This window comes from Rhinatrema bivittatum, chromosome 3 (assembly GCF_901001135.1).
Source record: "Rhinatrema bivittatum chromosome 3, aRhiBiv1.1, whole genome shotgun sequence".
In the NCBI taxonomy this organism is placed as follows: Eukaryota; Metazoa; Chordata; class Amphibia; order Gymnophiona; family Rhinatrematidae; genus Rhinatrema; species Rhinatrema bivittatum.
In genome coordinates this window covers 555,436,242-555,508,330 of record NC_042617.1, presented here as the reverse complement: position 1 = coordinate 555,508,330, position 72,089 = coordinate 555,436,242, and the positions used below count along the sequence as shown (strand labels likewise).

Genomic DNA, 72,089 nt, shown 5'->3' with positions numbered 1-72,089 from the left:
ACCCTGTCTCTGTTTGGCTTCAGGGTTTCCTTAGAAGGAGCGGGTGGTGAATCCACCCCTCAAGCAAAAGACAGTGCAAAGACACAGTTTTCTTCAAAACAGTTTATAAGGCAATTCAAATGTTCATTACCATTACTTCATCACCTTCACCTCACTGCCCAAACATCTGGTTCAGTCTCCCAGCACTCCTGCTCCCCACAGGTGGGTGCTTGACCAGTTTTAATATTAAGTCAAAGACCGTCTTTAAAGCATTTACCCCACATGCTCAATAGAGCCCTTCATCCCCACTTTCCTTTAAGGTATGAGTAGTAACTCTCCCCCTTCCTGGCTACTCAGTATCCATGGCTGAGCTGGAGGATTCCTCTCCCCCAGAACCTACCTCCATCCCTTCCTCCTCCTTTTCTGAGGAGCTAGGCTTTTCTGACCATTCCCACCATGCCGGCACGCCAGCTTCCTCCAATTCCATCGATTCAGCTGTGTCTGACTCGTTAGCATTTAACTCTGACAGCTGTTTCCCCTCTTGCTCTGCCCACAGGTCAGGTGGTGGTTCTAAGAACCTGGGAGTTGTAGTTTTTGCTGACTTCGGCGACGCCCTCTGCTGTCTGCCTCTGGTATTACCTAACTTCATCCTATGGTGCCGGGGCTTTTCCTGACCCCGGCAGTGCAGCACTGTATCACAGTCATGAATGTACAGACTAGGAATTCAAATAGTTTCCATCAGTCTCAAGGAAGATTCTCTGTATCTTTCGAGAAGAGGAGCTGTCAGGTAGGTCAGGAAAGTATGGTGGGGGGAGGGGACAGGGTTCATATGATAAGATACAAGTTCGTTTAGGTAATTTAATCACCACTGTTATCTCTGTGTAATGCTAGTTTTGCAATGTCACATTATTAAGTGGAATTGAAATTTGCTACTTGATAAATGTATTTGCACTTATAATGTTTGCTATTAATAAAAGTATATTAAACATTTTTTTTTAATCTTCATTGTGCAATACAGGGCTTCAGCAAAATTCCTTCCTTTATTGATTAAATGCCTTTTGCATGACTAATCTCACTTCAATTGATTTGGTGCCTCTTTAATAAATCAGATAAAAATGCAGTTTTATTAGTGAAATGAGGAATAAATTTCCTGTCATATTTAGCTAAACCAAGGAAGGTCCTAAATTGTTTCTTTGTTTTAGGCAATGGACATTTCTGATTTGCTTCCATTTTCCCAATTAAATAATGTTAATACATGGCCTAAATGTGATATTTACTACTGAGTTCATGTACATTTCTTTGAATCAGTAGATAATCCAGCTTCCCTCAGAGACTAAGTCTGCCATTGTAGGTCTCGAGAGTTTTTTCCAAGTTTTTGAGAAAATTACTGCATAATCTTGATGCAATCTTAAAATTGTATTGTTGACCCTATGAAATGTAGCAGGAACACCTTACAAGCTTAACTGTAATACAATAAACTAACAGAAGCTCTTTGGAGTAATGGGGTAATCTGCATGGAGCAGCAGTTTCTACCATAAGAATCTTGGAGGGCAGGCTAGATGGACCATTGTTGTAGGCATGGACCCTTGGAGCAAGATAGAGTTGTCAAAACCTGCAGAGTTAAGCTCTGTAGGTTCCCACAATTGGCTGGAAGAGCTGGCTGAGGCATAGGCCTAACTGGAGCTTCACCTATACTAGCCCTCATTCCCCTTAGGTTCAGCTTTCAGCTTCCAGGGCCAGCAGATCTTAGGTGGGGGCTTCTGATGAGCTGGAGATCTGTGGAGAAAGTTTGGTCACAGGCCAGGGTCTGGGGCAGTTGATATAGGCGTAGTTGGAGAGTAGGCAATGGTCAAGGCAGGCAGCGTTCAGACATGCTCAAGAATCAGGCAATGGTCAGTAGCAGACAGAGTTCAGATGTGGTCGAGTCAGGCAGTTATCAGTGCCAGGCAGAGTTCAAGAGAAGTCAGGCTGAAGTCACAATCAATGATGAAAGTTAATTTGTTGTATACCTTTCCAAGCTGATAAAAATGGGTGATATAAAATGAAAGGCATCCACAAACATAAATGGAGCAACACCGCTCTCCACAATAAGTTATTAAGTCACCAAGGAGATGCAGGGAAATGAAAACAGTCCCAAAACTTCCAAATTATTTTAAACAAACGGTATTTTTATTCATCAAGTCGGCTACTCCATTGCTCAATCAACACAAATTCTTTCAAACACGGGGTCCCCCGACACGGACCAGTGTTTCGCCACACGCGGCTGCGTCGGGGGGGACAGTATATTCTTTGCGGTATTCAGAATAAAATTAAAACAAAAGACAGTCAATTAATATTTAAAGCAGGGGCTGATAGTAAAACAGTGGATCCAGTTTTATCAAGAGAAATTTTTTAAGGTACACCATATGGGTATAAATTATAAATTCACGACCACAGAGAGGAACAGTACCTACAGAGTACATAAATACTACAGAAAATAAAACGTCTGAAATATTGAGCGCCAAAAAAGATTACATAACCAGATTGAAACCTAATAATCACTATTGATCGAAAACCTAATACAATCAAACATAATATTGTTCATAGGTTGTTTAAATCATAAGAATATCTTAAAATTTAGAATATATTGTACAAATGAGCCAACAAAATGTATTTAAATTATTGCTTCAAACAACATCTTTGAACTAATATAATAGATCAAAACGCATATGTGACAGTCATCCTAAACACTCATAGCACAGTGAGAATTAGAGTAGCAGAGTGCCTTTAAAGTTTAAACATCTCGGGCGGCACTTCTGTTATACAGGTAAGCCAGCAAAATGTATTCAAAATAATACTTCAAACTTAGCATCTTTACGCTAGTACAGTAAATCAAAACGCATACTTGACAGTCATCCTAAACACTCATATCACAGTAAAAAATTGAGTAACAACCGGGTACCTTTAAGGTTTAAACATCTCGGGCGGCAGTTCTGGCAAGGAGCGCCAAGAACGCCGGCATTACTCAATATTTAAAGTGTTCGTTTTGGCGCCAAATCACAACCAATCCAAAGCAGGTTACCATAGAAACGGACAGCCAATCAGAATCAGAGAAGCACAGCAGGTAATATGGAAAGAACTCCGGAGATCATTTAAAGAAAGTATTGCCACTCGATTTCGTTATTGAGTCCCTCCGGCGAGAGACTATGTAATTTAAAAATCCATTTTTGTTCTCTGCGTGCCAAGATGTCAGAAAAACAGCCACCCCGTGGTGGTGGCGTAACTACATCGATTATATAGAATTTGATATCGGATTCAGTGTGCCCCATAGACATCCAATGTGAAACCAAAGGAGCTGATTCTCTATTATTTTTAATATTTGAACGATGTTCAATGATGCGGGTTCGAATTGGGCGAGATGTTTTGCCCACATATAATTTTGCACACGGACATACTATTATATAAATCACTCCCTTAGTTTGACATGATGATGTGAAATTCAATTTGTATTGGACATGTAATCCAGGATGCTCAAAACTAGTTAGATTGGATGTCAGCGGGCAATACTTTCTTTAAATGATCTCCGGAGTTCTTTCCATATTAACTGCTGTGCTTCTCTGATTCTGATTGGCTGTCCGTTTCTATGGTAACCTGCTTTGGATTGGTTGTGATTTGGCGCCAAAACGAACACTTTAAATATTGAGTAATGCCGGCGTTCTTGGCGCTCCTTGCCAGAACTGCCGCCCGAGATGTTTAAACCTTAAAGGTACCCGGTTGTTACTCAATTTTTTACTGTGATATGAGTGTTTAGGATGACTGTCAAGTATGTGTTTTGATTTACTGTACTAGCGTAAAGATGCTAAGTTTGAAGTATTATTTTGAATACATTTTGCTGGCTTACCTGTATAACAGAAGTGCCGCCCGAGATGTTTAAACTTTAAAGGCACTCTGTTTGCTACTCTAATTCTCACTGTGCTATGAGTGTTTAGGATGACTGTCACGTATGCGTTTTGATCTATTATATTAGTTCAAAGATGCTAAGTTTGAAGCAATAATTTAAATACATTTTGTTGGCTCATTTGTACAATATATTCTAAATTTTAAGATATTCTTATGATTTAAACAACCTATGAACAATATTATGTTTGATTGTATTAGGTTTTCGATCAATAGTGATTATTAGGTTTCAATCTGGTTATGTAATCTTTTTTGGCGCTCAATATTTCAGCCGTTTTATTTTCTGTAGTATTTATGTACTCTGTAGGTACTGTTCCTCTCTGTGGTTGTGAATTTATAATTTATACCCATATGGTGTACCTTAAAAAATTTCTCTTGATAATACTGGATCCGCTGTTTTACTATCAGCCCCTGCTTTAAATATTAATTGACTGTCTTTTGTTTTAATTTTAGTCTGAATACCGCAAAGAATATACTGTCCCCCCCGACGCAGCCGCGTGTGGCGAAACACGGGTCCGTGTCGGGGGACCCCGTGTTTGAAAGAATTTGTGTTGATTGAGCAATGGAGTAGCCGACTTGATGAATAAAAATACCGTTTGTTTAAAATAATTTGGATGTTTTGGGACTGTTTTCTTTTCCCTGCATCTCCTTGGTGAGTTAATAAAATGAAAGGCAGACATAAAAACCAAAACAATAAAAACATATAAACTAAAATAAAAATAAAATACAGCAGAAACTCTATTATTAAAACCGGAGATAAAAAGGACAAATAAAAGTTTGCAGCTGCAAAATATTTCTTAAAAACCAAGCAAAGGCAAAAGTAAACAGTTAAGATTTATAAGACTTTTGAAAGTTCATTTAGTTTTCTAATGCATGTAGCTCACTGGTTAATGAATTCTAGATGAAAGGAACTAGACAAGAAAAGGATTTTTCTCTAGTATCAATCAATCAAGTGGTCTAACAGAAGGAAGGTCTAATAGAGATTCCTGAAAAAAGTATACATTTCTTTTAGGATAACCATGCTTCACAACAGCTCTCAAATACTGAAGGCACACATTGGGAAGATATTTAAAAATAAAATATACAGTCTTAAACTGAATTCTAAAAGAAATAAGCAGGCAATGTGAGGACTTCAAGAGTGATGAAAAGTGATCATGTAATTTAAGATTGAATAATATTCTAGCAGCTCTATTCGATTTACCTGTAATTTACAGGATGATGAAGATTTAAAGCCACCATTTATTAATGTATTTATTACAACAATTTCTATTCCACTTAAACAGGGTACCTTTATTAGGCATATTACAGACAAAATAAATCAAATAAAACACATTCAAAGCATAGAATGAATTACAGTGATCTAGGTAATTCATAATCAGTGAATTACTGTTGCCAGATTTACATGGGATGGGATAGAGGATGTGAAGCACATGAAGCAAAAACACATCACACTTGCAATATGACTGTGAAATGTGAGATCTGAATCTAAAATTATTCCCAAAATATGAATTTTGGATTGTATTAGCAATGTAATCCCATTCTAATACTGAGTAAAGGCAGACAACTGGATTGAAAGATATGTAAACCACTAGAGATGAGCATTCATATAAAAAGAAAGTGTAAAATGTGCTGAATAAGCCATGCATTATTTTGGCTAATAAGGTGCACTATTTCCCCCAAACACAAGAAAAACCAAACAAAAAACCCTGCAATGAAAAACAAAAAATCTCTAAAAAGCAAAAAAAATGAAATGAAGACAAAAAAAAATATGTGTACATCTCTATAACCTCGGTTTTCTAAAGATTTTGACTATATTATCTTGCCCTAGCTTGAAGGTACCCTCTTGTAGGACAAGATAACGTAGTAGAAATCTCATCTTTGTGAGACATTCCTCCCTCCAAGTGATATCAAATATTCACCGAAGTGTTCTGTGCAGTTTGTACATCTCACTCTGCATGTAAAACTGGCCTCTGAACTCTAAACCACCACCACCTCACCTCGAGCTAATAAATGGCTTTCTCTCTCTCTCTCTCTCTCTCTCAGCGTTGAAGCTTAGACCATCCACCACCGTCTCCGTGAAGAAATACTTCCTGACATTGGTTCTAAGTCTTCCTTCCTGGAGCTTCAAATCGTGACCCATGGTTCTGCTGATTTTTTTCCAACGGAAAAGGTTTGTCATTATCTATGGATCATTAAAACCTTTCAAGTATCTGAAAATCTGTATCATATCACCTCTGCTCCTCCTTTCCTCCAGGGTGTACATATTTAGATTATTCAATCTCTCCTCAAAAGTCATTCGATGAAGACCATCCACCTTTTTGGTCGCCCTTCTCTGGACTGCCTCCATCCTGTCTTGTCCCTTTGGAGATATAGCCTCCAGAACTGAGCACAGTACTCCAGGTGAGGCCTCACCAAGGACCTGGCAATTACCCAAACACTAAGAAGATCCATAGAAACATAGAAATGACGGCAGAAGAAGACCAAACGGCCCATCCAGTCTGCCCAGCAAGCTTCACACGTTTTTTTCTCTCATACTTATCTGTTTCTCTTAGCTCTTGGCTCTATTTCCCTTCCACCCCCACCATTGAAATATCTAGCTTGATTAGTTAGGGGTAGTAGGGGTAGTAACCGCCGCAATAAGCAAGCTACACCCATGCTTATTTGTTTTACCCAGACTATGTTATACAGTCCTTATTGCTTGTTTTTCTTCTCCCCTGCTGTTGAAGCAGGGAGCTATGCTGGAAATGCGTGATGTATCAGTCTTCTCCCATGCCGTTGAAGCAGAGAGCCATGCTGGATATGCATCGAAAGTGAAGTATCGGACACAATTGGTTTGGGGTAGTAACCGCCGTAACAAGCCAGCTACTTCCCGCTTTGTGAGTGCGAACCCTTTTTTCTTCTCCCCTGCCGTTGAAGCAGAGAACTATGCTGTATATGCATTGAAGGTGAAGCATCAGGCTTATTTGGTTTGGGGTAGTAACCGCCGTAACAAGCCAGCTACTCCCCTCTTTGTGAGTGTAAATCCATTTTTCCACATTTCCTCTTGCTGTTGAAGCTTAGAGCGATGTTGGAGTCACAGTAAGCATGTGTATGTTTATTGAATAAGGGTATTGTCTCCATGCAGTAGCCGTCATTCTGGCGAGTCACCCACTCTTCATTGGCGGCCTCTTGACTTTATGGATCCACAGTGTTTATCCCATGCCCCTTTGAAGTCCTTCACAGTTCTGGTCTTCACCACATCCTCCGGAAGGGCATTCCAGGCGTCCACCACCCTCTCCGTGAAGAAATACTTCCTGACATTGGTTCTGAATCTTCCTCCCTGGAGCTTCAAATCGTGACCCCTGGTTCTGCTGATTTTTTTCCTACGGAACAGGTTTGTCATTGTCTTTGGATCATTAAAACCTTTCAAGTATCTGAAAGTCTGTATCATATCACCTCTGCTCCTCCTTTCCTCCAGGGTGTACATATTTAGATTCTTCAATTTATCTTTCTTCAATCTCTCCCATGCAATTAATGCAGTGGCTATTCCCTAAGTAAACTTGATTAATAGCCATTAATGGACTTCTCCTCCAAGAACTTATCCAAACCTTTTTTGAACCCAGCTACACTAACTGCACTAACCACATCCTCTGGCAACAAATTCCAGAGCTTTATTGTGCATTGAGTGAAAAAGAATTTTCTCTGATTGGTCTTAAATGTGCTACTTGTTAACTTCATGGAATGCCCCCTAGTTCTTCTATTATTCGAAAGTGTAAATAACCGAGTCACATCTACTCGTTCAAGACCTCTCATGATCTTAAAGACCTCTATCATATCCCCCCGTCAGCCGTCTCTTCTCCAAGCTGAACAGCTCAACCCTCTTCAGCCTTTCCTCATAGGAGAGCTATTCCATCCCCTTTATCATTTTGGTTGCCCTTCTCTGTACCTTCTCCATTGCAACTATATCTTTTTTGAGATGCGGCAACCAGAATTGTACACAGTATTCAAGGTGCGGTCTCACCATGGAGCGATATAGAGGCATTATGACATTTTACGTTTTATTAACCATTCCCTTCCTAATAATTCCTAACATTCTATTTGGTTTTTTGACTGCTGCAGCACACTGAGTCGACAATTTTAAAGTATTATCCACTATGATGCCTAGATCTTTTTCCTGGTGGTAGTTCCTAATATGGAACCTAACACTAACTACAGCAAGGGTTATTTTTCCCTATATGCAACACCTTGCACTTGTCCACATTAAATTTCATCTGCCATTTGGATGCCCAATCTTCCAGTCTTGCAAGGTCCTCCTGTAATGTATCACAGTCTGTTTGTGATTTAACTACTCTGAATAATTTTGTATCATCCGCAAATTTGATAACCTCACTCGTCGTATTCCTTTCTAGATCATTTATATATATATATTGAAAAGCATTGGTCCAAGTACAGATCCCTGAGGCACTCCACTGTTTACCCTTTTCCACTGAGAAAATTGACCATTTAATCCTACTCTCTATTTCCTGTATTTTAACCAGTTTGTAATCCATGAAAGGGCATCGCCTCCTATCCCATGACTTTTTAGTTTTCGTAGAAGCCTCTCATGACAAACTTTGTCAAATGCCTTCTGAAAATCCAAATACACTACATCTACCAGTTCACCTTTATCCACATGTTTATTAACTCCTTCAAAAAAATGAAGCAGATTTGTTAGGTAAATCCATGTTGACTGTGTTCCATTAAATCATGTCTTTCTATATGCTCTACGATTTTGATCTTGAGAATAGTTTCCACTATTTTTCCTGGCACTGAAGTCAGCCTCACTGCTCTATAGTTACCCAGATTGTACCTGGAGCCTTTTTTAAATATTGGGGTTACATTGGCCACCCTCCAGTCTTCAGGTACAATGGATGATTTTAATGATAGGTTACAAATTTTAACTAATAGATCAGAAATTTCATTTTTTAGTTCCTTCAGAACCCGAGGATGCATACCATCCGGTCCAGGTGATTTGCTACTCTTTAGTTTGTCAATCTGGCCTACTACATCTTCCAGGTTCACAGTGATTTTGTTCAGTTCGTCTGACTCATCACCCCTGAAAACCATCTCCGGAACTGGTATCTCCCCAACATCCTCATTATGATCACTTCTTCTTTACTTTGGCTGTGGATTTTCTTATATTCAAAGTCTCATCCACTCTTTTACTATCTCACACTTTAACAATGATGGAATTTTCTCTCTCCGATCCCACTTTTTATGTCTCAAACAAACAGACTTTTCTCCTTTTACCTAATTCCAAGGGCAGATATTCAGCTTTAAGCTCTTGCCTCTTCAAAGAGCCAGTCTCCTGTTATGGTTAATGGTGTTTGGGTGGATCCTTGGACACTGTGGTAGCTGACCACACCCACAGGGGGCAGTCCCATGAGGTACCACAGTGTCAGGCTAAACTCTGGATGGACAAACACAGATTTGAATCTTTTATTAGACAGTTTAGGTGACCACCAGAGGTGGCAGTAATGAGTAGTGGTTTGTACATAATTTTCTTTACTTAGGGCCAGGGACACAAGAACACTTAGACTCAGTAAAAGGTATTAAGTAAATTTTATTTGGCATTATAAGTGTTCTTGGGAGATGCTGGATACTGGGTGCCCTTTGTCTTTCAAAACGACCAGCATCTCATTGAATACAGGAAGTGACCCTTCTTTTATAGTTAAACATACAGTATTGCTGAAACTTCTAGAATTACGTGACTGCCCAAAGACTCATTTACAGAGACACCTCATGCTGTTCACATGACAACCTATTCCTGAACTGCCCTGACAGGTTTTCCCAGATGTAGCTCATTTGCTCCCACTCTCCAGATAATCTTTTTGTCCTGTTAATGATCTTGTCCAGTGAGGTTTCAACAGGATAGTGCCTGAAGCTCCCGCTGTTGGTTTCTTCTATGTTGTGTAAACAGATAGTAGGTCTGTGTTCTGAATAGATAGTATGCCTGAATTCTGTTGCTGGTGCCAGAACTTTAATTAAAGCTGTAACCTTAGGGAATCTTCGTTCACCTGGCTCCTGTTAGTAGAGATAGGCATCTGTGAGACACAAGCTTGTATTTTGGTTTCGTGAGAACCAAGCTTCCTTGTATTATGATTTAAATATTGCCATTGATGCCCACCTGGCCTTTAATTATAGGCTTTGCAGAACATACAAGTTTCCCAGATCTTCCACATTCTTGAGTCTGAGGTGGTCAGAAGTTCACTATATTTCAACAGTGTCAGTGTGAATCAGCCAGCTGAGGATTCTGGGACTGGCTGAATGAGCCAAAGTTCTGAGCCAAAGTTCTGAATTATATCAGGTTGTAGAGCCCAACTGGATGCATCTCACACAGAACGCTGAAAAGGCAGATCCTCTGTAGAACAGTGCTGTAGTGGAAAGAGACTGAGCGTTATGAGCACACAATAAGATTAACAGTCAGAGTCCCACTGTAGAAATAGGAGAAGCTCCAAAACAGGGAGAGCGGCCCTCGAGGAGCGAGTACCTGGTCCCTTAGAGCAGAGAGACTCGGTAGCATTGTACTCACTTAGCAGTAACAGAGATTCCACTAGATGAGAGGTCTGGCACCGGAGCAGAGAGCAGGCCCTTGAGGAGAGAGTACCTGATTCCAGTGAAGCAGTACTGTGGAGAGAGATGGTATCTGTACTCACTGATGGTAACTGTAAGTTAGTTCTTCCAAGTAGAATGGTGGAGGTTGCATGCAGCAACACAGGGAACATGGGCCCTCGAGGAGCGAGTACCGGTTTCCTGATATCACCTGAAAGAAGCAGAGAGGCCCAGGAGGAGCAGGTACCCCATTAGAGAACCCCGAAGGGAAGTAATAGCGCTGGAGTGGCAGAGTAGCTTAGGAACGGAGAACGAAACCCATCCATATGAATCCTGTTGCGAACTCAACGAGCTAGTGAAATGAATCTGTTATAGTTGTGGGTGGATCCCTGGGCTGGTGGCAGATGACCACGCCCTCAGGAGGATATCCCGAGAGGGATCACCGGCTAGGCTTGAGTATGGAGACAGACACACATTAGTTATTTTATTTAACAGGTTTTTGAAACCACCAGAGGTGGCAGTAGTGAGCTGATATGCCCGGCAGGGCTGTAGTCCTTCAGGTACTAGAACAGCGATCCCAGGATGGCTGAGCTGTTGAGAAACTATAGAAAGTGAGTAGGCAGAGTAGCCAGAGTTCATAAACAGAACTAGATGACAAAACTCACATAAGGTCTCAAGAAAGCTCAGGAGCTGGAAAGAGTTAGGCCCTGAAGGAGCGAGTACCTGGTTTCAGGGTAAGCTCTGAGAGAGTGATGGTAACTCACAATTGTTTGTAGTAGTGTAGTAGCGATAGCTTCCAGGCAGAAGAGAATCTTCATAGTGTCCAGGAACATGGGCCCTCGAGGAGTGAGTACCGGTTCCTATTTGTAATCTGAAAGTAAAGAAAAGAGTGAGGCCCCTGAGGAGCAGGTACCTCTGGTAAGTTCAAGGAGGCAGAGTAGCTTGGGTTACGATCCTCTTCCGTAAGGAGTTCCAGTATGAATACCTTTACTTTTGCTAACTCAGTTTGATAATGCAAATAGAGACCTTTAAATATTGGAAGCGGATGACGTCATCTCAGGGGGACGCCCCTGAGGTTCGCGCCCTTGCTGGTACTTCAATCAGAGCGTACACACACCCTAGGTCTTCAGGCAACATGGCAGATCTGCAGCGTCGAGCCGGTCTGGGAACACCGAAGAGAGATGGCATGGAGATGCCACGGCAGCCAACCATCCATCAGACCCGTAGGGAGTCACCGCAGAGGTAAAGAGGGCAGAGTGAGGGTGTCGAGCAGCGACGGTCGCAACAGTACCCCCCTTCAAAGGGCGATCTTTTCTTCGGGTACCAGGCTTAGGTTTAGAAGGATGCGCGAGGTGGAACTGATGTAGCATCTCTTTGTCCAAGTTATTGGTCTGAGGCTCCCAAGAGATTAAATCGGGGCCGAAACCTTCCCAGATCAGAAGGTATTCAAAAGTCTTGCCTCTGATTTGAACATCCAGAATCTCTTTGATCTTAATTTCTAAGTCGTCTTCTGCAATGATGACAGGTAAATCTTGAGACTTTGAATAATCTTGCAGAGTGCTATTGATGATATCAGCAGCAATGGGTTGAGCTGCTGTGAACATCCCTGAGGGATTCAGTGTAAGTGGTGATGTTGGAGTATGTTCAAAACCCACTTCTAAAAATGACTCTCCAGTAGATGTTGCTGGATGAGAGACGGTGGCATCACCAGCGTAAACAGACTGGCTAGTTGCCAGAGATATCTTCTTTGGATCTATTATGTGCTGTGGTGCATCAGGCACATCTTCTGAGTGAAATGAGCAAGACAGCGCATCTGCTCTGGTGTTCCGATCTCCAGGTCAGTACTTAAGCACACAATCAAAACGGTTGAAGAATAAAGACCACCTGGCCTGTCTGTAATTCAAACGTTGTGAGTGGCGGAGATACTCAAGGTTCTTATGATCCGTGATGATGGTTATTTGATGTTGAGCGCCTTCGAGCCATGGTCGTCACTCCTCAAATGCAAGCTTTATTTCCAGGAGCTCCTTGTCACCGATCCCGTAGTTCTTTTCGGCTGGAGACAATCTTCGTGAAAAGAATGAACAGGGTCATAGGGTTTTTGAGTCTCCTGCTTAGCTCAACACAACCCATACCCCAACATCTGAAGCATCAACTTCAACTATGAAGGGCTTGTTGGGGTCTGGATGCTGTAAGCATTAGGGGTGTGTATCTGTTTTCCACGTATTTGTAATCCGCAACTTATTTTGTCCTATCTGTTAAAAACGTGGGGAGGCGAAACGCATCGCGACTCCCCACGTATTTAACAGATTTCTGTTTTATTCGGCCTCTTAAATAAAAATTTAAACTCCCCACCCTCGTGACCCCCCCAAGACTTACCAAAACTCCCTGGTGGTCCAGCGTGGAGTCCAGAAGCCATCCCTGCACTCGTTTGCCGGTTTCATCATGGCGCCGATAGCCTGTGTCACAGGGGCTACCGGTGCCATTGGTCAGTCCCTGTCACATGGTCACCGGCGCCATCTTGTGCTCCTACCATGTGACAGGGGCTGACCAATGGCACCGGTAGCCCCTGTGACATAGTATGGGCAAAGGCTATCGGCGCCATTTTGAGTCCTGGCATCGGACGGCCGGCGTGCAGGAGGTCGCTCCGGGACCCCCGTTGGACCCACAGGGACTTTTGGCCAGCTTGGGGGGGCCTCCTGACCCCCACAAGACTTGCCAAAAGTCCAGCGGGGGTCCGGGAGTGACCTCCTGCACGCCGGCCATCCGATGCCAATACTCAAAATGTCGCCGATCGCCTTTGCCCTCACTATGTCACACATAGTGAGGGCAAAGGCGATCGGCTCCATTTTGAGGGTCCAATGCCAATACTCAAAATGGCGCCGATTGCCTTTGCCCTCACTATGTGTGACATAGTGAGGGCAAAGGCAATCGGCGCCATTTTGAGGGTCCGATGCCAATACTCAAAATGGCGCCGATATTGGAAGCGGATGACGTCGATATTGGAAGCGGATGACGCCAATATTGGAAGCGGATGACGTCATCTCAGGGGGACGCCCCTGAGGTTCGCGCCCTTGCTTGTACTTCAGACAGAGCGTGCACGCGCGCCCTAGATCATCAGGCAAACATGGCCGATCTGCAACGTCGAGCCGGTCCGGAGACACCGGAGAGAGATGGCATGGAGATGCTGCGGCAGCCAGCCGTCCATCAGACCCAGAGGGAGTAGCCACAGAGGTAGAGAGGGCAGAGTGAGGGTGTTGAGCAGCGACGGATGCAACAACAGCTCCGAGATTAACGGGAAGGGGTAACAGTCTTTGATCGTGATCTCATTTAGACCTATGTAATCGATACATGGACATAGGGTACCGTCCTTCTTCACCACAAAGAAAAAGCCTGCACCGGCTGGCGACTTGGATGGTCGGATAAAACCCTTCTGGAGATTTTCTTCAATGTATTCCGACATTGCTTTATTCTTAAGAACTGAGAGAGGATACACCCGTCCTTTCGGTGGCTCGTTATTGGGCTTCAGTCTTATGGCACAGTCATAGGGCCTATGTGAAGGAAGAATATCAGCCGAAGGATGCATATTAGGGCAGAAGTCCTGGCATCACTGGAGTCATAGGCATACATATGATAGGCGAGATCTTCTTAAGGCACTTCCCATGACATTCTGGGCCCCAATGTGAGAGATCCAGGGATGCCTAGTCAAATTGGGGTTGGTGCATTTGCAGCCAGGGTAACCCCAGGACGATAGGGTGCATAGCCTTTTCCAGTACAAAGAAGGAAATTGTTTCCATATGGAGCGCTCCGGTGCGAAGTGTAACTGGTATGGTTTCGCAAGTTACATTGCCCGGTAAGGGCTCCCCGTGAATGGAGGTTAACAGTAGTGGATCTTTTAATTTGATGAGAGGCATCCTCAAGTATTCCACTAAACTTCTGAGAATGAAGTTGCCTCCAGCTCGTCCTTTAAGCAGGCCTCTGTAGAAGAGAGTCTTGAGACATTTAAGGTCCCAGCGAAGTTACGCTGCAATATTCTTGAATTCTATGGCAAATTCAGTCAAAGATCTGTTGCCTTGCTTCAAGTCCACCGAAGCAAACCCGGCAACAGAAATACGAGCAGGGTCATCAAAAACAGATTAAAACAAGTCCATAAATCCTTCTATGTCCTGCAGAATACAGTCCTTGCATTCCCACAAGGTAGATGCCCATAAGAGAGCTCTCCCATCCAAGTATGACAGGATATAGGTGGTCTTAGAGAGAGCCATGGGAAATAAGGAAAGCTGTAAGGTGAAGTGCATGCAGCACTGGTTCAGAAAGCCCTGGGTCTTCTGGATTTCTACAGAAAAGCGAATAGGAGCCGCCAGTGGTACAGCAATCTTCAAAGTTACCTCCGGTGACTGACCTTCTTAGTTGGAGGCTGTGCTTTGTATCTTCTGTGTATGTAGCTGATGGAATGTTGCAGTAAGTTTCTCCAAAGTTTCTTGCTGATCTGTGATGTGTTGGGCCAGGCCCGGTATGGCCTGCAAGGCAGAGAGATGTGTCGGATCCATGGAGTTAATAGCGTCCATAGTAAGCCGGATCCACTGGAGTTAGCAATCTGAAATGAATCTGTTATAGTTGTGGGTGGATCCCTGGGCCGGTGGCAGATGACCACGCCCCCAGGAGGATATGCCTGGAGGGACCACCAGCTAGGCTTGAGTATGGAGACAGACACACATTAGTTATTTTATTAAACAGGTTTTTGAAACCACCAGAGGTGGCAGTAGTGAGATCATATGCCCAGCAGGGCAGTAGTCCCTCAGATACTGGAACAGCGATCCCAGGATGGCTGAGCTGTTGAGAAACTATAGAAAGTGAGTAGGCAGAGTAGGCAGAGTTCATAAACAGAACTAGGTGACAAAACACATATAAAGTCTCAAGAAAGCACAGGAGCTGGAAAGGGTTAAGCCCTCGAGGAGCAAGTACCTGGTTCCAGGGTAAGCTCTGAGAGAGGGATGGTAACTCACAATTGTTTGTAGTAGCGATAGCGTCCAGGCAGAAGATAATCTTCAGAGTGTCCAGGAACATGGGCCCTCAAGGAGCGAGTACCAGTTCCTATTTGTAATCTGAAAGTAAAGAAAAGAGCGAGGCCCCCGAGGAGCAGATACCTCTGGTAAGTCCGAGGAGGCAAGTAGCTTGGGTAATGATCTCCGTCCGTAAGGAGTTCCAGTACGAATACCTTTACCTTTGCTAACTCAGTTTGATAATGCAAATAGAGACCTTTAAATATTGGAAGCGGATGACATCATCTCAGGGGGACGTCCCTGAGGTTTGCGCCCTTGCTGGTACTTCAATCAGAGCGCGCGCACGCGCCCTAGGTCTTCAGGCAACATGGCGGATCTGCAGTGTCAAGCTGGTCCGGGGATGCTGGAGAGAGACGGCATGTAGACGCCGCAGCAGCCAACCGTTCATCAGACCTGGAGGGAGTTGCCACAGAGGGCGGAGTGAGGGGATTGAGCAGCAACGGTCACAACAGCTAGCAAATGCTGTAGGCCGATATACCCGGAAAATGTGACGTTACAACAAGGGGATGTCCCTGAGGTTCACGACAACGTAGAGTTAAAGATGAGGGTGGTGTGCATGCGTGCGCGCACCCTAGAGGTACCTTGAAGGATAATGGTGGTAGGCAGCACCAAAGCTGGTCCGGGGATGCCAGAGCGAACGGCAAGCAGATGCCATGGCGGCCATCAGTCCAAGGTGAGTGGGAGAAGCCAAGAGTAGAGAGAGGTAGGCTGGGCGAAACTGTCGAAGACCATCGGATGCAACATCTCTTAAGCACATGGCTTCTTTTTCCCACATGGATGCTCACTTCATTTGATGTTGTCACAAACAAAATAATAGTTCTTCATATAGTTCTAATATACCCTTAAACACTTCTTACTGAACTCCTTTATAACCTACTTAAGACGGCAGGAATCTGACATTATATAGTTAGAAATTTTGTTAAACACATTTCTAAACTTTTAAGAAGCACAGTTACCATACAGCTTTTTGAGTCCATTCACAGCCAGATTACTGAAAAAAACACTAAGCAGTGAAGCACAAGGCTTTCCTACATGAAAATCTGATGTCTATGTCTATGCAAATTAGCCTGTCTCAGGGGACCCATTGACACATGGAACCTTCTGCTGCCAGGTGCTTGTTTCAGATCCTTGACCTCCCATAGACTTGTATGGCACAAACTGCTTCCTGTATAACACCATCCAACTTTAGCTTCTAAAACTTTAATAAAACTTAGTTTTGAAATAAAATTTATATGAGGGAATCTCTCAATGCTTCCTCTAATCTAGGTTGGCATTGGCTTCAATACTTTTGTTCTGGTTTTCTCAGAATGTTTTAGATTACTGGAGATCTGTGTTGAGGTCACTTCCTGTCTCCCTTCCCTGTAAGATCTGGCTGATTAAAAGGGACATTTACAGCCCAGATACAGCTTCAAACTTTCCCAATGTTCTCTCTTGGGTTTTATTTATTTATTTATTTATGTGAGTCCTGTTTTCTCTTTAACAAAAGGAGCTATATTCCCTCTGCCCTGGATTCTGACAAATGGCTGCAGCCTGTTTGTGCTGTCTTTCAGAACCACAGGAGGTAATCGGGCAGGGGTGGGTCAAGAAGAACACAGGCTGCCTCTCTCAGCCTGCATTTTTTACTAATGCATTTCAGGGCTTTCTTTAACCAGACATACAGATGTAAGTATTTTTAACTTATTTACCTTACCCTTGATGAACAAAGTTACCAAATGCTGATCAGTCCAGGCCACAGGGGAGACCTTGACATTTTTGCGATTTATATAAAACCTAAATCTAAGATATTGTCCAATTGATGTGTAGAAACATCTACAATCTGAGGGAAAACTTATGCAGCCTTTAAAGCATGGAAATCAGCAATAGGATGACCAACAGACTGATTCAAATGAGAATTAAAATAAAACTAGTAGCTTCTGAAATTCCAAGTAAATATTAGTAATTTATAGGGATGTGAATCGTTTTCCATATCGTCTTAACGATAGAAATCGTGTGGCAGGGCAAGAAAATCGTCTTAGGCACGATTTTTTAGTTAAAAAATCGTTAAAAATTGTTTTTTCCGATTAGTGCGCACTAACTCGAGTTAGTGCGCACTAACGGGAGTTAGTGCGCACTAACTGGAAGTTAGTGCGCACTAACTGAAAATGATACAATTGACACTTTTTCAGGTCAGTTAAGGTCAGTTTAGGAATGAATATGTATTCCTATTGGCTGCCCTCTTATTTATTCATGTTACCAAGTTTCCTACTGACAGTATATGGGGGATGGGAAATGGAAACAGTTGGTAGCTTGACAAAACAAGTAATGTGATCAGTCAATGTGACTAGAACTTGTGCCCTAACCCTGATACCAGGGGTATTGTGATCTTCCTGCACACAGTGCCCTATCCCTATTAATACCAGGAGTGTTGTGATCTTCCTGCACACAGTGCCCTATCCCTAATACCAGGGGTGTTGTGATCTTCCTGCACACAGTGCCCTATTCCTGATACTGGGGGTGTTGTGATCTTCCTGCACACAGTGCCCTATTCCTGATACCGGGGGTGTTGTGATCTTCTTGCACACATCCCGGTATCAGGGATAGGGCACTGCATGCAGGAAGATCACAACACTCCTGGTATTAATAGGGATAGGGCACTGCATGCAGGAAGATCACAACACTCCTGGTATTAATAGGGATAGGGCACTGCATGCAGGAAGATCACAACACCCCTGGTATCAGGGATAGGGCACTGTGTGCAGGAAGATCACAATACCCCGGAGGAGTGAGGGTCAGGCAGCTCCCCCCTGTCTGTGAAGCCAGCCTCTCACTAGTAATGCAGGGAGGGAGCTGTCTCAGACTTCACCATCCTCCCCCCCCCCCTCACCCACACACCATTCACTAGCTGGGACATGGGGGAAGTCAGGAGTGAGGGTCAGGCAGCTCCCCCCTGTCTGTGAAGCCAGCCTCTCACTAGTAATGCAGGGAGGGAGCTGTCTCAGACTTCACCACCCTCCCCCCCCCCCTCACCCACACACCATTCACTAGCTGGGACATGGGGAAAGTCAGGAGTGAGGGTCAGGCAGCTCCCCCCTGTCTGTGAAGCCAGCCTCTCACTAGTAATGCAGGGAGGGAGCTGTCTCAGACTTCACCATCCTCCCCCCCCCCTCACCCACACACCATTCACTAGCTGGGACATGGGGGAAGTCAGGAGTGAGGGTCAGGCAGCTCCCCCCTGTCTGTGAAGCCAGCCTCTCACTAGTAATGCAGGGAGGGAGCTGTCTCAGACTTCACCATCCTCCCCCCCCCCCCTCACCCACACACCATTCACTAGCTGGGACATGGGGGAAGTCAGGAGTGAGGGTCAGGCAGCTCCCCCCTGTCTGTGAAGCCAGCCTCTCACTAGTAATGCAGGGAGGGAGCTGTCTCAGACTTCACCATCCTCCCCCCCCCCCCCTCACCCCCACACCATTCACTAGCTGGGACATGGGGGAAGTCAGGAGTGAGGGTCAGGCAGCTCCCCCCTGTCTGTGAAGCCAGCCTCTCACTAGTAATGCAGGGAGGGAGCTGTCTCAGACTTCACCATCCTCCCCCCCCCTCACCCACACACCATTCACTAGCTGGGACATGGGGGAAGTCAGGAGTGAGGGTCAGGCAGCTCCCCCCTGTCTGTGAAGCCAGCCTCTCACTAGTAATTCAGGGAGGGAGCTGTCTCAGACTGGTATCAGGGTTAGGGCACTGTGTGCAGGAAGATCACAACACTCCTGGTATTAATAGGGATAGGGCACTGTAAGAGATGACTGTAGTAGATTGAATAAAGATCTGATGTTTCTGCTCTCCTCACACCAAACAAAAACAACACACAAGCAGAGAAGCCCTTCTTACAAAGCTGAGCTAGTGAGTTAAGTAGGAGGAAAAGTAAACATACTTGTGCCAGTGTGGCTACTTAAAAAATACACTTACCAACAATCAATTACATATATTTGAACTGTGTACAGTTCCAGCCAGGACCACCTTTCTAAAATGCACAGTGATTGGCAAATTCAACATGCACTAGCATTTCAGGTGCCTGCTAACAAAAATAATAAACAAACAAGTTCTAGTCACGTGAGTGCTGATCATTACATTACTTTTTTTGTCAAGCTTCCAACTGTTTCCATTTCACATCCCCCCAACCATTACCTCAGTATTAGCCTTGGTAACATCAATAGATAAGAGCACAGCCAGCCAATAGGAATACATACATACATATTCATTCCTAAGTGACCTTTACTGACCTGGGAAGTGTGAACACTTTGTTTCATTTTCTGTTGGTGTTCGTTAGTTTCCAGGTCCATTTCCCATCCCCCCAACCATCACCTCAGTGGTAACCTTGGTAACATCAATAGATAAGAGGGCAGCCAGCCAATAGGAACACATATTCATTCCTAACTGACCTTCAGTGACCTGGAAAGTGTTTATTTGTATCATTTTCAGTTAGTGCGCACTAAATCGAGTTAGTGCGCACTAACACGATTTAACGATTTTTAACGATAAATCGTTAGAATTTCTATTGTATCGTGTTCTATAACGATTTAAGACGATATAAACAATATCGGACGATAATTTTAATCGTTGAAAAACGATTCACATCCCTAGTAATTTATTGATCCAGGACTACCAAAGACTCACCAATGTCTTGAGGTGCCTTGTAAACTGTGAAAATGGCAAATTAAGATTAGGCTATCAGCGTGGAAAAGCCAAATTTCAGTTACTCACAAAATATCAAATTATCGATCAACTAGAAGATCATACACAGTGGCAATTTTGGACCTTAAAGACTGAATATTAATCAAGCCAAATTTTATAAAGGCCTGAACTAGCTGATTCAGAAAATAAGTCAGTGGGAGAGCCGGCTGGACCAACAGCAATATTTTGCTTAAGCATATTTTGCTTAACAAAATATTTAGTTAAAAACATTGCTTATAGCATAATACCCACATCCAGATATAAAGTCGATTGAATTTCTCCCCTTATAATAAGATAAAAATACACCATTAGACAAAAGCAAAGATAAACCAATTGACCTGTACCTCCAAAAATCATGATCAGATCAGCAGGGGAAATAATATCCATAGAATTGATACAGTAAATAATTACATTCAGGGGTATCCAAAGGGGTACATCAAGGAGCAATCTCCATTTGGGTTTGCCCCATTCGATTGTGCACATGCCTCACAACTGGGCTGGCCTTTAACTCCAGTGGCCCAGAAATGACATCATAACTGGGCAGGGCTGGGCGAGGCTACCACCCAGAGCAATACTGCCAATCAGTGACCAGGAGAAGTCCAGTAGAGATAACCTCAGGACTGCAGTGATGGACAAAAAGGGGTAGGCATCTCTCAGAACAAAATGCTGGGCCCTATTTTGTTTTGTGAATGTGTAGGGTATATATATTTTAAGACTCTAGTCAGTTGGGGAAAAAACAAACAGATTATATAGCAAAACACTGCTGCCAAACTCATTATGCCCAATGTTTATTGCTTTACAGAAGTGAGGGATCTGTGTCAGAAGCAGACCCATAATAATAATAAGTAAAAAAACATTGTAAAACTCAGATGCAGCAAAAGCAGCTGTTTTTGGTTGCACAGGCATTGAATGGTATTGCACCAACAGAGATCCAGAGGAAAAAAAACAGCCCGGTGGTGTTGCAAGAAGGTCTCTTGTGGTAAAGCTTACTGCTACTGCATTCAAGCGACGGTTCCGGAGGACAATAGTGAACCATATGGTGGTGAGCAGGAGAATCAGCAGAGAAACCTTTAATATCCCCATGATGATTATTATTAAGGCAGACTGCTACTGGATTTTTTCTTTCATTCCCTCTGACTGATCCAGTATGTTGTTGAATTTTATCCTTTGACTTCTTAGTAGTGTATCCAATATGAACCTGGTGACATTCACAAATAATTGTGTAAATTGCACAATTACTTTCTCAATTGAATAATGTTTCTACTTGAAATTCTTACTCCTAATCTCAAAAATCATTTTACTTCTTTAGCAAAAGGATAGGTTGTACAATGTCCACACCTCTAGAAACTTTGCATGTCATTTGATGATGTTCCTTTCTGTTCTACAGATACAAAATAGCTGTTACATATGAAGTCCTTCAATTTCTTTTACCATGTATAAATAATGAGAGAAATATCTGAAGAAAATTGTATGCCTACAGTTCAAACTTCTCTTACTTGCATATTTATTTATTTGAAACATTTTATATCCCAATACTTCTTATGCAATAGTCCAGGGTAGGTTATAGTCATAACATACATATAAAGTATACAATACAAATCAATCATTAAAAGCACTCTGACATAATAATGTTTTCAACTGTTTTCTAAAACCCTTATATCTCAGTCTTTCCTTAAAACCACTCAGGCTAATTTTAAAATGAGCACACATGCACCCATACATGTGCATATTGGCATGCGAGTAGAGATATGCTGCAATTTAAAATCGTTCATGCACTTGCACACATGTTTTAAAATTCACCTCTCATGCATAAGTATGTGCCTAATCTTAAGAGATTGCTCAAGAAAATGTACTTCGAGTATCTTTTCTAAGACTTTGCCAAATTTTACATTCATATGTGGGAGGATTTTAAAACATTCTTGTGCGATGGACAACCTACTTTGACCAGTTAATTTTGAGGTCTTCATGAACCCTCTTGCTCTTCATCCTGTATTCCCCCAGTTGACCCAGACCCCTCACCTTGTTCTGAATGGTCTAAAATGTGAGATCTATAGTCTTTAGGGGTGTGCATTTGTTTGCAACGTATTGGCAATCTGCAACTTATATGCCATATTTGCTGTATTCGTGGGGGTCACAAAATGTATGGCGAACCCCCAAGAATACAATGTATCTCTAATGAATAAACCCCCACCCTCCTGACCCCCCCAAGACTTGCCAAAAGTCCCTGGTGGTCCAGCAGGGGTCCTCGAGCAATCTCCTGCACTCGGGCTGTCGGCTGCCGGTATTCAAAATGGTGCCGATAGCCCCTATGACATAGTAAGGGCAAAGGCTATCGGCGCCATTTTGAATACTGGCAGCCGACAGCCCGAGTGCAGGAGATCGCTCCAGGACACCCGCTGGACCACCAGGGACTTTTGGCAAGTCTTGGGGAGAACTCCTGACCTCCCCAAACTGAATTGAAACAGTTGGCATAATATTAAATCATGACTATCAGAGTCAAATGCAGCACACATGTCCAGATGTATTAGTAATCCCAAACTTCCCCTCTCCATTCAACAATACAAATCATCTAACAACAAAACCAGCAAAAGTTCTGTATTATGCCCCTTTTGAAATCCAAATTAGTAGTCAACTAACAAGCATTTCACTTCAACATAGTCAGTTAGCTGTTGCAATGCACTCTTTTATGTATTTTTGCAAGAATGGAAAGAATAGGTACTAGTTTGCCAATACCTCCAGCAGGATCTTTAAACAAACTGGTCTAGAGTAGGCAGTTTCAAATTTTCAGGGATGATATCAGTACTAGATTCTTTATGATACAAAAAGTTATCTCTCTCATACCTTTGACATATCAAGGATCTAACTGTGAATTTGTGGAACACAGCCTATTATCTATCATCTTAATTTCTTGAATTATTACTGAAAAGAACCTAATCAACTAAGGGAACATATAGCTGACAGATTTATTTATTTATTTATTTATTGTTTTTGTTATATCGAGTTTCATGATAGGCATCACATCAACCCGGTTTACAAATAACAAGGAGTGTAAGGCATAACGTAACTTAAAAAACAATATTTTCAATAAGAGCCTTGAACTTTAAATACAGTGAATCAGAAAAAGGGAGAGGGAAAGTTACAAAAAACAAGGAAAATAAACTTGGGATGGAAGGGGAAAAATTGAACAGCACAATATTTACATTTCAGCCTATTGATACATTAGAATAGCAAGTGAAAAAATAAGACTATGAAACGGTACATAGGTAATCAAATGAATAAATATGACAGTTGTGAATGGTAATAGTATGATAAATATTCAGCAGGAATTAGTGAGAGAGGGTTTGAGGTTGGTTGATTCGTGTTTACATTCCATTATTGCATACGAGTTAGTGCTAGTGAGAGGAGGTTTTATTCAAGGCTTGGAACTGCTTTTTTGAAAAGCCAAGTTTTTAGTCTTTTCCTAAATGTTAAAGAGCATGGCTCTTGTCTCAAATCAGGTGGGATCGAGTTCCAGAGAGCTGGACCTGCTGATGAGAAGGCTCTGAGACTCAAGGATTTATGTTGGTAGGTTTTGGCCTTTGGAATTTGGAGTGACTCTTTGTAGTGTTCCCTGATAGGCCTGGCGGAGGTGAATTTTTTAAGTGGTATTTGTAGGTCAAGTTGCGTGTGTTGGTTGATTGTTTTGTATATGATGTTAATGGTTTTGTACATGATTCTATAGTGGATCGGAAGCCAATGGAGGTTTTTGAGAATAGGTGAAATGTGGTCAATTTTCCTGGAATTTGTAAGGACTCTGGCTGCAGAGTTCTGAACCATTTGTAAAGGTTTGGTGTAAGAAGCTGGGAGGCCTAATAGTAATGAGTTGCAATAATCTAGTTTGGAAAAGATTATTGCTTGCAAGATTGTTCTGAAGTCCTGAGTGTGAAACAGCGGTTTTATTCTTTTCAGGATATGTAATTTGTAGAAGCAATCTTTGGTGGTTTGGTTAATGAATGTTTTGAGGTTGAGACGATTGTCTAGGATGGCTCCTAAGTCTCTTACGTGGGTTGTTTGAAGGAGTGTGGGTGGTTTAGGAAGTGTGTTATTGTTTTCCGGTGATATGAGCAGGAATTCTGTTTTCGAAGCATTGAGTACAAGGTTTAGACTGTTGAGGAGAAGTTTAATTTCTAATAGGCAACTGTCCCAGTATTCCATTGTTTTTGAGATTGATTCTTTTATAGGGATTACGATCTGTACGTCGTCTGCAAAAAGGAAATGTTTCAGGCTTAATTTTGTTAGCAGTTGGCAGAGTGGTAGCAGGTAGACATTGAAAAGGGTGGGTGAAAGTGATGATCCTTGCGGCACTCCTCTATTAGAAGGGTGGTATTGGGATTCTTTATTATGAATTTTGACTCTGTATCCTCTGTTTTCTAGAAATGTTTTGAACCAGTTTAGTGTGGCACCTGTTAAACCAATGTTTGCCAGCTGTTTTAGAAGAAGGGCGTGGTTGACGGTGTCAAAGGCCGCCGAGAAGTCAAGGAGGATTAGAAAATATGCTTGGTCTTTATCAATACCAGAGAGTAGGTAGTCCATGAGTGAAATTAGTAGCGTTTCGGTGCTTGCGGCTTTGCGAAAACCATATTGGTTTGGGGACAGAATACTGTGGTCCTCTAGGTAGTTGGATAGTTGGGTGTTTACCAGTTTTTCCATGATTTTAGCTATAAATGGTAGGTTGGAAATAGGGCGGAAGTTGTTGGGATCACATGCATTTAGATTTGGTTTTTTTAGCAGTGGCTTGATTGAGGCAGTTTTTAGGTCATCTGGGTAGATGCCATGTGATAAGGAGCAGTTTATAATATCTGCTAGGGTTTTTGCTATTGTGTCCGGGATAAGAAGAAGCATTTTGGTAGGGATTTGATCAAATGGGTGTGATGATGGTTTCATTCTTTTTAATACATTTTGTATCTCTGTGATTGTGATGGGTTCAAAGGCATTAAGCTGGATGTCTTTATTTTGGGGAAGATATGTGTTATCTGGAGACGTAGTGTTTGGAATCAGCTGATTAAGGAGATCCGATATTTTTTTGTTAAAATGAAGAGCCAATTCGTCTGCTTTAGTCTGGGCTTGTTCGGGTGGTATATCTGGAGTGAAAGGTTTAGTGAGGCTGGAAACGAAGGCGAATAGAGCTTTTGAGTCAAAGCTGAGATGATGAACCTTTCGGGCATAGTAGTCTCTTTTGATTTTCAACGTGGTACTTTTGTAAAGATGGAGTGATCGTTTGTAATCAGAGAGTGAGGCTGGTGAAGGGGCTTTGCGCCATTTTCTTTCTTTTTGCCGAAGTAATTGTTTGAGTTTTCGTAGTTCATCATTATACCAGGGTTGACGTTTGGATGTATTAGCAGACCTTGTTTTGGTTGTCAGTGGGCAGAGAGTGTTTGCTATAGATTTTGTTATTTTGGACCAGGATTGGAGGGCAGCGTTAGGGGTAGATACTTCAATGAGTGGTAGATCCGAGGTTAGAGCTTTACTTAGATGTTCCGAGTTGCAAGGTTTTCTGTATAGGAAAGAGGGTCTTGAGTTGAGTTTGGAGTCTGATCGAGGTAAGGAAAAACTGGTGGAGATTAGAGAATGATCTGACCATGGGACTTTTTTGCAATTTGGTTGTTTTGTAAGAGAAATACCAGTGTTTGTAAAGAGTAGATCGAGCGTGTGGCCTGCTTTGTGGGTGGGTTTATTGATTTGTTGTCTGAATCCCATCGCTGACAGTGCGGTGAGGAGGGCTTCACAGTTCGTAGAGAGGGGAACTTTGTCAACATGTAAATTGAAGTCACCCAGGATTATAGCAGGGGAGTCAAGATTGAGATGCAGAGTTATGGTTTCGATGATAGGAGAGGAGTCTGACTCTAGTAAGCCTGGCGGGGCGTAGACTAGCAGGATTTGGAGTTGTTCTGATTTGAACAATCCTAGTTCTAGTTTAGTTACTGTACTGATGGGGTGGTGTGAGAACCTTAAGGATTTTTTTGCAGCTAGGAAGATACCCCCTCCTCTTTTTTTTTGTCTTGGGATGGAGAAGAAATCGTAAGTCTGCGTTGGTAATTGGTTAATGAGTGTGATGTCCAACAGATGATAAGACAACATAGATAGGCATTGTTAAAAATGAATTACACTGAATGTCATTGATCTTATGATCAAAGTATTCTATCTTATCACAACCTGGATATAGAGTTATATCATCTTGAGGTTTTACTAATAAGTTTTTCACAATGGAAAACAACTCATGTGGGTGAATGAGCAATTTGTCGATTTACACATGTTATGCTCAGGCTTGTGAACCCTTGGACCGACGGGAGGATGGTATACCTTAGGAGGTGGATCCATAGGTTCTCCCATCGGGTGGCGTGGCAGAACAGAAGATGCGACCGGCTGACCCTTGGCACTGGAGACTGAGGTAGCTGTGGAGCAGACGAGGAGTTGTCACGTCGAGGAGACAGCTGAGTCTTCGCCACTGGAAGCCCACAGTCCCCCTGGGAGGAGCCCTTAGGGACCCGGCCGCTGGGACTTAGGTGGTCCTTTGAGAGGTCAAGGAATCATGAGGTTGGTGCAAGGGCTAACTGGAGCTTCACCCCTGGAAGCCCGCGGTCCCCCAGGAGGAGCCTGTAGGGACTGGGCCGCTGGGACTTAGGTGGGCCCTTGGAGACGATGGTCCAGAAGAAGTCCAAGGTTAAGTGCCAGAGGGTTGCCGCTTGCCAGTCCGAGGTCACACACCAGGAATCACAAGCTTGCCAATCCGAAGTCAGGAAACAGGAATCACTAAGACGAGACAGGAACCAAGAAGCAAGGATCCAAAGCACACGAAGACTCACTGAAGCAAGCAGACCTGAACAATGCTGGAGAGAATGTGGCCAAGTCAAGGAATGAGCAGAGGAACTCTCCTTATATACTTCCTTTGCTCTGGATAATAGGAAACAGCTGTAGTCCATTAAAGGACGAGGTCCCTTTAAATCTAAGAAGGAGGCACGGCCTCGCGCCTAAGATGATGGTGGCCATCTTGGATCTCGGGCCATGGAGGATAGCTGCCTAATGTCATGAGGGAGGAGCAGGGATGGCTCCCGATCCGGCAGCCAGCCCGAAGACCGCGCCGGTGCGTGGGAGCATCGGGCGGGCACCGGACTCGAACAGCCCCCCCCCCCCGACGCTGCCATGGCGGCCCGCCGTCGGAGCTCAGGTAGGGGGCTGCGGCCGCGGCCGACCCCGGCCGCAGAACACAACACAAAATAATCCCATAAACTTTCTTTGCATCTTTCAGTATTTAATTCATTCTTCTCCTTCCTCCATTTTTGTTCTATCTTACTTTAAGAGGAGGCATCAAGCTAGGTAGAGAGTACATTGTATAAATCAACTCCTCTTTTACTTTTCATCACTCAAATGACAGAAAATCTTCCCTGATGTCAACTTTGCTGTTCAAACTTCTGAGTTAATAGTGACCCCTCTTACAGTGGTATAACTTACATTAGCCTCTACAGAGTCTCTCTCTCTCTCTCCCCCTGAATTGTGATAAAAACCTTTTCAGTTGGTAATGTACATGTGGTAGATTAATCAGCATGTGATGTGAAAAATAGTGTAGGTGTGATAAATGTATCGTGTGCTGTGGGAGCAGGGAGATTAGCATAACCATGCCCCTCCCCTTTTATTTTTTATCACGGGAGCTATTTCTTCTATAATTATAGCATTTGAGGAATCCAGGGGTATGTTTGCAATTTTATTCTGCCACTCAGTTTTTAAGCTATCTACATCTGCATGTACCATCTTCTTCTTCACTGATGAATCATTCCTACCTTCATAAACCACATCAAATAAAATAAAATGATGATCTGACCAAAGCACAATCTTTGGGTTTGTCACCATCCAAGCATATCTGGAAGGGCTTATAATTAAGTCCAAAGTATTACCATCCTTATGAGACGCATCATGCAAAAGTTGGACACAATGCATTGTGTCCAAAACCTTTATAAAATCATTTGCTCATGTTGAAGAGCTGCCATTGATGTGCAAATTAAAATCTCCCATCACTAAGGGGTAGATTTTAAAAGGTTGTGCGCAGGCGTAAATAAGCGCGCGCTACCCGGTGCGCACACATGTACACCCGATTTTATAACATGCGCGCGCAGGCGCACGCATGATTAAAATCCAGGGTCGGCGAGCGCAAGGGGGTGCACAATTGTGCACCTTGCTCACGCCGAGCCCACTCTGAGCCACACTTCCTTCCCCTATTCCCTAACCCCTCACCCCACCTTCCTTTCCCTTCCCCTACCCCTCCCCCCCGCCCTTTCCCCCCTACCTTTTTCTTCTTTTCTTTTTTTTTTCTTGTTTCCAAACTTACTTCAGCCCTGGAGCTGAAGTAAGTTGCATGCGCTGGCCGACTGCCGGCGCGCAATCCCAAGCAAAGCGGCAAATGGACGCTGTGCCTGGAGACTCTGGCCCTGCCCACCCCCGCCCCTTTTGCAAGCCCCGGAACTTACACGGGTCCCAGGGCTTTACGCGTGTTGCTGGGCCTTTTTAAAATAGGCCCAGCCCGCGTAAGACCAGTTACGCGCGCAACCTTTTTAAAATCCGGCCCTAAGAGTTTTGTAAATTTAAGATTTAAATTCATCAAATAATCCGTGATTTGACCAAAATCAGAATTTGATTCCCCCAGCGAACAATACACCAGACAAAATGTGCACAAGAATCTCACATAATGGGAGATATGAAACCTCAACCCTTTTAACTTTGAGCAATTTTCTATAATTAACAAAACTCCACACCCTCTTCTTATTGGGCGTGAATGATCAATGTAGCTAAATTCTTTAGATCATTACTGATTTAGTAATAGCTGGTAGTCTTGTAATACCATGATTCCACAGCTGTTAAAATATCTAAGCTATAATAAGAAATTAAATTGACTACACATCTATCCTTCCCTCTCTCTTCTCAGACTTTAATATAGCCTATAGGGATGTGCAGACCAAAAGTTTATGTTCATAAGTCCATAAGTCGAAAGGGGGGGTCAATTTCGGTCAATATGGACATATGGAGAATTCTATAAGTTGAGTCTATGTCCATACGTGCAAATAAAAATTTAAACCCCTCACCCTCCTTAATCCCCCCCCCCAAGACTTACCAAAACTCCCTGGTGGTCCAGCGGGGAGTCAGGACGCCATTTCTGAACTCCTTTGCGAGGAGCACGTGACGTCGGCGTCACGTCAGAGTGACGCGGCGTCACATGATTCCCCGCGCGTTCGCTCCGGGACCCTCGTTGCACCCAAAAGGAACTTTTGGCTAGCTTGGGGGCATCAGGAGGCCCCCCCAAGCTGGCCAAAAGTTCCTTTTGGGTGCAACGAGGGTCCCAGAGCGAACGCGCGGGGAATCACGTGACGCCGCGTCACTCCGACGTGACGCCGACGTCACATGCTCCTCGCAAAGGAGTTCAGAAATGGCATTCTGACTCCCCGCTGGACCACCAGGGAGTTTTGGTAAGTCTTGGGTGGGGATTAAGGAGGGTGAGGGGTTTAAATTTTTATTTAGGATCAACAATCGCGATTTCCAACGTATTCAACATAGCTATGTTGAATAAGTTGGAAATCCGATCGTTTTCGCCTCATCACTTTTTTAAGTTAAAAAAAAAAAAAAGTTGCATTTTACATTTAAGTTCAAAACGAATGCACACCCCTAATAGCCTACATATATATTAGAAGCATTTATACCTCTTACAGGTGGAGTTATGGTCAGAGGAAGTATGTTCAGATAAATTCAGGTTCTTTTGCCATTAGATCTTTTCCTCAGACATGGAAGGCCAGCATAGCATCCATGATTTAAGTATCACAGGAATTAAATAAGCCATCACAACCAACAATAATTCTAAACAATTTATGATGAAATCAACTAAAACAATCCCACTAAAAACAGATCTTTTAACCTTACAAAAAATAACATTTGTATCATAAACTTATTTTAAAATATTTCCCATACCATTTCGTATCATTTCTACAGTAGCCCACGAAGGGCACACAAAGGGGCAGGTCCTTTGTTGGCAGCCCACTACTGGTGAGTTCACCAGCAATGGGCTTTTTAATGTGCTGCCTCTGACCCCAGTCATTGACATTGGCTCTTGGGGATGGGGCCAGTAAGCCCTGGGAACACCTTGGGCTCTTCCAAATTTTAAAAAGCTCTGTGTGGTGAAAGACATAGTGGCAAAGGGGCTGGTAAGTGCAGCTTCAGCAGTTAAAGTTCACATGGCAAAGCAGACAGACTTTCATCTACAAATGCATTTGCTCTCCATTTCCTTCTTTTCAATATCTGCTTCTCTCCCCCTGAACCTTTCCTCATGAATTCCATTTATTGGGCAAGTCTCTGTTATCTGCACCCTGCTACTCCTCCATCAGTTCCAAATTCTTGCTTTTCTCCTTGCTGTGCCTTATGTCTGGAATAGACTTCCTGAGTCCATTCCAGGAAGGACCATGGGGCCATGGTGGAGCTCATCCCGCCATGGCTCAAAGATGTCAGGAGGCCAGGTGTGTTTGTGAATGAGTGACTGAGAGCATGTGTGTGCCTGCCTGGAAGCCTGTGTGTTTGTGCCTTTTTGTGTCTGAGAGAGTGTGTGTTTGTGCTTGTGTATGTGTGTGTCTGTGTGAGAGCCTATGTGTATGTGTCTGTGTGAGAGCCTGTGTGCCTGTGAAAGTGTCTATGTGAGAGCTGTGTGTATGTTTGTGTACCTGTGAGAGCCCATGTGGCACATATAGGCTGTAACAGGCACAGACACACACATAATGTATCTGTGAGAGACAGGGAGCCTGTGTATGTTAGAGAGAGGGAGTGTGTGAGAGAATTAATGTATTATTGTGTGTGTGTGTGAGAGAGAGAGAAAAAAAAATTTAGGTGTCCCTACCTCCCCAATCCACGACTATCTCAGGGTAACTGGAAATCAGAAGATCACAGGTATGGAGAGCAGGAAATGTTTTTAAACTTTATTAGTTTTAATTATTGGGTATAATTTGATAATTCTGCTCTTTTGAAATATTTATTTTTTTGGGGAGGGATAGAACATTTTTTATTGGATTTTTTATTCATCAGATATTTTGAAATATTATATTGGTGTTTGGGAGATTTTGTATGTTCTATTCATTAACTAGTTGAAATAGTTATTCTTTTTATTATTATAATTTTACTATTATGACGTTTAAATTTCTTGAGTTTTTTTATTTCATGTTTTTCTGAAGAATGGTAATGTTTCTGTTTTTCCATTGTTGCTCTATATGTAGAGACTGGCTTGTTGTGGGTTCCAGTCTCTCAGCATGTTTCTGTTTATACTTTCTGATCTCTTTATTCTATATTTGGTGAGGGTCTCTCTGTGTTCTGCATATGTGACCGAGGTGAGGTATTTTGCTGACATAATTTCTGTGTACGCAAAAAACAACAAAGGGACTACCTTACACCGTGGAAGATTTTATTAGAGATGCCCAAAATTTGTAGTCTTCAAATTTGTGATTCGCCTGGTTAGAGTGTTCAACCAACGGTTTCCCCTCAATTTTTCTGTTTATAGCACTTCTGTGCTCAATCAATCGCTTATTTAGGGACCGAACAGTTTTGCCAATATAGAATTTCATGCATGGGCAGTAGGCTACATACACTACACCCTCGCTCTGACAATTTGTAAACTGTGTCAGTTTGTACGGTTCTAAATGGTTATTAAACAGGATCTGTTTCGTTTTAGGGTTTACTGGACATACTGTACAATGGCCACATTGATGATGTCCATGGGGTCTCACATCTTTAGTCTGTTTCTGTGGGAGTGCAGAGGGAACAAGAAAATCTTTCAAATTACGTTCTCGTCTATTTGCAATAATTAATCTCCTGTTCTCAAAACATTCTAGGTTCTGCACAATCTCCCAATTTTTCTTAATAACTCTGACAATCTTATGGGTCATGTGGTTGTATGTTAGAGGAAAAGCCACCACAACCTTTGTTATTTTCTGTTTGGGTTTCAATAATGTTTGTCTCTCTTGGGTTCTGGCTCTCATATATCCAGCCTCTATGTGTGACTTTGGATAATTCTTCTGTGTAAATCTCACTTTGAGTTCCTTTGCCCTCTTTTCAAACACCTCCTCTTCAGTACATAATCTTCGTATCCTAAGAAACTGGGAATAGGGTAGATTATTTTTCATTGATTTGTTATGACAGCTAGTGTAATCTAAAAATTTGTTAGTGTCGGTGGGTTTTTTTGTAAAGATCCATAACCAACTTGCCGTCCCGCACTGTAATATGAATGTCCAAATATGAGATTGTTTCTTTTGAAAATGTCATGGTGAATTTTAAATTATTATCTATACTATTCAACCAGTTTAGAAAAGGAGCCAAACCATTTATATCACCTTTCCAAATCATAAGGACATCATCGATGTATCTACGCCATAAAATGATATTCTGCATATATTGTTGGTCTAATCTCATTTTTTCTTCAAATGCATTGACATATAGGTTGGCAATGGACGGTGCCATGGTGGCACCCATGGCCACACCTTTACATTGTAGGTAATAGTCATTCCCAAACCTAAAAAAAAATTTTGTGAGAGCTATCCTTGCCAATTCTAAAATCACCCATGTAGGTATACGTTTGGACTCTTCACGTCTATGTAAGATACCTTCTATGATGGTAAGTGCTTCTAATTGCGGTATATTGGTGTACATGGATTCAATATCCAAGCAAACCAAAGTGATGTCATTATCTTCCATATTAAAAGCTTCTAAGGTGTTGATGATATCATTCGAGTCTTTCACATATGAGGTAATCTTAGGGACATCTGGTCTCAAAAATTTGTCTATAAACTTTGAGATCGGTTCCAGCAAGGAACCCATAGCGGAAACAATAGGTCTACCTGGAGGTGGTGTCACAGATTTGTGTATCTTAGGGAGTATGTATATAGTAGGCATGATTGGATTGGACACTGTGAGAAACTCTATTTCTTTCTTAGTGAGAATATTGGTCTTCTTTGCTATATCCAAAATGTCATCTATCTCTTTCTTAATTGAATCTGTCGGATTATTCTTTAATTTACTGTAAAAGGTCATATCCGAAAGCTGTCTGTTTATTTCTGTAATGTATTTATCCCTATCCATTATCACAATTTTTCCTCCTTTATCAGCAGGTTTTATGACAATCTTGTCATTCTTTTGTAAACTTTCAATAGCCATCCTTTCTTCCTTTGCAATGTTATGTGTCACATAATTGTGTTTCCCCTCTAATTTCTCAATGTCCTTTAAGACCAATGTTTGAAAGGTGGAAATCAATGGATTCGTTGGTCCAGTAGGTAACCACTTACTGGATTTTTTAACAATTGATTGATCGACATAACCTGGTTTGTTTGAAAAAAATTCCATTATCTTCAATTTCCGTACAAATTTAAACACATCAATGCGTGTTTGAAAAGCATTATACTTAGGCGTAGGTACAAAGGAAAGACCTTTTTCCAGTACAGACAATTCATAAGTATTTAACCTATTCTCTGATATATTCATAACAGTGCTATCCTTCACTGCCATGGGTTCTGATGTTGTTGATTGTAAACGGTCTTGCCTCACCCTCTCCCCCTGAAACAACCTCTTCCTCTCCCTCTGTAATTCCCCCTGTAATTCTGATAATCCCATTTGTCTGCTTCCTGTTCCTGCGCCCAAGAGTCCCTCCTCCAAATCTTTCCTAAGTGACAAAGTTGTTCGTTTTTTGAAGCCATACGAGGTTCTTGGTTTGCATGTAGCGGTTGTGTGTGTGAAACATGTGTTGGAGAGAAAAGAGGTAAGGATGGTTCCGGAGTGAGTCCTGAGATTCTTCTCATTCTCTTAGGGGCGGATTTTAAAACGAGCGCGAATAGCCTACTTTTGTTTGCGCTCCAGGCGCAAACAAAAGTACGCTGGATTTTAGTAGATACTTGCGGAGCCGCGCTTTTCCGCTAAAATCCTGGATCGGCGCGTGCAAGGCTATTGATTTCGTATAGCCGGCGCGCGCCGAGCCGCGCAGCCTACCCCCGTTCCCTCCAAGGCCGCTCCGAAATCGGAGCGGCCTCGGAGGGAACTTTCCTTTGCCCTCCCCTCACCTTCCCCTCCCTTCCCCTACCTAACCCACCCGCCCGGCCCTGCCTAAACCCCCCCCTTACCTTTGTCGGGGGATTTACGCCTCCCTCCGGGAGGCGTAAATCCCCGCGCGTCAGCGGGCCTCCTGCGCGCCGGGACGCGACCTGGGGGCGGGTCCGGAGGGCGCAGCCACGCCCCCGGGCCACCCCGGGCCGTAGCCACGCCCCCGGAACGCTCCCGACACGCCCCGAAAACGCAGCGCGGTTCGGGCCCGCCCCCGACACGCCCCCTCCGAAAACCCCGGGACTTACGCGAGTCCCGGGGCTCTGCGCGCGCCGGGAGGCCTATGTAAAATAGGCTTCCCGGCGCGCAGGGCCCTGCTCGCGTAAATCCGCCTGGTTTTGGGCGGATTTACGCGAGCAGGGCTCTGAAAATCCGCCCCTTAGTGTTCCTTTCTAAAACTGGACTACGGTCTCTTAACTGATCCTTATCTTCTTGTACTTCTCTCTGTCTAGATCTGGTTGTAGGTGGATACCCTTTGTTATATTGCATACCTGATTTGGGTTGACGTAACCACATATACACATTGTTCTTTTTATAATCTAATTCGTCTCTTCTAAATTTCTCTAATTTTGTCTTTTTCAAATCATTCGAAAATTTCTCTAAGTTATCTTTATAATCTGCATATATCATTTCAAAACATAAATCATTCTGTTTCAGAAACTCCAAATCCTTGTCTAACTCAGCCTTGATCTGCTCCTCGCGTTGTTTAGATGTCTTGATGATAAGGATCATGAGATACAATGAACATTTGTTCAGAATAGCTTCCCATGATCTTATAAAGGATTGATCTTCAGTGTACATAGTAGGTGCTTTGGTGATACGTAGTCCTCTAGGGATCCTCTTATAGCGGCAGTATTCCAACAAAGTGGATGCATGAAGATGACTCCTCACATACCCTTTGCTTCGATTAATAGTGTCCTCCCATTTCTTTAAAAAATCTTCAAACACTTCATTTTCTTTGAAGAATGGTTCAGGCGGTATCAGATCATTGATATGTGCCTCTCCATAACTTAAAACATCCTCTGCTCGTTCTTGACTCTGCTTCTGCCTGCCGCCAGCCACCGACCTCTGCTCGTTCCTGACTCGACCGCTGCCGGCCGCCTGCCTCAGCCCACGACTTCTCTGCCGCAGCTGCTATACTCCTGTCCTCCGGACAGTGCCTCCTGCAGGCCTGGGCTGGAGCTACTACCAGACTGCCTTGGGTCCCGAGACCTTCTACTTCCTGCCTGGCTCTGGCCTACTCGCTGCTGGATCCCATCTTGCTTCCTGCAAGTTCCAGTCAAGACTTTACTGACTCTGATCCTGCTTCCGCTTACTCTGTGCTCACCCTTGCCCGGGCCTTCCTAGAGAAACTATCACTGTGCAGAAGTCCCAAGGGACTGGGACCCTATGGGCTCCTCCTGGGGGGTCCTGGTTCCCGGGTGAAGAGCTTAGCTGCACTCCCAAGTCCCAAGGTTCTGGGACCCTACGGGCTCCTCCTGGGGGGCTCCCAGTTCCTGGGTGAAGACCCCTGTGTGACTCCTAAGTCCCAAGGCTCCAGGACCCTACGGGCTCCTCCTGGGGGGTTCCTGGTTCCCGGGCGAAGACCTGTGCTTGTGGCTCCGCCTCCCGAGCTACTCTACCCAGGGTGGTTCGGCTCAAGGGTCCACTCTCGAACCGTGGCTCCCAGGCCACAATACCTACACATGCCTAATGTAGATGTTCATGGCCTGTTCATCATCATCCATTATTGATGTCTCTGCCAAGCTTGTCCCTACCTGCTAATGAGGGAGTCAGAGTCATAATTTGAATTGTAGCAAGCTTTAGGCAGAGGCTGGTGGTTGTCTTCATTTTTCGGCCGCTGCAGGTTTCGGCCGCTGCAGGTTTTGGCCGGTGTTTTGCGGTTTGGGGTTTTTTTTTGCGAAAAATCATTTTTTGGGTTAGTGCACACTAACGGGAGTTAGTGTGCGCTAACTCCCGTTAGCGCGCACTAACAAAAACCGTTAGATATTGTTACTTTTTGTTACTTTTTGTTAGTGCGCGCTAACGGGAGTTAGCATGCACTAATGGGAGTTAGCGCGCGCTGACTCCCGTTAGCGCGCAGTAACCCGAAAAACAATTTTTTGCGAAAAAACGGGAAAATCCCGATCGTTTTTCAGGCTCCCCGAAACATGACGAATTGGACAATTTTGTTGAAATTCTACAATTTGGCAAAAACGAATGCTCATCTCTACTTTGCAGCACTGTGATATCGCCATATTTGACAATGACTACTTGTGATGTGTCAGGCTAGGCAAATAGCTTCTAACACACCTTTGCCTTGGGTTCAAAGAGATGAACCTTTCGTTAGCAGACATGCGGGTGATATTACAGTCATTACAAAATATACTCTGACCTACACATTTCAGAGGTGACTTTCAACTATAAGTGAAGGCATGATACCATTCTATTCCCAATCCAGCCTTCACACATTCTGATCACTTTCCTTGTCTAAGCACCCAAGCAGCTTACATAACCAACATGACATCCCAACAGCCAAGGCCTTCCCTTACTATCTGTACATGAGAACTGACAGTTTGCCTAGGTAGTGCTATGGTTTAGTGTGTTTTTGTGGATCCTTGGGTGCTGTGGGAGATGACCATGCCCACGGGGAGGAGCCCCGTGAGGAGCCACAGACTAGGCTAGACTCGTAACACAAAACACAGTTAGTTCTTTATTAAACAGCTTGAAGAGAGCCACCAGAGGTGGCAGTAGTGAGGCAGTCTGGTAGTTGCAGTTTCAGGGACCTCGGCAGGGGGAGACCTTCTCTCCTTAATGATGATAGGAGGTTCTGCAGCAGGTTTCCCAGCTAGGAGATACTGTGGATGAGATAGACTGAGAGTTAGTGTACTCACTATGTGTTTGCTGTTGGTATGCGATTCCACCAGGTATGTTGAAGAAGGTACAGGCACCGAGGCAGGGAGAGCAGGCCCATGAGGAGCGAGTACCTGTTCCCTGTAAGGCACCTGAAATAAAGCAGAGGGCAACCGAGGAGTGGGTACCCAGGTTAGCAGTTACCCCGAAGGGCAGAGAGAGCTTCCAGTGGCAGCAAGGAAGCGTTAGAGTAGCGTAAACAAGAACAAATTTGAGTCCTTGCTATCTCACAGGCCGATACAGTTAACCTGCCGTTGGACGTGCATTTTCCCTTATCCCTTATTCAGTAAGGGGAGGAAAACGCACGTCCAACCCTTGGCACCTACTAGCGCCCTCAACATGCAAATGCATGTTGATGACCCTATTAGGTATGCCCGTGAGATACAGTAAGTAAAATGTGCAGCCAAGCCGCACATTTTACTTTAAGAAATTAGCGCCTACCCAAAGGTAGGCGCTAGTTTCTGCCGGCACCGGAAAAGGGCACAGAAAAGCAGTAAAAACTGCTTTTCTGTGCACCCTCTGACTTAATATCATGGCGATATTAAGTCAGAGGTCCCGAAGAGTAAAAAAAGTAAAAAAAAAAAGAAAAAAATATTTAAAATGGGCCGGCAGCTGTCGGGCCGAAAACCGGATGCTCAATTTTTCTGGCATCCGGTTTCCGAGCCCGTGGCTGTCAGCGGGCTCGAGAACCGCCGCTGGCAAAATTGAGCATCGGCTGTCAAACCCGCTGACAGCCACCGCTCCTGGCTAAAAGGAGGTGCTCGGGACGAGCTAGTGTCCATAGCGCCTCCTTTTGCCCAGTTCTACCGCACGACTTAATTTAAATACTGTATCGCGCGCACAGGCGAGCGGGCATTCGTCTGCTCTCCTGCGGACTTTACTGAATCAGCCCGTCAATGAGCTAGCAAACTAGTGAAGGTAATATACCCGGATGGCGTGATGTCAGCATGAGGGAATGCCCTCGGGGTTCGCGCCAAGGGTGGTATAAAGACGTGGGGTGCGCGTGCACGTGCACCCTAGTAGGTACCTGGGAGGATCAATGGTGGGAGGCTGCACCATAGCCGTTCCGGGGACACTGGAGAGGTCGGCTTGTAGACGCTGCGGTAGCCGTGAATAAGGTGAGGCAAATGGGGCAAAGCCATCTAGCACCAATGGATGCAACAGGTAGGTGTAGCAAGGTCCAACTGTATAGGGGTGTATGCAACCACAATGAGGTATGCTAGCTTGCAATGACTTGTGAGCATTTTGGGAATGCTAGGCATGCTAGGTGAGCACTCTGATGTCAGCACTGCCTCTGAAACAGCTGAGGCAGTGCTGTCATCTGTGTCTTTGCAGGCCTATGTGACACAATGAATCCAATGTAAAGATGCATCTTAAACCAAATTGATAACCCAACCTATGACATCTTTAACTTCCCCAGACACAAACAGAAAGGTGAGGGTTCTCTAATAATTTGCAAAAAATAACTAAAATGTATACCCTACAAAGCAGAAATAAACCCGCCCAACGAGGTTGCTATACTAAAAGCTCCACTCCTAAATATTGGTTTGATCTATAGCCCAATATATAATATTAACCTATCTATAGCCCACCTGGAATACTCCAAAAAGACTGTTCACCTCTAATTGAAATCTTCAATAAATTGTTTCCAACTCCAAAATCAACACCAATCATAGGAGACTTAAACCTACATGTGGACAGCAAACCTAAAACTGCAGCATGCAAAAACTTGCTAGACACTATGGAAGCCATGGGTTGATCACAATTCGTATCCACCTCCACCCATAAAACAAGACTCATCCTTGACCTAATTTTCACCAATTGAAATAACTGTGTAATCAATTCTTCTCACAAAATATTGTCCTGGTCTAATCACCAGCTAATAACAGCTGAAATAACTATCCTCACCACACAACAAACAAATTCAAATAACAATCAATCCTTCACCTACAGAAAAAAGATAGAAACTGAAACACTAGAAGACACTATTAAAAATAAAATAACTGAGTTCAATCATAATAATGCCTCCTCATCCTTTGACTCCTGGGATAAAACCATCAATGAAATAGTGGATATCCTATGCCTGATCCATATAAAAACATTAGAAAACAAAGGAAACACAACTAAACAAAAGAATCTAGAGGTGTGCATTTGTTTGCAACGTATTGACAATCCGCAATGCATATGCCATATTTGTTGTATTCGTGAGGGTCACGAAAAGTATGGTGAACCCCCAAGAATACAACGTATCACTAATGAATAAATCCCCACCCTCCTGACCCCCCCCCCCCCAAGACTTGCCAAAAGTCCCTGGTGGTCCAGCGAGGGTCCTGGAATGATCTCCTGCACTCAGGCTGTCGGCTGCCGGTATTCAAAATGGCGCTGATAGCCTTTACCCTTACTATGTCACAGGGGCTACCTGTGCCATTGGTCGGCCCCTGTCACATGGTAGGAGCACAAAATGGTGTCAGCTGTCCATTGCTCCTACCATGTGACAGGGGCTGATCAATGGCACTGGTAGCCCCTGTGACATAGTAAGGGCAAAGACTTTTGGTGCCATTTTGAATTCCAGCAGCCAACTGCCCGAGTGCAGGAGATCACTCCAGGACCCCCGCTGGACCACCAGGGACTTTTGGCAAGTCTTGGGGGGGGGGGGTGTCAGGAGGGTGGGGGTTGTAGTTAATTAAATTTAAAGGGTTGGGATGGGGTTTTTTTGGGGGGAAACAAATACATATGTAACTAATGAACGGATCGGGGTCCCCCGAGAATAGATGCAACGGATTTGGGTCCCGACGAATACGAATACTGAATGGGATGAATCTGTCCCTGCTGCACATCCCTAAAAGAAACCTTGGTATACCAATGATCTATGACATGCCAAACAGTCCCTGAGAAAATCCAAAAAGCAATGGAGGAAACAACAATCTACAGAATCCCTAGCAAAATACAAATCCCTATTAACAAAATACCGTGAACAAATAAATAAAGCTAAAATAGATTACTTCACAAAGCAGATTCACGGCGTAATATTTAACTCAAAACTAGTCTTCGAAACAGTAAAAAACCTAATCAAAGACCCATCCTCCTCCATCTCAAATGATAAATTTACAAAGAATGAATGCAATGAATATGCTAATGCATTGATAAACAAAATCAATACACTTAAATCAAACTTTTCCCACTGCTCACCATCAAAAGAGCCTGAAGAAAAAATAGGTCAAGTGAAATGGAACACATTCAACCCAGTATCTAAACTCAAAGTAAACTGAACATCTCTAAAATGAAACCTGTCACCCACTCACTAGACCCTATTCCTGCAAGTGCACTGAAAACTGTATACATCTTAATAACCCCATAATAAACCACTCGCTAGCAGAAGGATTGGTTCCCAATAGAGCAAAATAAGCTGTGATTAAACCAATCTTAAAAAATAAACCAGAGAATTGATGACCTGGACAATTACCGAGCAATCTCCAACCTAACTTTCATCATGAAGCTTCTAGAAAAAGCAGTTTATCACAACTAGAAAGATAGATGGAAATATTATCAAATGGTTCTCCTCCTTCCTAATAGATAGGACATTCCAAGTCAAATTGGGGAATCAAATTTCAGATACTTTCCCAATCGATATAGTATCCCCCAAGGCTCAGCACTCTCAGTCACACTATTCAACATATATCTGCTGCCAATATGCATATTACCAGAAAACCTAGGAATAAACTTCTTCCTATATGCAGACAACATACAATTCTATATCCCATTTGACAAAATATTTGAAAAAACTGTGTCATCTCTGTCAACATATATGATAGCCATACAACAAAAATTTACTCAACTGAAACTAAATCTACCCCCCAAAAAACTGAAATTGCGTGGTTAAGGAAAGCAACATCATAATCAATCCGCCAACCCTAGACCTAGACCTAGTATGAAACCTTGAAATTCAGATTGATGAGAACTTCACTATGAAAAAGCATATAAACAAATTAATCAAAACAGGGTTCTCCAAGCTGAGAATATTACATTGACTGAAACAGTCAATGTAATATTCTGCTGCCAGTGCACGCCTCCGTGTTCACCTCAGCCTCCAGTGCCAAGGGTCAGCTGGTCCTGTCTCCTGTTCTGCCTCGCCACATGACAAGAGAGCCTACGGACCCTCCGAAAGGTATACCATCCTCTCGTTGGCCAAGGGTCCACAAGCCTGAGCATAACAGGTTGATCTCCTTTCTGCCACAGAGTGGGATGGTGGCTAAGTTAGAGCAGTCAATAGCTCCCAGAACATTAGGACAGTTGACAATGGCATCTAATGTATTTGTTAACAATACAGGACTTCTGCACTGTCTTACAAACTCTTATATTTTCAAACTTAGGGCCTCATTTTCTAAAGTATCGCAGGCCTGCAATACTTTAGGTAATGAGGGGCAGGGGGCCGAAACAGAGGGCGGTCCTGCGCTGCCGGTTTTGCACCCAATAGCGCCAACATAGAAGGTGTAGCTATTGGGCACGAAATAGGACGCGAAAAGGCCCTTACCTTTTCGTCATCCGCGGCGTCTTTGCGGAGTCGGCCCCAGTGACACCCCGACTCCTCCTCTTTCAGGGCCGACTCCGCCCCCATCTTGGTATCGCACGTAATAAGGGACTTTTTGCGTGCAAAACGTCCCTTATCGTGTGTGATCCGTCTGGAAAATGACCCCCTTAGACTACTGCAACTCTCTTTTACTAGGCCTACTATTGACTCTACTAAAACCACTTCAGCTATTTCAAAATGACTCCACAAAACTCTTGCTAGGAACTAGGAAATTTGATCACATCACCCCCTCACTGGGGATCACCCTGCATTGGCTTCCTGTACAAGCCAGAATTCACTATAAAGTTCTGTCCCTAATATTCAATATCATCAACAATATTAATCCATGTTTATTAGGAGTATCAATTCAATACTACACACCACAGAGAGACCTAAGATCACAAAATAAAGGACTTCTAATGGTACCATCCACTCGGACCATACTCATAATGCAAATAAGAGACCAAATGTTTTCCAGAGTCAATACATCTGATACCTGATAGAAAGGACTTCAAGTGTGAACTGAAAACATGGCTCTTTAGAAAAGTATACAATGTAACATAAGGAAAAGCATATGATTAAACATAAAAGACAAAACACTGAATAGAGAGAGCAGTAAGTAATGAATGATGTGAAGTACATTGTTAGTTGGATTACAACCTGTAATCACTGTTAGGTCAACCAAGACAACGCATGAATATGTAACAGATTATATAGTAGCTAGTGAAATATCCTAGAATATTTATGATTATGAACTAAAATATAATTATGAACTAGAATATGTATACAATTTATTTTATTTATTTATTTATTTATTTAATTAAGGCTTTTATATACCGACTTTCTTGATACAAATCAAATCAACTCAGTTTACATCGAACAAGGCAGTAACTATAACCAAACCAAACAACAAGAGACAAATTGAAGGAGTATAAAGTTACATTATAACAAGGATGCCTTAACTGGGAGTAGGAAACAAGAAAGGGGGAAACGAAGATAAAGTGCAATATACAAGAGAATATGTGAGGGGCAAGGAACCGTCCTCGTGGTAACTTGTAACATGATTTAGCATTTATTTCCTTAAATAATTACTGGAATGTTATTTTATTTACATAATTACTGGCACAATTCAAGTCAGGCTGTTGGACAAGAGGAGGGGGAGGCTCAGCAGAACAGCCATGTCTTTAGTTTCTTTTTAAAAGTTAGTAGACAAGTTTCTTGCCTGAGGTCCGGAGGCATGGTGTTCCAGATGGAGGGACCTGTGATAGAGAATGTCCGGTCTCTGATGTTTGAGTGGTGAACAACTTTGATAGAAGGAACATGTAAGGATCCCTTGTAGGCATCCCTTAAAGGTCTGGCCGTCGAGTGCAGTTTGAGAGGGTGTAGCAGATCAAGGGGGGTCTGATGGTGAATGTATTTGTGGATAATTGTGAGTGATTTATGGAGAATCCTGAAGTGTACTGGGAGCCAGTGAAGGTCTTTTAGAATAGGAGAGATATGCGCTCTCCGATTGGTATTAGTCAAAACTCTCGCAGTTGCATTTTGTAGCAGCTGGAGGGGTTTTATAGTGGACGCCGGGTGACCTTGCAAAATGGAGTTGCAGAAGTCAATTTTGGAAAACAGAATGGCTTGGAGGACAGATCTGAAATCATAATGGAATAGGAGCGGTTTTAGTTTTTTGAGTACTTGTAACTTGTAGAAGCACTCCTTTGTGGTGATTTTTATAAATTGCTTTAGGTTTAGGTGGCTATCGATAATAACTCCAAGGTCTCTGGCATGCGATATTTGTATGTTAGTTTGCAATTGGTGTTGGAAAGGACTATCTTCTGGAGTGATTAGCAATAGTTCAGTCTTGGAAGTGTTGAGGACCAGATTGAAGCTTGATAAGTGATTATTGATCGTTTGGAGGTGAGAGTTCCATAGCTTGAGTGTTGAGTCCAGTGAGTTGGATATTGGGATTAAGATTTGAACATCGTCTGCATAAATATAGAACTTAAGTTTCTATGCAATGCAGAATCAATTCTATATTAATTCTATATTAAGAATTCTATACAATGCAGAATCAAACTATACGGTGAATGCTGAATGCACAGTATATTACCATTGACCATGAATTATATGTATGAAGATTTTGTAAATCATTGTGATCATCTCTTGGAATGACGGTATATAAAACTCCTAAATAGATAAATAAATAAATTGTGTACTGCTCCAGGGTTCCTGGCCACTATGTTGAGGACGTATATTCTTGTGTCACAGACCACTTGCACTTTGATAGAGAGGAAGATCTTTCTGTTGTGGTTGTGTTGTGTCCCATGCCCATGGCTGTCCACGGGCGCAGTCCACTACCTCGTCTCCCAACCACGGTGGGGCCGACCGCCCCGTGCCAGGCCTGGCACCTCCGCGCGGCAGTGCGAGTCCCCGGGCTGACCGGCGGGATCGGAGCTGCTCCTGCTCCTCCCTCACGGTCGCCACTGCTCTCCTCCGTGGCCCGGATCCAAGATGGCCGCCGCCATCCTTAGACACGAGGCCGCGCCCCTTCATTTGATTTAAAGGGACCTCGTCCCTTTAAGTGGATGCAGCTGAGTCCTATCTCCAGAGTCAGAGGAAGTATAAAGGGAGACTTCCTCTGACCATTCCTTGACTTGGCAACGTCCCCTAGCGCAGTCTAGTCTGCTTGCTTCGGTGAATTTTTAAGCTTTGGATCTAGCTCCTGTCCTGTCTGGGTGTTCCTAGTTCCTGACTTCGGATTGGCTTCAGTGATTCTCTGGTTCCTGACTTCAGATTGGCAAGCGATGATTCTCTGGTACTCGACTTCGGACTGGTGAGTGACGACCTGACACTCGACCTAGGACTACTTCAGGACTCCGTCTCCAAGGGCCCACCTAAGTCCCAGTGTCCGGGTCCCTACGGGCTCCTCCTGGGGGGACCGCGGGCTTCCAGGGCAAAGCTCCAGTTGGCCTTTGCACCGTTACCCTGACCTCCCTAGGTCCTCCTAAGTCCCAGCACTCGGGTCCCTACAGGCTCCTCCCGGGGTGACCGCAGACCACCAGTGGTGAAGACCCAGTGCCTCATCTTGTCTCTTCATCGCCTCCGTGTTCACCTCAGCCTCCAGTGCCAAGGGTCAGCTGGTCCTGCCTCCTGTTCTGCCTCGCCACCCGACAAGAGAGCCTACGGACCCTCCGAAAGGTATACCATCCTCTCGTCGGCCAAGGGTCCACAAGCCTGAGCATAACAGGTTGATCTCCTTCCTGCCACAGAGTGGGATGGTGGCTAAGTGAGAGCAGTCAATAGCTCCCAGAACATTAGGACAGTTGACAATGGCATAAAACCTTCACTTCATTTCCATCAAGTCATGCCTATCATGAGGGAATACTATGTAGCAATTAATGCAGTCACATACACCTGTTAGGATCTGGCCCAGTCAGCAGGAAAAAGAGGTTTGGGACATTCCCCCATTGACCCTGACTGCTGTTTGGAAAGAGCCAGATGCCATGAAATGCAGGGTGGACTATAGTTTGGTGAGGCCCGGTATAGTGTGGGACTTTTCCATGACCGGATCCAGTCCCTTCTGAGTTCTTCATATAATTATATGATAGAGCTGAGGTGATACCTGTTAACCACATGTTCCCGTGGTATGCCCTGCAATGTGGTTCGTGGAGGAAAGATGCACCCCCTGTATCACCAGCATGCACTCCTGCATACTAAGCTCTGATGTGGGCCCCGGCACTCTCCCAGCGGGGTCAGTGGCTATGGCCCTGGTGCAGGGACTTCCCTAGGAGGGGTTTGAACTTCCCTTGCTGGTTGTTGTTATTCTTGTTATTGTTGGCGCCAAGTATCCTGAAGCAACCAGTATCCCACTACATGGAAAATCCCCCCTAACATTGTAGCTTTAGGAAGACAGGTCAGGTAAGAAAAGGCGTTTTTATTGGCCCAGTAGGGCTTGGTAGGTGTGTCTAATAGAAGACCTTATTTTATTATGTGTAGTAATAGCCACCATAATAGCCATGATCCGCGATAATGGCTGCTGCTGCGTAATAAAAAAATGTTTGCCCTTCTAACACAAAAAAAGGTATTATTTCCCACATTAAATCCTGCGTTATTGTGCATTAAATCATTGCAAAATGTGGTAGGAGAACCTAATTTTCATTAACTCCTCCCATTTGCATAATCAAAAGAAAATTTAAATGCTTGCTTGTGCTGCGAAATATTTATCATACGCTTAAGGAGAAAATTTCAAAGGAGTTACGTGCGTAAATGTAACTTTTGAAATGCCATTTACTCAAGTAAAATCCTCAAGTAAATCCTATGGACAATTCAATGGCATATATTGTAGCAGTTTTCAAAAGCCCACTTAACTCAAGTAAAGTGCATTTACTCAAGTAAAACCCAGTTTTACTCATATAAATGCTTTTTAAAATCAGGCCCTTAATGTGCATAAGAAGCAATTTTACACACGTTAGGGCATCACCACAATTTGAAAAATGACCCAAAGTGTTTGCTGTTAAAGGTAATAATACATCTTTTGCATTCATTCTCACTTTCATTTCTTTGTTTTTTAGAAATCAATTTTATGTACTCATCTGTCTGGTTTATTTATTGACTAAGATTTATCATTTCTTTTAATAAATCTTTAATCCATTTACTTTGTACTACACAGTAGGGATGTGCAGAAGGGAAAAATTAGTTTTGATTCTGTTTTTGTTTCACTGGGATCCAAATTCGTTGCATTAGTTTCATCGGGGGGGGGGGGGGGGGGGGGGGGGGAACCAATTCATTGATTAGTTTTATTCGTTGTCCGTTTTTCCATTAAAGTCAATGGGGGAAGTATTTGCAGCATATTTTTGGCTGCAGAATTGGGGTTTTCTTATCAATTCTGATGAAACTTCTGGGGAGCAATCATCAGAATGAGAAAAGAGCTCCAAGGTATTTAGACTGTGGCAAAGTGGCACAAACGTGGCATGAATAGCCTAAGGCCCTGTAAAGGGGCAAAGAGATACCAGGGAGTGGCAAGAATACTTTAAAAGAGGAGCAAAGCAACAGCGAGAGTGTCAAAAACACACCACAGCTTTAAAAGAGAGCACCGATAAGTTTGCATGAGCCCTCGAAGGCAGCACAACAGGCAAAGTGGCAAGACAAGTGGCATCAACATCCTACAGCACAATGAAGGGGGAACATAGCAAGCAGAAAGAGTGTCAGAAAAAACCACAAGGCGCTGATAAAGGGACAAAGCAGCAGAAAGACTAACAACAACTCACTGAGGAACCGTGATAGTGGCAAGAACACCACAAGGAGTAGAGTGAGTCGTCTGGTGTATGGCAGCAAGGCAGAGTGGCAGAAAGTTGATAGGGAAAAGACAGGCTGCCAGAGCAGAGGTAGTCTTGTCCCTGTGGTTTTGATAGGGGCAAGACAGGCTGGCCAAGGGGAGAGTTCCCTTTCCTTTGCGCAGGAAAGGACTCCCTAGAATGGGTTCGCCCCTAGAGTGGGGTGTTTTCGTTGGCGTCTAGTGAGCTGTTGCTGGTCTTTTAAAATCTGGTGGACGTAGCAGATATACAAATGAGAATATTCAAGGCAGAGGTGGAGAAGGTTTCCATGTGAAAGCAGTTCAACATGGGTCAGCAGGTGTTAGGAGATAGGCTGGCAACACCTGGGGAGAGTTCCCTTTCCTTTGCACATGAAAGGGCTCTCTAGAATTGGTTATTGGCCCCTAGAGTGGAGCAAAAGCCTTCAAGCGTGGCGAGTCAATGTGGAGGAGGTTTCCATGTGAACAGCGGTTCAACGGGTCAACGGGTGCTAAGAGATAGTCTGGCTACACCCGGGGAGAGTTCCCTTTCCTTTGCACAGGATAGGGCTCCCTGAAATGGGTTGGCCCCTAGAGTGGAGAATGAGCCTTCAAAGCGTGGCGAGTCGACGTGGAGGAGGTTTCCATGTGAACAGCGGTTCAACATGGGTCAACGGGTGCTAAGAGATAGGCTGGCTAAACCTGGGGAGAGTTCCCTCTTCTTTGAACAGGAAAGGGTTCCCTGAAATGGGTTGGCCCCTAGAGTGTGGTGGTTCCGTTGGCATCTAGTGAATACCCAGAAGCTATTAACTGTACTTATGCACTTCAGCTGATGACAAAGGAACTTGAAGAGCTCTCAGAAATAAGAAAACTGCTACTCAAGTCCAAATCTATAATATCAAGCTATGTTGAATTTGTAGTTTACACAGTGCCTCTCTAAACTATGGGAACACAGAGGATGAACTAGAGTACAACTACCACCAGTTTTCTATAGCACTAGAAACATTAATGTTGGCTCCTAAGAAACATCTAGGGAAAATGGCCCGTATTATGAAGGTCATGAAAACTATTGAGCATATGAAATATCCAAGCTCCAAGCTGGACAGACAGGCACAGCATTAGAGGGCAGGCCCTTATAGGTGCATAAGGCCTGGATTTACAGGTACAGCATTAGAGGTCAAGCTCTTGTAGGGACGTAAGGCCCGGACAGACAGGCACAGCATGAGAGGATAGAGGTCAAGCCCTTAAAGGGATGTAAGGCCTGGATTACAGGCTCAGCATTAGAGGATAGAGGTCAAGCCCTTGTAGGGACAAAAAGCTTGGACAGACAGGCACATCATTAGAGGTCAAGCCCTTGTAGGGATGTAAGGCCTGGATGGACAGGCACAGCATTAGAGGATACAGATCAAGCCCTTTTAGGGACAAAAAGCCTGGGCATACAGGCACAGCATTAGAGGATAGAAGCCAAGCCCTTGAAGGGATATAAGGCCTGGACGGACAGGCACAACATTAGAGGTCAAGCCCTTGTAGGGACTTAAGGCCTGGACAGACAGGCACAGCATTAGAAGTCAAGCCCTTGTAGGGAAGTAAAGCCTGCATGGACAGGCACAGCATTAGAGGTCAAGCCTATGTAGGGATGTAAGGCCTGGATGGATAGGTACAGCATTAGAGGTCAAGCCTTTGTAGGGACGTAAAGCCTGGATGGACAGGCACAGCATTAGAGGTCAAACCCTTGTAGGGACATAAAGCTTGGATGGACAGGCACAGCATTAGAGGTCAAGCCCTTGTAAATACTCAGAAGCTATTTTCTTGATGACAAAGGAACTTGAAGAGCACTCAGAAATAAGAAAACTGCTACTCAAGTCCAAATCTACAATATCAAGCTATGTTGACTTTGTAGTTTACACAGTGCCTCTGTAAATTATGGGATCACAGAGGATGAACTAGAGTGCAACTACCACCAGTTTTCTATAGTACTAGAAACATTAATGTTGGCACCTAAGAAAGATTTAGGAAAAATGGCCCATATTATGAAGGTCATGAAAACTATTGAGCATATGAAATATGCAAGCTCCAAACATCTGAAATCAGCTTTTTATGGTTTTATATTCCAAATGTTGCAAAGCAGGAAAAAGTATATTCTGGAAAGAAATGATGCACAAATACATGAAACTGAAATAAGAAATACTAGAACTAAACTCAGACAGGCACAGCGTTTGAGATCAGGCCCTAGTAGGGACGTGCGGCCTGGATACTGGACAGACTGGCACAGCATTTCAGGTCAGGTACGTGTGCTATTATCTGGAGCATAGGAAGTATTTGGAGCTGCTGCAAGGCTTTCAATTGATTTTATTCATCTTGCCATTCACAGGGAAAATTTGGAAACCCAAGCAAAGGCATGTTTATTTTCAAAAACACTAGCATTTCCATCAACTCTAGTACCAGCCTTGAGTGGTGAGGGCTCATGATATCTCCTGTTATTGAAAATACACATTCACTGGGCACAGTGGTTGGTGGAAATGACAGATATCGCTGAGCCACTTTGGCTAGGTGTGGCCAGACAGTGGACTTGTGTGCCCAATATGCCAGTGGATCTGTCTGCATGTCCTCTGTGGACTCTGAGAGATACCGTGTCACTGACATTTGTGCTGGTGTCTCTTTTGCTTGGGTGGGCTAAGAGTCACCCATGCCAGCTGCTTTCTCTCTAGCCCGTTGCAGAACAGATGATCCTTTATGGGCAACATGGCTTTGGCATACTGAAGTGGAAGAGGAGGAAGTATTAGCTCTCGCTGACAGAGTGCCACTCATGTTTGGGCTAACACAACTGTCTGAAGTGCCTGCTGTTTCCTCCTCTGCTTCATGCTTAATCTGTGTCTGCCTGTTGCATCCGTCATTTGCAGATGGCTGCGACTGCTCTGCCTTACCTCTTTTCTTCCCTTTTCCTCCTCTTTGGGCAAGATGACTGCCTCTGGTGCCGAGTGCTGAGGGCCTCAGTGTCTCCAGTCTAGTATAGGCCTTCCATGCTCACTCCTGTGGCCTCCTAGGGCATGCACACACACCTCTCCTATGCTCAAATACAAGTCATGGCAGGAACCTCGGGGGGCGTCCCCACTGCATGACGTCAATACCTCCGGGTATTTCAAGCCTCCGCTTCACTACTACCATTGAATCAGCAAGGACTTCGGTTAAGCTACTCTGACTTCTCTAAGCTGCACACTTAGACTCCAGGCGAAGAAGTGGAACTTGAGACTGGAACTTAACGAAGATTCAGTAGAGGTCTGCACCGGGGCACGCCCTACACAGCCACCTGTGGCTAGTGAATCACGCTGGAGCGGAGCAGGTTCTAGCAGAGTCTTGGGCATGGACAGAAGCAGGCACAAGGAACTCCAAAGACCGGGACAAGATTCAAGACTCAGGATTCTCAGAAGCAAGGCATTAAAAACAGGAGTCTTCCAGAGGCTTGCGCTGCAGATGAGAAGAAGGCCTTGAACCACGAGGCGCCCTACACAGCCCCACATGGGCTGATTAAGGACAACAACAGTGGCACGCCAGGAAGGGTAAACAGATGAGGGACCTGGGAACTGGACGAAGATGAGACGGACGAAGTCAAGACAGGAACATCGGACATCAGGAACATGGAACAAGGTACCTTAGGACACGGAACATTAGGACATCTGGACATGGAACATCTGGACATCAGGACATCAGTAGAACTGGATATCTGGAACATCAGGGACATGAGACAGGCAATGAGGGAGCTCCAATGAGGGACGAGGCCAGGAACATCAAGGAGAAGAAGTTCAGGAACACAAAGAACATGGAACGAAGATCCATCAAGGCACAGGAAGACCACGGAGGACCTGGATAAGGAAGAAGACCACAGATGCTGTGAAGACCGGATCCTAAGACCCTGAAGAACTGAAGCAGAGCCCTTTTATAGGGCTGAAGCAGGCAAAGTGTGATGACATAATCAATGAGCGCTGCGGGGCTTTTCCCGCCACTGGCCCTTTAAAAGTGCAGCTGAGGCGTTTGCCCACGGCTATGGAACGACCGGAGGGGAAGGCTGCATCGACATTATTCCTGTCGTATGGGAGGCCAGGTGGACAGTGGCTTCCCTGCCGCTCGGGAGAAGAAGATGGACAGGCAGGCACTGGCTGAGATGGCTTTCCTGCCGCTCAAGGACCCCGGCAGCAGCTCCAGCCGCGAAGAAGGAAGGAGGCATTGGGTGGCTCAGCCTGCTGTGAGGAATGGAGACAGCCATGGCCTCCGGGCCGCGGAGGATGGGATCGGCAGTGGCCGGCCGCAAAGAATGTATGGGACTGCCTGAGGGACTGCTGCGGGCAGGATCCTAACAGTACCCCTCCTCAAAGACTCCTCAAGCCTCCTATCAACAGCTTGGAAGGGTGAAGATATCATTCCATACCATCAGGGGGAGATCAAGGATCCAAGGACAAAAGCTGGAATTTCTTGGTGAGGAACTGCAGTGATGGAGATACTTGTAACTGAAGACATGGCGAAGAAGGTCAAAGATCCATTAAGACATAGACAAACACTGAAAACATAAAACAGGTAGGATACAGGATTGCAGGACAACAAGGCTTGCATCTCACATTCTAGTAGTCAAGATGGCAGGAATTGAAGACAAGAAGTCAAGTTTGAACAGGAGGCACAGACAAAGATAGCATCTTGGAGTAAGGACCGGTTCTTGGTTTCAATTAGTCAGAGCAAGAGTGGAAAGCAAACAGGCATTATCTTAACAGTGGTAGCAATGGAGAACACAGATCAGGCATCAAGCTGTATCTTTAGATGCAAGGTTGGTACACCAGGAGAGAAAGTAGATGAAATCACAAGGGCCACTCGCATTTGGGTAGGCATTGGTACAAGGAAGACTCAGATGGAACCAGGAAGTCCAACGAACATTCCTCAGAGGGTGGAAATTTGATCCTTGAGGCAATTTACTTTTTGAAGATGATTGGTTCATAGCTGAAAAAGGCAAGTGCAAAGAAGTTCAGGGTTGCTGCTTCCAGACTTTACAAGGCCAAATGATGAGAGAAGTATCTTTAACTTGGTAAAGGAGAGAATTGCATCTTGGGAGAATCCATATGTTAATACCGGCTCTCATATGGTGGTGAAATTGTTCTCAAGAGGAGCTTGGCAGTGGATAGATGTCACTGTGGTACTTTATGCAAGGTACTAATTAGTTGAAGGGAATCTCCCAGATGACAGCAAGGATGAAATATCTCTCAGGATTGAGTCAAAGAGTCACTTAGGGTAGATGAAGCATCAGGAGACAGGGCTCGAAGACAGCAGAGGATTCCAATGGGTACGTAAGTGAATCCCCACTGATGGATGGTTGAAATGCAGCCGGTGGTGAACATCCTTGCAGAAGCAACTCATTGGTGGAATATACAGAGAAGCTGGCAAATACTTTAGTTATCTTGTAGAGCCATTCAGAAAGCTCTCTGAGGTGATGGACTGAAGATAGCTTCCAGTAATTCAAAGGATGGCAACCTTTGGAGAAGATAACAATAGGCGTTTTCATGGACTCATGAACAGCAAAGTAGAATTGCCATGTGGTTCCCAAAGAAGACCGGGTCTCTACAGGAGGATTAACAGCAAGACAATGCAGGCATAGTGGACAAGCTGAAAGATGGTAATTGCGGTCCTTACCCTGGCAGTGAGACAGTACAGAAGAGCAGATGACAGGGAATCAGGATCTCCAAAATCCTGATTCTAGCGGCTCAGCCCGCTGCGTGAAGGATGCTAGAGAACAAATGATGGCGAGTTCTGAATGCAGGAAGGCTCGCAATGATGATGATATGGGCTAGAATTCCACTTGCACAGAACAAAGACTGGATTGAAGCTGTAGCTTTGAGGCAACTCTCCATGTTGAGATCATGAAGGTGAAGCACAGCAAGGTGACGTCTCCAAAGAACTGACATGGAATCCATGGCTGGAATCACTACTTGCAGAAGCAGAGAGAAGGTTTAGGCTGAAGATGGCCCAAGGGCAAGTACAGGACAGAGCAAGAAAGGATGAATTGTAAGCGACGAGATGGAGCCAGGTCTAGGGTGCAGATACCCCCTGCAGGTCGTACAAACCCAAAGACCCGGAGTTGTTGTGGAGTACTCTCTGAAGCTTGAAGATACTTGATGTTGAAGGTGAACTTGATGCTGGATGTGGAATCTGGGTGCAGGCGTCTCCTGCAGGTCATATGGAACCCAGGGAGATGAGCCAACATCACAGTGGAAAGAACGGAGGTGGTCTCTGGAACAATGGCAGGTGCCTTCTGCAGGTCGAGAAGGTTCCAGGACTGGACTAGACTTGGAGATCTGGATGCAGGCACCTCCTGCAGGTCGTGGGATCCAGATAACTGAAGAGGAGAGACAAGCAGCAAACAAACAAAAAAAATTGGCTAAAGGCAAGGTATTAAATGTCCAGGAACTAGAGCAAAAATTCTGGGCTAGAAACAGGTTATTAGAGTGTTCAGGAACTTAAGGAAAAATTCTGGGCAAAATCAAGGCTAACAGAATGTCCAGGAACTGGAGCCTGTCACAGGCACAGCTCACTGAGCTCATGGCCTTCGGATCCTGTTAGGAGCATGGCCTTCAGGCCCTGTTAGGAGCACGGAGGCATGATCCCATCTCAAGGGAGGATGTGAGCCCTTGGATCATGGCACGGCTCAGGGAGGAGCCTCAAGACACACCGCAAGAGATGAGCAAGTACGAACACGGGTGAAGCAGGAGCAAGGCTGGACTGAAGACAAGGCGAGGAATATCCGTAACAGGAACATTTTTTAAGATGGCGCTGGCCATTCATTGCACCTACCCTGTAACAGGGGCCGGCCAATGGCACCAATAGCCCCTGTCACATGGGAAGGGAAAGGGCCACTGGCGCCATTTTGTTTACTGGCAGCCAACGGCACGAGAGTGGGAGATTGCTCCCGGGAACCCTGCTGGACCACCAGGGACTTAAGGCAAGTTTTTGGGGGGTCAGGAGGGTGGGGGATTGTAAATAATTAAATGTGAAGGATCGGGGTGGGTTTGTTTTTTTTCAGATCAGGACAGCTGAAAAAAAAAACCGTCCAGAACCGTGGGAAATGAAATTTCCCACTGTTCTACGAAAACACAACCGGAAACAATTGCCGGTACGATACACATCTCTAGTATTACTAACTAATCTCCTCCTGAAACTGTACTTGATTCCATGGTAATTGCATTTATCTAAATTACTTATTTATGATATTCTGCCAACCAATGTTCATCCCCCTAACTAATGGGTCAGTCTATAAAGTTAGAAGTGAAGGTAGAGGTTGGGGGAGGGGAGTTGGGGGGGAGGAGCTTCTTCCTTCTGCTCTTCCTTTCTAAAACTAAGTATAAAAAATGCCCATGAAACAAAAAAAGCAATGCAAAACATTCCTTTTTCAAAATTAAAGGAACAAAAAGGTTTTAATAAAAATTATCCCCCTTCAAAGTAAGGTCTCCGCAGTTGAATTCAGCCAGAAAAACTTACTGTGTACATTCTTGCAAGCTATACCTGGAATGCCCTCAACATGCCTGTTTTGTGTACATATACTTTTCTGTGTCACAGTCTTATCTCCGTTGTATGCAAATATATATCATGCTTATTTATTATGGAAAGCCTGAAAAGCAGACCACTTTGCAACCTTTAAGGACTGGATTTGGTGACCTTGGCTCTAAACATTACGGGGTAGATTTTCAAAGGGTTACGCACTTAAGATACACGCATACCCCCCGAAAACCTACCCCTGCGCGCGCCGAGCCTATTTTGCATAGGCTCGGCCATGCGGGCATGCCCCAGGATGCGCGTATGTCCTGGGGCTTTCAAAAATGGGCGGTCCGGGGGCAGGGCCTGGGGCATAGGGGCGATCTGGGGGCAGTGCGGGGGTGGGGCCAGGGGCATTCCCGAGACCTCTGGCACAGCAGCTGTGCCGGAGGTTCACGTGCCGGTAGCCTACGCGGCAGCGCGCGCAAGTTATAAAATTGGGTGTACATTTGTGCGTGCCGGGTAGCACGCACAAATGTACCCCGCGCGCTTAATATTTAAAATCGGCCCCTACTTGTTTATTGTTTTCACCATAATATCAGCAGGCAGGACTCTTAGAAAAGTCAATATTAGTACTGGGACTGTGTAAAAAGTTCCACATGAAATGGAAATGGAACGGTTTTTAATACACTTTCTCTTCATCAATTACATTTAGCACCATTGCTTAGAAATAAAAGTTACGTTTTAAAAAATGAATACTTCACAAGCATGTAGTAAAATGGATCCAGGATTTAGTCATTTTTTGTAATATTCAGAAAAGCAAAGAAATATATACACTGGTGAGAACTGGTAATATTGGTGATTCATTTTGCAAGCTTTTGTGGTTGTCTTTATTAAATTGGATATATTTTCCCTGCTTTTGTTAGTATGTGTGAGGGACATTTTTTAAGGGTATACCATTTCTCATGAGAGAAGCATAGCAAACCAATTGTTTTGAGATGTGCTTTATCTGCTACTTGGAAACAAATAAAAATGAACTCTTGAATTGATTCAATCTGAACATATTCTGTCATTGGAGATAGCTGTATATAAAAATACTAAAGGCTTAGCTGTTGGCATAATTGGTTTGATAAGACTGAAAAAAAGGAGCACAGAAAAGTTCATGATTTATTGATCTGTTGTGTCTGGTTTGAACTTGGTAATTTGATATCAGTCCTCTACGTAGCAATTAATTCTGTAGAGGCTTCAGTAAGTGATTCAAAATACATACTAATGGTTCAATTCACTCAAATTCTTTCTGGCCTTAGGAAGATGTACAGTGACTAAATTTGAATAGTGACTTTTTAAGAAGCTGATATGATAAAATAATCATAGAAACTGTCATTTTGTTTAGTTTTAATTATATTTTACCAGGGAATTTATCAGAGTTTAAATAAGAACAAAAAACAAAAGCCAGAGACATGAGAAGTAAAATTGCTTTGTCATTTTTTTCAGGTAAATATCACTTTTGTTCTTGTTTTAAAAACACTTAAAAATTCCAAGGAAAAATAAAATACAAACTGAAAATGAAGGTCCCTAAACATTCATCAGAAAAGGAAGTAGTAGCTGTTGATAGGGATGTGAATCGTGTCCTCGATCGTCTTAACGATCGATTTCGGCTGGGAGGGGGAGGGAATCGTATTGTTGCCATTTGGGGGGGTAAAATATCATGAAAAATCGTGAAAAATCGTGAAAAATCTAAAAATCGAAAAATCGCAAAACCGGCACATTAAAACCCCCTAAAACCCACCCCCGACCCTTTAAATTAAATCCCCCACCCTCCCGAACCCCCCCCAAATGACTTAAATAACCTGCGGGTCCAGCGGCGGTCCGGAACGGCAGCGGTCCGGAACGGGCTCCTGCTCCTGAATCTTGTTGTCTTCAGCCGGCGCCATTTTCCAAAATGGCGCCGAAAAATGGCGGCGGCCATAGACGAACACGATTGGACGGCAGGAGGTCCTTCCGGACCCCCGCTGGACTTTTGGCAAGTCTCGTGGGGGTCAGGAGGCCCCCCACAAGCTGGCCAAAAGTTCCTGGAGGTCCAGCGGGGATCAGGGAGCGATTTCCTGCCGCGAATCGTTTTCGTACGGAAAATGGCGCCGGCAGGAGATCGACTGCAGGAGGTCGTTCAGCGAGGGTTCCGGCGCCTCGCTGAACAACCTCCTGCAGTCGATCTCCTGCCGGCGCCATTTTCCGTACGAAAACGATTCGCGGCGGGAAATCGCTCCCTGACCCCCGCTGGACCTCCAGGAACTTTTGGCCAGCTTGTGGGGGGCCTCCTGACCCCCACGAGACTTGCCAAAAGTCCAGCGGGGGTCCGGAAGGACCTCCTGCCGTCCAATCGTGTTCGTCTATGGCCGCCGCCATTTTTCGGCGCCATTTTGGAAAATGGCGCCGGCTGAAGACAACAAGATTCAGGAGCAGGAGCCCGTTCCGGACCGCTGCCGTTCCAGACCGCCGCTGGACCCGCAGGTTATTTAAGTCATTTGGGGGGGGTTCGGGAGGGTGGGGGATTTAATTTAAAGGGTCGGGGGTGGGTTTTAGGGGGTTTTAGTGTGCCGGCTCACGATTCTAACGATTTATAACGATAAATCGTTAGAATCTCTATTGTATTGTGTTCCATAACGGTTTAAGACGATATTAAAATTATCGGACGATAATTTTAATCGTCCTAAAACGATTCACATCCCTAGCTGTTGATGAGAAAGTTGTACTGGGAACACACATGAGAATGAACTACCATTAACACTATACTATGTCTACTGACATGCCAACACGTACATATACTCCTGTTCCTGGCTGGTATTAGCACAGGCTAGAGTATTCAACCAGCTAATACATTTCTAAAGATTCTTTTGAGAGCAATTTTACCACTTAAAAAAAAAAATAAAATAAGCAGGATCAAACTATGTTTTTTTTACTCTGATGGCAGGGGAGAGTGAGGATTAGGAAGGGCCCAGAGGATGGAAATAGTTTCAGAATTCTGGGGTTGAGAGGCTCCTCAGCCAATAGGCCTGCTAGTCTTTTTAAATCTTTTGGGGGGCTTTTGTAGGGACGGTTTGGACATCATGAGGAGAATTTTCAAAAAAGTTATATGTGTAAAAATTAGCATATACGTGCATAAGTAGTCTATAGAAATATGCATTCAATTGAAACAAATGGGTAAAACAATAATAAATGTGCCCATATTTCCTTCACTTGAATCCCTTTGAAATGAATGGAAGGATTCCACAAATTTAACAAATAAACTATGTCCCATTTTTTTTATGTTTTCCATTCATTTCTATGTCCCAATGTAGTCTTTGGCAGTGTACTGCTAACAAAAAGCAGCTGGTAACTAGAGAAGCCAGCTCTTGCTTGTGTGAACTCACTGCCTTGTCAAAGTATTGTCAGAGCTGAGGCAGGACAAGTTGGCAATGAGATTAGGCAGAGGGCAAATCATGGTGCAGCATCTTTTTTAATTAGCCTATGGCTGCTATCTGGTTCATATGGTGCTGACATATGCCCACTGTAAATTCTGAAAATAGTACTATTGTATAACCCGGAGGTAGCTGAAAATAAGAATCAATCACAAAATTAAGGATTCAGCTATGCAAAGAGGAACTCAATGAAAAAAGGCAACTGTCATTTATTGCCGCAGTTTACTTTCTGGCTTATTTAGTCAAGCCCATGAAGAAGCTAGCTGGCAAGAGATACTCTTCACCCAACACAGCAAAAGACACCCTAGCATGGGAGGGTGGGGGAGGCTAAGGGGGGTCGATTTAAAGGGTCGGGTGGTTTTTTTTTTTTTTTATCGGGCCATCGGCGCCATTTTAATTAGTGGCAACCAAAATGGCGCCAATGGCCCGAGAGCGGGAGATCATGCCGGGACCCCCCCACACTGGACCACCAGGTAAATTAACATTTTGGGGGGGTTCGGGAGGGTGGGGGAGGGTAAGGAATTGGTTTTAAAGGGTCGGGGTGGGTTTAGGGGTTGTTTTGGTGTGCCGGTTTTCCCTCTCTCCCACAAATAATTCCCGTGCCCTATTTAACGATACAATACAAATGCCCCTGACGATAAATCGGGGGCATTTGTATTGTATCGTGCACTCTAACGATTTAGGATGATTTTAAAATTATCTGACGATAATTTTAATTGTTCAAAAACGATTCACATCCCTAATAAATAGTCTCTCTCTTTCTTTCTCTCTCTCCATCAGAAGTACTGCAGAGTGTGAAAAGTTTAGTGCACAACATGATACTACCTATCCAAAGTTGTATTTTACCCTGTGGTATGCTAACTCTAAAAATTACCCTAAACACACCACTTTTTCTTATCATGGGCATCAGGCCTGCATTATTACTACATTTTGATGAGTCTAGGAGATAGATTGTAAGTCCTTTGTGATAGGGAAATATTTACAGTACCTGAATGTCATCTATTTTGAGGTGCTAAAAAGTGGAATATAAATAAATAAATAAGAAGTCAGTGGCCCATTTAAGTCTATGGATGCAAAGAGCAAACAGATGCAGGTAGGCTCTAATTAGTAACAATAGTTTCCAAACTGCTTAGCTGCCATGCCCTAGGTACACCAATTTGTGTGTGTTTCTTACACTCTACCAACATGCCATGCTCCAGATATACCACCTTGGGGGGGGGGGGGGGGGGTGTCTTCCTGAAACCGTCTAGCTGCCTTGCCAAGATTTATCTCTTTGGGGGTCTTTCTGATACTTTGCCTACCTGCCATGCTCTAAATGTAACTCTTTGGAGGTCTTGTTCCACCCTGCAACCTTCAGCCATCTAGTTGTCTATAAACTGGGCCTTTTTTACCCTTTTAAGCCTCCTAAGAATCAATCCAGATCCTTGGGGGCATGGCCATATTCTGGACTAACACTCAGTCTGAGGCTGCTTCATTCAAAACCTTTCTATGGTGTCAACAACAGGGCACCAGCCCTTGAGAGATCTGATATTGAAAACAAATATACATATATAGACTATAGGAAAATCCTCAGTCAGAAGGAAAAATTGCAGGCACAACATAAAACATGCACAGTAAAGATCCTTCACATGTTCTGAATGTGGGAAATGTTTTAATAGGAAAAGATAACTAATGGAATACCAGAAAATCAACAAAGGGAAGAGAATGTGTTCAATTTCAGAATATGGAAAAAGCCTTTGAAATAAAGCAAATCTCACAAATCACCAGGAAAGTCACACTGATGAGAGACCATTGTTATGGCAATTTAGACAGAAAACTAACAATTATACATCTAAATGGCAAATTTAGAATATTCAGCCACTTATCTGGCCAAATTATAGCCAGATAAGTGATTATTTATTTATTTTATTAATCTACTAGCTGTACCCGGCCACACATTGCTGTGGCTCAGTCTGATTAAATGGAAAAGAAAGAAAAGAGAAAGTGCACGTTTCTAATATGTTTAATTTCACAATGCTTTTGGGTATACAATATTTTTTGTTGTTCCATTGTCTGTGCAGATAAAGAGATTGTCTGGTTTGCTGACTCTAGAACATGCAACATATAATTGTCCATGTGAGAAGCAATCCGTGTCTAGATGTAAACCACATAATTGTAGAAATGAAAAAGAATGAAAAAAGAAAAAAAATAAATTATACTCACTAAGGGGTGGATTTTATAATTTTTCGCGAGCACGTACTTTTGTTTGCGCACCAGGCACGAACAAAAGTACGCTGGATTTTATAAGATATGCACGTAGCCGCGCGTATCTTATAAAATCCGGGGTCGGCGCGCACAAGGGGGTGCACATTTGTGCAACCTGCGTGCGCCGAGCCCAGCGCGCACTGCCTGTTCCCTCCGAGGCCGCTCCGATTTCGGAGCAGCCTCGGAGGGAACTTTCCTTCCCCTTCCCCCCACCTTCCCCTCCCTTCCCCTACCTAACCCACCCCCCCGGCCCTATCTAAACCCCCCCCTTACCTTTGTTGCATGATTTATGCCTGCTAAAAGCAGACGTAAATCTGCGCGCACAAGCAGGCTGCTGGCGCGCCATCACCTGATCCGGGGGCTGGTCTGGAGGCCTCGACCATGCCCCCGGGCCGGCGCCACGCCCCCAGGCCCGCCCCCTCAATGCCATGTCACACCCCCTCAACTCCGCATCAATTTAGGACACGCCCCGACACGCCCCGACACGCCCCTTTTACAAAGTCCCGGGACTTACACGCATCCCGGGGCTCTGCACGTGCCGGCGGCCAATGCAAAATCGGCATGCCTGCGCACCAGGGCCCCGCGCGCATAAATCCGGCTGGATTTACGCGAGCAGGGCATTTAAAATCCGGCCCTAAATGAACGGTATGGTAAACGACACAGCTCAATTCCAATGCAATGTCACAAGAAATAATTACATCAAAATGAAAATAAATCGAAATCTATGAAAATTCAATTTAACAATGCAATCGGAAACATTGAAATGGAATCATAAAATATTTAGTACAAGCCATTAAGCCCATTAAAACGGGCGAGATTTTTCTCCCCTCTCCTCCTACGTATTTGCTCTGCTCCGCTCCCCCCCCTCCCCCAGCACCACAAAAGGCCAAAGGTGGCGGCGGTGGTAGGAGCTGCAGCGGTGGCCGAGGGGGATCTCACGAGGCGCAATGGTCCTGCCATCCCAACTTCCTCCCCTTTTCCCCAGTGGTGAAGGGACAGGCTCAGACCCCTTTCACGCTATCCTTATAGGCCCCAATTCCTTTGCTCTCCCATTCCCCTCTACACTCAACCCCTTCCCCTCTAACCTATAAGTGGAGAGCTGGGGGGGTAGAGAATCTCTCTCTCATACAGACCCCTACATAGGCTTCCTCTCTCTCTCTCTCTTGCACATACACTCTCCCTCTGTCCTTCACACACGCATGCCCAATCCCTCACACGCACATACACAATCCCTCACATAGTCTCCCTCTCTCTTTGGCACTCACACTCGACTTCAGCGCATAGTAACTAGGGATGTGCAGACCAAAAGTTTAAGTTCATAAGTCCATAAGTCGAATGGGGGTCCCATTTGTGGTCAATATGGACTTATGGAGAATTCCATAAGTTGAGTCTATGTCCATATGTGCAAATAAAAATTTAAACCCCTCACCCGCCTTAATCCCCCCCCCCCAAAGACTTACCAAAACTCCCTGGTGGTCCAGCGGGGTCAGGACGCCATTCCTGAACTCCTTTGCAAGGAGCACGTGACGTCGGCGTCAAGTGATTCCCCTCGGGTTCGCTCCCGGAACCCTCGTTGGGCTCAAAAGGAATCACGTGACGTCGGCACCACGTCAGAGTGACGCGGCGTCACGTGATTCCCCACGCGTCGCTCCCGGACCCTCACGGAACTTTTGGCCAGCTTTGGTAAGTCTTGGGGGGTGGATTAAGGAGGGTGAGGGGTTTAAATTTGTATTTAGATCAACAATCACGATTTCCAACGTATCCAACATAGCTATGTTGAATAAGTTGGAAATCCGATCGTTTACGCCTCATCTTTTTTTTAAGTCAAAAAAAAAAAAAAGTTGCGTTTTCCATTTAAGTTCAAAACGAATGCACACCCCTAATAGTAACACACTTCTCTCTCACACAGTTAAAACGGACAATATTTTTGTCCCCTCTCCATCTAAGTCTTTGCTCTGTACTCGCAAGAGCTTGCAAAGTTCCCACGCCTGTTGTGTCTAGGAGAGTGAGGAAAACATTCCATCCCCCCCCTCGCAAAGGGCAGGCGGCAGGCACTGCAACAGATTTGGGACACATTGTCTAGCTTACTTTGCTCTTTCTGGGAGACCTGTGCCTTTAATAAATCCGATCGGGGGCTTGAGAGGGAGGTGGGAGCAGGGCTCTGGCTTTCACTTTCGTCACGGTGCTTTGCTGGGAGTTGGGGTGGAGCGATGCCCATGTAAACTCTTCCTGTGGTGGCTGAGACCCACGGGCAGCTTGACAGCACTGCCTTCCCCCTCCCCCCCCCCCCCGCAGTTGCCGGATATTTACTTGGCTTCTCTTTATCTGCGGGACTCAGGGGGCAGGGGAGGAGGGCGAGCTGTTCTCTGTTCAGCTCTTTGCGCTTTGGCTGCTGCAGGCTGCAGCTGCTTGCGATCTCTTCACAGCCACTTTCTACTACATTTGCTCTGCTCCGGCCGTCCCAATTCCCTCCCCCCTTCCCCGGCAGTGTACGGACTGGCTCGGCGACTCTTCTACCCTTTCCTCCTCCTGTGTGTAACTGTCTGGCAGTCCCTACTCCCCCCCCCCTTCCCCAGCAGCGGAGGAACGGGCTGAGCTGTTTCTTGGAGTGGTGACTCGTCTTCCCTTTCCTCCTCCCCTCTGTGACACCCAGCACATAGTGCAGAGCTCTATGGTCCACACATGCGCGGTAGAGCTGCTCTCTACTGCGCATTTGTGGGCCATCGGTCAGAGCCCATTTATATTGTAGATAGTGTGTGTTGCTTTTACGTCCAACAGATGGCACTGTTTTTCAAAAAAAAACATGTTTTTACCTGTCACAGGTGTGACATCTATATAATATAGATATATAAAAACATGCGCGTATTGGAATGCAACGTTGTGTCAAAATTTCAAAGCAATCGGTGAAGAATTTTCGGAGATTTAAGATTTTGAACAAATGAACATTTACATTTTTATTTATATAGATTTATTTATTTATTTATCCTTAGCCTGCTGAAGAGGACAATTCTGACCAAAGTGGTGTACAAAAATTATAAAATCAAAGCAATAAAACCAAATACTATATCCTAAAAACATTAAAATAACATAAAATCTAATTTAAAACAGTTTTCCTCACAAATGGGCAGAAATCGCTAACAGTCTTAGAGCCTGATTAGCTAAGGCATTTCTCTCATTCTGTATCTATGGGAAAATGCCTTGATGAATCAGGCCCATAATCTACTAAATCAAATAACCATGTCTTATTTTCTTTCTAAAAGTTAAGTAATTTGATTCTAATCTTATCTCCTGTGGCATGGAATTCCACAACTCAGGTCCCCCGAGTTACAAACATTCTTTCCCTGTGAACCATCATTCTCACTTCCTTTATTGGGGGGGGGGGGAACCACACATAAAATATTTTGAGAGCACAAATTGTGACTTAGGGTGTAGCGCTTGATCTTCTTCTGTAAATATTTTGCTTCTGCTCCATGAATCACCTTAAACATTTGTAACAAGATCTTGGTTCGTTTCTCTACAGGCAATCAATGTAATTGTTGTAGCAGTGGTATAGCACTCATACTTCAGGGATAACAGTAGATGAATCAAGCAGACATATTTTGGACTACTTCTAACGGGTATACATTTTTCTTTGTTAGATCTACCATTAGTGCATTACAATAGTCTAACAAAGGATAGATCAAAGCTTTCACAATTACCTGGCTCTAATTTATCTGAATAAAAAAGAGGCATTTTGGGAGGGATTTAGTTGTCTGGCTGTCATAGACAAATTTCAATTATGTCTGGATGAATTAGCCAGATAACTTTAGACCTGCTTCAGAGTAAGTCTAAAGTTATCTGGCCTTGTGAATCTGAATAACTCTACTTATCCGTATATCTTCAAAAGATATTCAGGTAAGTACCACTGTGAATTTAAAATAAAAGAAGAAGTATTAAAAGGCCTTTAGCCCAATTTTCAGTCTTCCCCACAAACTTTCTATAATACCTTGTCAAAATTGCCCAAACAATCCAAAAACTCTATTTAACACTGTAAAAAACCACACCTCAGAAAACATCAACACAAACTCTAACACAAACAAAAACCTAAGCAATGATCTGGCAAATTTATTTCAAAACAAAATCAAAAAAATCTCTGAGAACCTAAGCAAAACCACGAACCAAATTATACAGCCAGCCAACACTGACTCAACACCATGGTCTTCCTTCGATCCCATATCATCCACTGAAATTGAAAACCTCATCAGAAAAATAAGCCCAGTACGTCATGAGCTTGATACAATTCCTACCAGTACGCTAAAAGAGATATCTCAATTCATCTCACCAACAATAACATTAATCATCAATAAATCCCTTGAAGATGTAGATCTGCCGGACTCTCTCAAAAAGGCAGAAATCAAGCCCATCCTGAAAAAAATAAACCTCGACCTCAATGACCTAAATAACTACCGACCCATATCTAACTTACCCTTACTTGCCAAACTAACATAAAAGGTTGTACTGAAACAACTGGACAAGCATCTGGAACTAAACAACATCCTGTATCCCACACAACATGCCTTCTGAAGAAAACATATCACTGAAACTCTACTCATCAACCTATCAAACACTGTTATAAAAGGGTTCAACAACGGCCAAAAATACATTCTCATCTTACTAGATCTATCCGCAGCATTCGACACCATCGACCACAAAATCCTAATTCAATGACTAACTGAAATAGGTATAACAGGAAATGCACTAGCATGATTCTCTTCTTTCCTTCAAAACAGATCATTCCAGGTAGACATTAACAATTCCCTCTCAGAAGCAATTCCCCTAGAAACTGGAGTACCACAGTGATCCACTGTATCTGCTACCCTGTTCAACATCTACATCCTACCATTATGCCAACTATTATGAAATCTCGGCATCACCTATTACATGTACGTAGATGACATCCAACTTATCGTCCCTGTAACAAGCACAATTGATAATGCCCTCAACCTTTCAGCCACATATCTTACCAACATAAAAAATACCTTAAATCAAATGAAACTCTGCCTCAACATAGACAAGACCGAATACATTCTACTCAAAAGAAAAAGCTCAACAAACCCCCCAACAACATAATTCTAACCAACAACATAATGATCAAACTTCGAGAATACGTAAAAGACCTAGGTATATGGCTCGACCCTGAACTGAACTTCAAGAAACACATCGCCTTGAAAGCCAAAGAGGGCTTCTATAAACTCACAATACTTAAACAACTCAAACCACTCCTAAACCCACCAGAATTCAGAACAATACTGCAATCCCTAATTTTCTCATGCTTTGACTACTGCAACTCACTATTCTTAGGACTTCCCAAAACAACCACACAACCTCTCCAAATCCTTCAGAATGCCACAGCCAGAATTCTCACTGGACACAAAAGATCAGAACACATCACCCCATTACTAAAAGATCTGCACTGGCTACCCATTGATAAACAAATTGAACACAAAATGTTCTCAATAATCCACAAAACCATACATAACAACGAATCCAACTGCCTAAAGACATTATTCCAAAAGCACCATCCCCAATGAAACACAAGATCAGCAAATAAATCCCTACTAGAAATTCCTACAAACTCCTCAGCAAACCTCACAACAGTCAGAGAAAGAGCAACCTCAATAGCCGGCCCATACCTATGGAACTCACTTCTAGAAAACATAAGGCTTCAAAATGACATAGAACTCTTCAAAAAACTTCTCAAAACTTGGCTATTCCGACAAGCCTACAAAGATGGTATCAGATAAGCTGACGATATTGGACACGTTGACGGTATTAGAAAGGCAGTAATCTATCTTTTGCATTCATTTTGTTTATCTCATAGGTATCCTATCTAAATACTATCTAACTGCAGTCCCACAATTTGTCATTGTCTTCTGAAATTATATATTCTAGTTAACAATATTTTAGATTTTAAATGCTATTACCAACCTCTGACATATATTATAGCTGTTATCATTCCTTTACTATACCATTATTGCACTTTCCTATAGCATTACTGCACTTTCCTTGCTAAATATTTATAATCCACCAAGAAAGCTCCCACTGATTTGAAAACCAGTGACCAACCCTTGGCATTTGCTTTGCTTATCCCATAGATATGCTATTGAATTATGCTCCCACAATTTGTTACTGTCTTCTGATAATTATATATATTAGCCAACAATATTTTAGATTTTAACTGCTATTTAACTGCTATTTAACTCCTATTTAACTATTTAACTGCTATTTGACTGCTATTTCCAATAATCTACCTTTGATATATACTATATCTGTGATCATGCCTTACTATATCATTATTGTACTCTCCTATAACATTACTGTACTTTCCTTGCTAAATATTTGTAAACCGTTATGAAGGTTACGACTGATATGACGGTATAGAAAACCAAATAAACCATAAACCATATACTCTGTACTCCTAATCTCCTGTTAAATTTAATAAAAAATATGCCATGGTCCACAGTGGTACCCCGAAGCCCCTTCCCAGGAACTAGCACAATTATAAAGTTGTGCTTCTGTTGGCCCCTCTCAAACTCCCCCCCCCCCCATCCCATAGTATAAAAATATGGCACTCTGCATCTGCCACCTCCCCAAACTCAACCCCATGCCCCCTCTGAACAATAGAAATCCCTGCTGGGAGCAGGATATGCACTTACCTGTTCTTGATGTGCTCTAGCATAGTTTCTGTCAAAGTTGCACTGGAAGCCACAGTCTTGGTGCCTTTGAGTTCTCTTCTCCCTTATGATGCTATCTACCCACTGGTTTCTTTACAGTTAATTAGGAAACCCCAATTCTGAAGGTCAAAATAGGTTTCATTGCTCTCCTTTAACTTTAATAGTAAACAAATGAAATGAGTGAAACAAACATTTTTGTTTTCATTTGAAACTCATAAAACAAAATTAGGTGAGCTACAAAATGAATAAACAAAGTAAAAAGACAAAAAATTGCCTCTGCACATCCGTACTCCTCATTCCTACTCCTTAATAAATATGTTGATCACATTGCTATTGTGCATCCCAAATCCTGGAATCACATTATCTCGACTCTCCCATCAACTAGTGTACATGTACATCAGTTTCCTCTCAATAGCCACATCTGCAAAATAAAGAAAGCAAGAGAGCAGCCCTGGATTCCACAACCATCTGGGTCTCCTGTGAGGGCTCAGTTGGATCCTTAGAAAAGAAGGTGCAGTCCTCTCAGGGATACAAGTTGTTTGACCTTCATTCCCCCTGGTAAAAAGGTAAAACAGCTTAACCACTTGGGGGTTTGATTCAGAAGAAAATTTGAATAGATCAATATAGAACTTCCTAAGCACATCCCGAAGGGAAACCATAGCAGCTTTGGGAAAATTTAAAATATGCAAATTCATCATTCTAACATGATTTTCAAAATTCTCAAGTCTTTGATGTAAATAATCCTTATCTTTGATCAAAGATAGCTCACAGTCATGGAGCATCTCACATTGTTCCTCAAGACCAGCTATTTTGTCAGTATGAGTTTACAGAATCTCTTTATGAGAATCAATGTGCCCTTGTAGGTCTTTATAACCAATATAACTGTCTATTTTGACAAAGATGTCTCCAGTCTTTAACAGCATTCCACAACATCTCTAATGTGATTGAGGAAGTACTCTCAAGAAGGGAAATATGAGCATTAACAGCTTGCACCCCATCCTCAACCCTTCTTGAACCCAAATGGATAGGATCAATCCCATCACCAGGACCAGCTCTCACAGAATTAGCCAGAAAACTAAGACCCATAGATCTGGTCAGTGGAACAGAGACAATACTGTGGGGCCTACATACATCAGGGCTGATAGATAGCAGTCCCTTCTAAAGCAGCATGATTACTGCCAAGCTGAGCAGACCCTGACAAAACAACTGTATTAGGGCCCAACATATAAGCTTCATTGGTCAGGTAAGTCATTGAAGGGGGACTCAATGGACTCATATGGGAGAGTCCATATGATTCCCTTCTTCTTTTTCTCCATCACCAGAAACTGAGACAGAACAACATGGCTGACAGAGGTGGATACTCACAAACACTTGCTATGTTGTGTAAAAAGTCTCACAACAAAATATCTCCTAGAGGCGTGCCCCTTTGTTTACATGCTGTAGCCAGCTGAATTTTATGGAGAGAAAAGGCCCTTCTTGATGATGTCAGTACCTTCTACAGAACACACTGGCAAGATGGAAAACCCATTCTGGATCTACAGGTGGGAAAGAAGTTTAAGATAAATAACTTCCTCCACTCATAATTCCTCCCTCGCCTCTTTTTCTCTTTCTCTCTCTTTCCGGTGTCTGAGGCTGATTGTAGCTATATAAGTCTCTGGTGAAATTTCCCTAGCTAGCTGCCCTTCCTCTTGCAACTCCCTGTTCACTAGTCCACCAAAACCTCTCTCCAGAATTTTCCAGGCTCTTCCACTCTGGTATTCTCCTTCTCCACTCAAAGCTCTTCAGACCTTCTCTGGGAGAGACAGGCCCTATGAAGCTCCTCTGTGGGAGATGGTTGTAGACACTACTAGGACCCCAGAGCTTAGAATCCTCTTCAGTCTCCTGCTTAATCAATTCCTTATCTAGTCCTCCTGCTCACATGGGTGCAGGGTTTTCATCCCACTACTTTACCCTTCCCCATGGGGAGCAGTGCTCCTCTACAACACACCTAACCACTACTGTGACATCACCAGAAGGCAAAGGTCTGGTGAAATCTCTGTCATACTGAAGTCACTCAGGTCAGCTGAAGCCAAATACTGTATGTTTGAAAGGAGCAGGGACATATTTTAGAGGCTACAATGGGCACTCCTTTATATTTTATTTTGAAGTACCCTCCAGTACAACTGAGAAAGAAGCATGTAGGAGAAATAGGCAGAGATACAAGCAGCAAACAAAACAAAGGCATTAAAACCTCTAAGGTATATTATCAGGGTCATGACAGCAAGGCAGAGTGGAAGCAAGAGCCCAAGGTGTTGCATCAGGAGCAAGGCAGCAGGGCAGAGTGGTAGTAAGACACCCAGAGTGTAGCATCTGAGGCATAGCAGCAAGGTAGATTGGTAGCAAGATCCCCCAAAGTGTACTATCAACGTCATGGCAGTTAAGAAAAGTGGAAGCAAGACCCAAATATATATAGTGTCAGGGATTTAGCAGCAAGGAAGGTCAGCAGCTAGAACTCCAGGGTGTAGTGTTAGTGACATGGCAGCAAGGCATTGGACAGCAAGACCCCCAGGGTGTAAAGACAGAGGCATGGCAGTAAGGCATAGTGGCAGCAGGACCCCAAATATATAGCATCAGGGGTATGGCAGGAAGAAAGAATGTAAGCAAGACCTTCAAGTTATAGAATGAAATGCATGGCAGCTAGGAAGAATGGCCTCTAGACCCTCAAGGTTTAGCATCAGGAGCATGGCAGCAAGGCAAAGAGGCATTAAGTTCCTGAAGGTGGTGTCAGGAGCATGGCAGCTAAACAGATTTGCTGCAAGACCCCCAGGTTGCTTCATCAAGGTCATGGCAGTTATGCAGAGTGGCAGCAAGATGCTGAACTTGCTTTCAGTCATCCTGCTATTAACATGAAAATTCTAGGAAATCCAGCAAAGGCAGGCACATTTTTAAGAAAACCAACTTTTTCATCAACTCTGGCACCAGCCTTGTATGATGAGGGCTCATGATATCCCCTTACATTGAGAAGAAACCTTCACTGGGAATGCAAAATTGTAGGCAAAAAAATAGTACCTAGCCATCTTGCCCAGATCTGGCCAGACATGGACTTGTATGTCCAATATGTCAGTGGGTATGTTTTCATGTCCTCGATGGAATCTGTCAGATAGTATGTCACAAACATTCCTGGTGGAGTCTCCTTCATTGGCATAGGGCCAGGGTTTCTGCTGCCCCCTGTTCTAGCTATGGCCTGCATCAGGAGAGATGGATCTATGGAGACAATGTGGCTGTGGCATACTGAGGTAGGTAGCAGCTGACAGGGTACTGTTTGTGCTTACATTACCCTCTGGGGTGATACTCTTTCTTGTAGGGATGTGAATCGGGCTTCGGACGATTGAAAATATCGTCGATATTTTCAAAATCGCCAGAAATCGGGGGCTCCCCCAAAATGATAGGAAAACCCTACGATATTGATCGTGGGGGTTCCCTTATCATTTTGGGGGAGGGCGGGAAAAACGGCACACAAAAATAACCCCTAAACCCACCTGACCCTTTAAAACTAACCCCTTAGCTTCCCCCACCCTCCCGACACCCCCAAAAACTTTTTACAGGTACCTGGTGGTCCAGTGGGGGTCCCGGGAGTGATCTCCCGCTCCGGGTTATCCTCCCGCTCCCGGGCCGTCAGCTGCCACTAATCAAAATGGCGCCAATGGCCCTTTGCCCTTACCATGTGACAGGGTATCCGTGCCATTGGCCGGACCCTGTCACATGGTAGGAGCACTGGATGGCCGGCGCCATCTTGTGCTCTTACCATGTGACAGGGGCTGACCAATGGCACCGGTAGCCCTGTGACATGGTAGGAGCCAGCCATCCAGTGCTCCTACCATGTGACAGGGTCCGGCCAATGGCACGGATACCCTGTCACATGGTAAGGGCAAAGGGCCATCTGCGCCATTTTGATTAGTCGCAGCCGATGGCCTGAGAGCGGGAGATCGCTCCAGGGACCCCCACTGGACCACCAGGTACCTGTAAAAAGTTTTTGGGGGGGTCGGGAGGGTGGGGGAAGCTAAGGTATTGGTTTTAAAGGGTCGGGGTGGGTTTATGGGTTATTTTTGTGTGCCGTTTTTCCCACCCTCCCCCAAAACGATAAGAGAACCCCCATGATCAATATCGTGGGGTTTTCCTATCGTTTTGGTGGAGCCCCAGATTTCTGACAATTTTGAAAATATCGTCCGATATTTTCAATTGTCCGAAGCCCGATTCACATCCCTACAGAACACCATCCCATCAAGCTAGTTTGAGAGAACATTGCACAAATCTCATCTTTGGGTGAGTTTCCTCTCTCTGAAGGTCATCAAACCTTCACAAGAGAGCACTGTTCTGTTCGTACGTCTCACTTTGAATGTCAAAGTGGCCCCTAACCCCTACACTAATACCTAAACCTCACCTCGAGTTACTAGGTGGGCTTCCCATAGAGATATAAATACCTATCTAGTTTGAGGACATTCTGGCTCTCTCTCTCTCTCTCTCAAAGATTTTCAAAACCACTAAAAATGGTCTATGCAGGAAATACAACAATTCTGAAATGCATGAAAAGGTTAGCATTTTGCATAGGTATTAGTGCACTTTGCGATAAACTTCCTATTACCATAAAACATGCCCCTTTTCCTATCGCATGCAATATTTTTCACATTTTGATAAATCTAGGCCTAAGATTGCACCCCAGAAGCCTCAGGACATTAACCCAGGGTAAGTTAGATATGGGCTAGAATATCATGAGATATTTCAAATATTTCACATTATCCCCATTTTAGGACATTTACTGTGTGAAAAACAGCAATTTTTGCATGATAAATGGACTAATACAGCTTAGTGAATGAGCCCCAGAGTTTTATTTATTTATTTATTTAAATAATTTTGATATACCGATACTCAAGACTGGTGTCTTATCGTACCGGTTTACATTGAGTTATCAGATTGAGTGGAGCAAACAATTTCTATCTTTCCAGGGCTATCCCTCACAGTGTGTACAAAAATGCCTCTTTCACATACAGTCATTACACA

At 43.9% G+C, this 72,089-nt stretch overlaps 1 long non-coding RNA gene across 1 annotated transcript; it reads right to left on the bottom strand.

Moving 5' to 3' along the window:
• Positions 1 to 21,021: 21,021 nt before the first annotated feature.
• Positions 21,022 to 68,986, bottom strand: LOC115088862. Its single transcript, XR_003855943.1, has 3 exons — positions 68,418 to 68,986; positions 67,035 to 67,207; positions 21,022 to 21,447 (listed from the first exon to the last, which is right to left on the bottom strand). It is a non-coding gene; the product is annotated as an uncharacterized LOC115088862 (long non-coding RNA).
• Between the last annotated feature and the right edge of the window lie 3,103 nt (positions 68,987 to 72,089).